Here is a 72,089-nt window from a genome sequence, read left to right on the forward strand (position 1 = left end):
ACCTGTTCTCTGAGGAGTAAATCTGAGCTCACAGTCACAAGGATAAGGTACCCACCGGCCCCGCTCTGTCCCTGACTTTCATGACTACTCTGGAGACTGCTGAGAAGGAAATGTTGGGTGTGGGAGAAGCCCTGTGCCCTTGTACTTTCTGGGATTAAACAGAAGCGCAGGGAGTGCTGAGCAATCCCCTGGAGCTATTGCACTTATTTCTGCCCACCCAGCTCCAGAATCCGCACTGAAGCAACTTTCCTCTCAACGTTCCCTGCTTTCTGTGAACTCTAATGCTACAAAAGAAACTAGATATTTTTGAGGCACAACTTCCTGAGCACGATTTGATCAGTTAGAAAGTCTTACTGACGACTTAAGTTATTTGGTGATATTTATTGACAAACAATAACAGGCAGTTCGTCTGTTTATAAGTGATTTTCATGATTCTCCCATCAAATGAGAACTACAGGGTATCCCCAAAAAATGTATGCACATTTTAATGGCTGATAGCTCAATTGTGAAAATGAAATGTATTTTAATGAACACTACCTTTATAGTTATTCAAAGTGTGTGTTTACATTTTGGGGGACACCTTATATGTATTACCAATACTCCCTAAATTTAGAATAAGAATGAACAGTTTTAGGTTTAGCACTGGGCTTATCTCCTTAGGAAATAAATGCAGAGTGCTTTAGTCTTGGGGACGGAGGAGGGGGTGACAAGGACTGCTCTTGCTCTGAGACAATGAAGACTGCATTCTGCAAATGGACGTAGTTCTTACTCCTAAGGTCCTGTCCCTCCTGCCTCACGGAATTGGCTGAGGCCCAGTGGGTGTGATGAGCATGAGCAGGCTTCCTAAACTCTCACGTGTCTTTGTGCACAAGCACTGGTCCTTGGGCTGAATTTGCTGATCTCTCAGAACTTTGACATCAAGCTATATGCTGAAAATGCTGTGCACAGATATGCTGAAAATGCTGTAAAAGAGTTGACGCTTCATAGAGGTGATACTGCCAAGTAATGTACTGCATGTTTCTGGGAGTCTCCTTTTAACCCCTTCTTGGCACTTGGAGTTTCGTTATTGAGCCTGGAAAACCCCTGGCTTCCTACTGGCTTCAGCTGCTCTGTGGCTTCAATACCCTGGTGCTCCACTGGCCCCGCTCTGAAGTTCAACCCTCCAGGCTCTGTGCAAACTCACGTTCTGTGCTTGGAGGGGGGACACACTCAGCACCACCAGCTGAATCTCCCCCTTTTAGTGAGAGGAGGAGATGAAGAACCCGAACACCAGTCGCTGAGTTGGGTCTAAATTGTCATGAGATTGTTGACTGAAGTCAACCTGATGGTCAAGGAGGACGGAGCCATCAGGGGTGCTTAGGCACAGACGGGCTGCTCCGTCACACAGTTTTAGCAACCAGTCAAGGTGACATACATGTGCCCCTCCTTCCCCTGCACAGTGCTGGGCTCTGAGCATCGGGGGCTGATTGACTGCAGGATTCCAGTGTGGAGATACAACAAACGTTGATATACAACAGAACAGAAAGCCCCAATGAATTAGGATAGTGGAGACATTAACTTAACACCCAAGAAGCTATTTTAGCGGAAATATGTAATGAATGGCTCTGTGTCTTGGTTAAATCAGCCTTCAGTGGGATAAAGATTTCGAAGGTCAGCCTTTGAGAGCCCACCATGAGTCCCCTCTTCCTTTCCCCTAGGAACCCGATGTGACCCAAATGACCAAAGCGCGGGAGGTTCACACTAGATGCGGACAGTCCGAAGGACAACTGTGGAGCCGAAGGAGGTTGAGACATTTCTTCATTCAGCTGATGGTGAGGCTGAGAAACGAAACATCTCTTCCCGGTGGCGGACGGCTGGGCATACACGGGGGCAAACCGCACCCCGGGGGACAAACCCGCACCTCTGAGCGTCCCGGGCCAGTCTTACAGGGCCAGGACGATAGTGGCTCTCAGCCAAGGATGGATCCGACATTAGCCAGCTAATGTGGCTTCTGCTCTGACTCTGCTATATCATGTTTACACAACTGGGGCCTTCGCCTGGGAGAAGGTGACAAGAAAGCTTAAGGCTTTCACTTTCCCCACATGTGGCATGGTCAGGGTGCACACCGTGGGCGAGGGGAAAGGAAGCCTTTGTCCATACGGTCCCAGGCCCTCATAGACAATTTCCTAGTGTGATCAACTCTAGTGCCCCCCTCGGTCACTTACTGAAGCTACTGACTCTACCCTGGTTACTCAGTGCTCATGGGTTGGAAGACAAGGGCAGGACGCCCATGCCCACCCTCTGTTGCCTTGTGTAACCCTGCACATAAGTGATGGTCGCTGGGAATAAATGGCATGCCCTGCAGGAGCCTGCCACCTCCAGGAGTTCATTCCTAGAGCAGCCGGGGCCCTGATAAGATGGATTCCTGGAGTGATTGGGTTCGGATCCGCACCTGGTGTCCCTGGCTTCCTGTCTGCCTTGGCCCCATCTCAGTCTCCAGCTCTGGCATTTGGGGCTCCCAATATCTGCTCTCCGGCCAGCAGAGCTGGCTTTTCTTCAGCTCTCCAGCTCACAGCTGAGACTCCAAACCCAACCCTCTGAACTCTGGCTTGAGATCAAGAATGTCCGTGGGAGAGGCACTAACAACACTCCAGCAAACCAGGCCTGACACTGCCCAGACGGCCTTCTTCATCGCCTTTCTGGTTTCAGCTTCCCAGATGGTAAAGAAGAGACCAGAGAGAGAAAGGAAACACATTGAATTTAAAAGCTAAGGACCAAATAGTGGCTTCATCGGCACCTTGGTGCAGATTTCTAATTTATTAACTGGAAGGAGCAGCCATGAATATTAAAGCTCAAGCAAATGTATTGTGGGACGGGGCAGTCCCTAGGACATTGAAACAGTGGGAGTGTAGCCTTGGAGACCTCGCCAGAGGTAGAGCAAAGCCTGTCATCATGAGTCTGTTGGCTGAAATATGGGCAATTTTTAAACTTTATTTTCAAATAGTCACAGATCCATAGGAAGATACGGAGCACCATGTGCCCTTCCCCCCACTTCCCCTAATGGCCACAGCTTACAGAACTGCTACAGGCCAAAACCAGGAAACGTGCTGATCGGTACAATGTGGGTAGTTTCATGCCATTTTCTCATGTGTGTAGATTTGTGTAACCATCACTTTGGTCAAGATACATAAGGATTTCAGTGCCACAGAAATCCCCCCATGTTACCCTTTCATGGCCACACCCCACCATCACCACCATTACCGCACCCCTAATCCCTGGCAACCACTCATTTGTTCTCCGCCCCTATAATTTTATCATCCTGCAAATGTTACGAAGATGGAATCACATAGTATGCGACCTTTAGAAGTTGGCGTTTGTATATTGCTGAATTCTCTTGGCAGATAATTTTTTTTCTTTTTGGTTTTCAAGTTTATTATTGTTAAGTTGCATATAATACTTTTATAATTTTTTGTTGTATTTTTAACTTTATTTTTATTGTTGACACTATTACAGATGTCTCCATTTTCCCACCTTTTGCCACTCCCTTCCCTCTGGCCATCAGCTCACTATTGTCTGTGTCCATGGGTTATGCATATATGTTTTTGGCTAATCCTTTCACCTTTCATCCAGTCCCCCTCCCTCCCTCCCCTCTGACAGCTGTCAGTCTGTTCCATATATCATGTGATCTCACTTATACGTGGAATCTAATGAACAAAATAAACTGGCCAACAAATTGAAAAAGAGGCATAGATATTTGCTGATAATTTGTTAAGAATTTTTACATCTAGATTCATGAGGGAGTCTGGTCTTTAGTTTTCTTTCTTTGTATACCCTTTGTCTGCTGTTAGTATCAAGGTAATATTGGCCTCTTAAAGGAATTGAGAACCGTTCCCTCCTGTTCTACTTTCTGGAAGAAATTGTGTAGAATTCCTATTAATTCTTCCTTATTTTTTTATTATTATTATTTTTTTAATTATAAAGGCAGTGTTTATTAACATACATTTCATTTTCAAAATTGAGCTATCAGCTGTTGAAGCATGTATACATTTTTTGGGACACCCTGTATTATAACAGCTATTGCTTCCAAGAGTGTGTAGAACCTGCTCTTCCATATGGGTAGCCACATAAATCAAGGCAGTCTTTAGGAGGACAATTCTATATTATCTACCCAAATGTACCATGCAGGTCCCCTTTAACCCAGCGATCCACTTCTGGGAGTGTATTTGCACGGACACATAAAGACTGTGTGAGGATGTTTCTTGCAGCATTTGTGGCTGAGGTGGGGAGATGTCCAGCAAAGATTCCTGCTCCTCCCTGCAAGGTGCAGCTCTTTTTCTAGAAGGACAACTGCCCAGCCAAAGACTACATTTCCCTGCACGGGGAGGTGGGGGGTGAATGTGGGGGGCTGCTGCCATGGACAGTGGGTAGCCCAGGGTTTTACCTCCAGGCCAAGTTGCTCACAAAGTAGGTGTGCCCTCTTCACTATCTTTTCTGTCCACCAGCTCAGTGATTTTCAACCATTTTCATCTCATGGCACACAAACTACTCAAATTCTGAGGCACACACACAAAAATATTTTTTGCCCATCTGACAAAAGAAAAATAGGTATAATTTTGATTCATTTATGCCTGACGGCTATGGTTGTGTTGGGTGCTGTCATCTTTTTATTTGACAATCTAAGGGAATGAGGTCATTTCTGACTACATAGCCAGGCATTTTAGGTGTTAAAGGTTCTTGTGGTTGAAAATCGCTGCTCTAGCTAAATGCACTAGCTGAAGGCCTCCTGTTTCCAAGAAACAGAACCAATGAAGCCCGCGTGGCCCGGATTTCCCCGCTTTCACATGCCACCTCCTTCCTGGCCAGGACCCAGGCGGCTCAGACGACGCTGGAGTCATGTCTCTTGGGCTCCTTTAAACATTTGATAGAATTTGCCAGTAATACCATCGGGGCCTGGAGGATTCTCTTTCAGGCATTTTTAACTTACAAATGTAAATTTCCTTATACGGATGGGACATCTCACATCGTCTACTTTACACTGGGCAAGCTGTGGCCGCTCGTGCTCTGGAGGAGTTGGTGCATTTGCCCAAGTGGTCAGATTTACCTTCGGGGGTTGTGTGCGGGGCCCTCACCTTACCCGGGGAGCTGCCCTGGGGCTCCCGTCTTATCTGGGGAGTTATGCCAATGTTCTCATATCACCTTCAATAGAGCAGGGCCTGAAGTTCATGATAGCCGCTGGTTTATTCCTGATGTTAGTAATTTGAGTCGTTTCATTTCTTAGTCTTGCTAGAAGTTGGTCAACTTTATTTATCTTTTTTTTTTTTTTTTCTAAACAACAGCTTTTTGCTGGTTTTCTCTGTTGTTTTTCTGTTTCCAATTTTATTGATTCCTGCTCTTATCTTCCTTTCTTCCTTCTGCCAGCTTTCTGTTTATTTCATTCTTTTTCTAGGTTCTGAAGGTGGGCAATTCGATGATTGATTGGAGACTTTTCCTCTTTTCTAATGTAAACTTTCAGTTCTATAAAGTTCTCTTTCAGTGTTGCTTTAGTGTAAATATATATATATTTCATTTTCATTTTGCCTTGAAATGTCCTCCCTACATCATGGATTATTTAGCTGTGTTTTGTTTAGTTTCCAAGTGTTTAGAGATTTTCATTTTATCTTTCGAGTTTAATTTTTAGTTTAATTCTATTGTGTTTGGAGAACACGCTCTGTATGATTTCAATTTTTAAAAATCTGTTGAGGTTATTTTTGTGTCCCCGGATGTGGTGCACCTTGGTCTGTGTCTCCTGGGAACTGCTGCAGGTAGGTGTTCCAGAAATCCCTTCTATCCTGTTGATTGATAGTGCTGTTATCTATATCCTTACTGATATAGTTTTCTGGCTAGTTGTTCTATTAATTGTTGAGAGATGAGTGTTGAGGCCTCCAGCTATAATTGTGGATTTATCTATTACTCCTTTCAGTTCTATCAGTTTTTGCTTCACACATTTTTCAGCTCTCTTCTTTGGACCATACATAGTTTGGATCTAAATGTCTTCTTGGTGTGTTGACCCTTTTATCTTTGTGTGATGTCCCTCTCTTTCCCTGGTCATTCTTTTTGCTATGAAGTCTATTTCTCCTGATATTAATGCAGCTACTATTGCTTTCATTTGATTAGTGTTTTCATGGTATATCTTTTTTCAATCTTTTACTTTCAACTTACCTCTATTATTATGTTTGACGCGAGTTTCTCGCAGACAGCCTGTAGTTGGGTCATATATTTTTATCCACTTGGCCAATCTGTCTTTCAATTGACATATTTAAAGCATTTACATGTAGTGCAATTATTAATATCTTAGGGCTTAAGTCTGCTATTTTGTTTTCTGTTTGTTTTCTCTGTTTTTTATTTATCTGTTTTCCTTCTCTTGCCTTCTTGGGAGCTACTTGAACTTTTTATCAAACTCATTTTGATTTATCTGTAGTGTTTTAATGTTTCCCTTTCTGTAGATTTTTTTAGTGGTTGATCTAGGTATTACATGATATAGCATAACATCACAGTCTACTGTTGTCATCATTTCACCAGTTTGAGTGAAATATAGAAACTCTACTTTCCCTTACCCTCTTCTGTATGCAATATAATTGTCTTAAATATTTTCTGTACGAACCTTGAGAACCACATCAAACATGGTTATATTTTTTACTTCCGCCATCAAATGTAATACAGAAAACTCACGAGGAGAAGAAAAGTGTATCGTATTTACTACGTTTTTACTCTCTCCTTTGTTATTTTATTCTTCCTGATGTTCCAAAATTTCTTATTCCCTTTCTGTTTCAAGAACGTCCTTTAGCTGCTCTTTTGGATAAGTCTGCTGGCAATGCATTTTCTTCATTTTCCTCCATTAAAAAAAAGTCCTCATTTCCCCTTCATTTCTGGATAATTTTACTACATGTAGCCTTCTAGGTCAATGGTTCTTTTTCAGCATTTGAAAAAAGTGCCCCTTCTTTATGGCCCCTGATGAGAAACCTGTTGTCATTCAAATTGCCTTTATTCTGTAGGGAAGGTGCCATTTTTTCCCCTTGATGTCTCCACAATTTCCTCTCTGCAGGTTTTCAGAAGTTTGATTATAACATATCTTGATAAGGATTTTTTAAAGATAAACCTGTTTGGGGCCTACTCAGTTTCCTGAATCCTGAATCTGTATGTTTATGTCCTTTGCAAAATTTGAATTTTTTTCAGCCCTGATTTCTTAAATACTTTCTCAGCTCCACTCTTTCATCTCCTTCTGGGACTCCATTGAAACAAATGTTAGATCTTCTGCTATAGATCCACAGGTCTCCTGTTCATTTTTTTTAAATCTGTTTTCTCTGTGTTGTTATATTTCTTAAATACTTTCTCATATTCACCTTTGATCTCCTCTGGGACTCCATTGAAACAATTGTTAGATCTTCTGCTATAGATCCACAGGTCTCTTGTTCATTTTTTTTAAATCTGTTTTTTCTGTGTTGTTATATTGGGTAATTTCTATTGTATCTTCAAGTTTATTGATTATTTCCTCTGACTCCTCCATTCTGTTGTTGAGACCATTCATTGAGTTTTTAGTTGCAGTTATTGTATTTTTCAGCTCTAAAATTTCCATTTGGTTCTTTTTTATATCTTCTATTTCATTGCTGAGGCTTCCCATGTACGTCATTGCTCATTGAATTACTTTTGTGATGGCTGATGGATGGCTTGTCAGGTAATTTTAATATCTGTGTCATCCCAGTGTTGATGTCTGTTGATCTTTTCCATTCAAGCTGAGATTTTTCTGGTTCTTGAAGTGACAAGTGATTTTTTTATTAAATTTTTGAACTTGGGCTATTATGTTATGAAACTCTTGATCTTATCTAAATCTCCTGGTTTAGCAATCTTCTTTGACACCATGCTGGTGGGGGAAGGAAAGGACACTGCCTCATTATTACCACTCAGCTTTCATCGACATGGGGAGGGAGACTGGAAGGGGAAGACTTCCTTTTTACTGCTAGGTGGAGGTGGAAGTTCAAGTTCGGGGTCCCTCGTAAGCCTTCTTGTTGGTCCATCCTTGCTGGGAGGAACAGGGGTGCCTCATTGCTACTCCCCATGTGGCCTCCGCTGAATCCATGGGTGGAGGTGCTCGTTCCTGCCCAGGGGAGGAAATAAATCCCAGATCCCCAGTTGGCCTTCTCAGACTCCACCCCAGCAGGGTGCTGAGACCCATCATCACTGCCGGGGGAGACTAGAAATCTAAACTCCCCCCTCAGCCTTTGCATGGAGTGGGGCTGCAGTTTCTTCTGATGTATTTGGCTGGAGTTGGCTAGTTATTATTTAAAAGTTTCTGTCTTGCTGGGCTGCCCCTTTTCTGTCCCTTGGCTAGAGAGAGCAGGCTTTCCTTGGGGCTTCTGTTCTCCTTGCCCATTGACATTCCCAGGACGACAGTTTGCCCAGTCCAGGTCTGGGTTCTATGAGGCAAAAAGGAAACGCAGGGACCTCGCCATCATGTTGTCCCTCCGGTCCTGAGTCCTTAAGCTGGCCTGCCTTATGCTCTCCTTTAGGAAACCTCTTATGTTGCTTTTATAGGTCGTATTCAGGGTGTTTTGTTGCACTTCGTAGGAGGAGTGGGGAGAGTGTGTCTACTCCATCAGATGCAGAAGTGACTAAGCAGATTTTATTTGCTCTGTGCAATTACGCCATGTGGCTTAAGAGTGTCCCCACCTTTGCATCTATTCTGTTGCTTGGAATAAAAGTTAAATTTGTCCTTAATAGTATGGACCTCTTACAGTAGGTTTAACCGTTGGGAGGAGGAGGAAACAGAGATGGAGTAAGTAGACCAAATGGCTGCGCTGAGCACGCAGACTTGTGTGGACAGCTTTCTTTCCTCGGTGAGCTCAGCTGGACTTTGCTCGGTGCCTGATCACCCTCACATGCCCCTACCCCGCTGCCTTGTGCAATAAGAAAGAGTCGCTTTGGAGGCAGGAGACCTAAGTTCCAGCCGACACTGTGGTCCTGAGCTCAGTTTTACTCACGTCTAAAATGTGCTTTTGGTGGGTTAGCTCCTGAGTTCCCTCCAGCTCCTCTGGTTTGTAACTACCCTTCCGAGGCAGCGGCCCACGCCACCGCATGCACACGCCGCTTCCACGGCCAGCCGCTCACCAACCCCTTTGTCCTGCAGTCCTCGAGGAAGATTTGGCAACTCGCTTCTATGAGGCAGTTAAAACCTCACTCATCAGTTTTTGGAAATCTTGCTCATTTAAATTGTCACAGCTCAAGAGCCCTGGGATTTAGGCCTTGGAAAGTGTAAGGCTTGTCAGCAGAATTTCCGTGTTAATGCGTAAAGATGAGGGATGCGAAGACTCCCCACTCTGCGGAAGGCGGTGCAGAGACCGCAGACAGGGAAGCGGAGGGAGAGCCCAGACAAACGTCAAAACTCTGGAGGCCCTGATCCCCTCCCTGATCCCCTCCCTGTCCCTCCAAGGTCTGCGGCCCTTCTGGAATAAGACAAGCATGACTTTGAGGGAGAGGGAAAATCATAGCTGGTAGAGGCAAGCTCAAATGGACCAGGCCTAAGAACAGGATCTGAATGTAAACAGGTTGGAGACAGCCACGATTTATGAAATACCAGAAAGATATCTACCCTGGAGGTACAAATGCATTCCTAAACAGCTTTTCCCATATTTTTCATCTTTGTCCTGTATCACTTAAGCTACTAGACATGATACCATTGGTTAAGCTACTTCCAGGAATTGCTTGTTCAAACATAAATTCCTGTGTACAGTGACTGGACAAATTGTTCAAATCTGTTAGAAGAAGGCAGCTTTTTAAGATGATTTATGCTTCCCACCCACCAATTTTTTAAAAATAATAGCCAAGGGAGGTTTTCCTCTCCCCGAGGCAGTCATTGAGAGTTCCTGCATGTGCACAGTAATTTCTGATGTGCTGTTTGCATATACAAGCTGGAGGAAGGCAGAAGACACGGTCGTTATGGGTGGGCCGTGAAACACAAGATCCATGGGAGGTGGCGGGTAACTGAGATACTGCACCTTGACCCTGGAGAGCGGTTCAGGCTGCAAAAGGGCTAAAAGGGACTCAGAGAGGACATGGGGAAGGACCAGCTAGCTCCAGATCTTTTGTTTCTACTACTCCCTCTCGCAGTTTTTTTCAGGGGACATTTCAGTGCTGTCCTGGGTCAGCCAGGAGGCTCTGTGACTTGGGGACTGTGTCTCTATAAAACAGACGGTACTTCAAGGGTTTCAGTAACACTTTTGCAAATGAACATGTTCTGTCCTCCTGGAGCATCTTGACCGAAAACTGAAGTCTGACCAAGAGGGTCGTTTATCTGGGTCCTTCTCTTCTTGTCCCTTCTGATGGCCCTTCAGCTTCCCTTCATGTCACAGCACCAGGCTAGGTGGGGGACACCGGAGGTGAGGAAGCCCACAGCCCCCTGGGGAACGGGGAACGGCAGAAGAGCGCCAGCGATGCCCTGATGGAGCAAGTGCCTAAAATCCCCAGGCCCCCGAGGCTGCAATCACGAAAGGAGAACCACAAAGGAATAAAGTATGTGACAAGCTGTGATCGTATGGGGCCAAAGTTTGCGGAAAAGAAGCGACCAACAGATTGGACGAAGCGGAGTGGACATTAAAGTAGGAGGAAAGTTAATGGATTTTAGCATTAGGAGACTGTGGGAGATTCGCAAGAACAGTTTTAGTGGAGTTGTGGGGGGCCGAGAGCCGGGTTATACTGAGCTACAGTGGAACGAAGACTTGAGTGGAAGCTCAGCAGTGAAGACCAAGTTTGAGAATCCAAAAGTCAATAACCGTAGGGCGAGGTTCCAGGGCGGTCTGGACGGGGCTCATCAGAAAAGTGGGTCAAGTTCATAAACTGAGGCTGGAAGCGCTCCGGGGGGTGTTGCAGCTGTCGAGGAAGCACGTTCCCAGGTTCCCGGAGCGAGGTCCCAGAGGGGGAGACGCCAGGAAGGGGACCGGCAAAGGGCCGTCCTCAAGGACTGAAGGGAGGAGCATGTGACCTTTGCCGAGGCCTGGAACTCAAGTGTCCTCTCCGGAGCTACAGGACACCCAGCGGACATGGCTGGGGAAGGAAGATGGCCAGGCAGTGCTTACATATGTTGATGGGCCTTGGAAGATGGAAAAGACCTTCTAAATATTCATTCCTACCACACCCCTGAATCTCGGTAAGAGCCAGAAAGCTTTGCTCTAGAATGACGTTATTTTAGCTTCACAGGAAGGTGCCTTTTCAAAAGTGGTTTGTCATTATGGCCTATTCCCTTTAAAACTGAGAGTAGGTAAAAGAATCACATTTACAAATGTCTGGGCATTAGTCGTTTTTGTCCCATGTAAAGAGAGCCACGCGTGGTTTCAGAGCTTCTGCCATCTCTCCCGATGCTCTGGGGAAGGAGGGAGAAAATAACACTTACTGAACCACTAAACAAAGTCACTTCTTAGAGTCATCCTACAACAGTTGGCGTAATGTAGCACTCCTTAAACAATAATGTCCTTTCTCTTACCTTCCTCTCTCTTTCCCCCACCCCTACTTTCTCCCAGCATATAAATCCTAGAGGTAAGGTACAAGTGTCATTATTTGAGATGTGTCTATAGCGGGTGAAGATTCAGCCAGAAAAGGGACTGGGAAGAAAAAGAATTGAGGGGGTTTGAATGAGCCAAGTGCTAAGATCCCATGGTCACCCCAGCTCTCTTACTTGAGGCTGAGACAAGGGCATCTTGGGCTTTGGGACCGATATGGGCCCTCTACCACTTCTTTCCATGTGCACATCATGAAGGTCCCTTCAGAAAGCTGTGGGTCAAATTCACATGACAGCACCTTTCCCTGGCTTTCTACTCTATATAACAAAACTTCAGTCTTTTGGTTAATTCTCAAAAAGTTTGTGTAAAGCAGTGGATCTCAAACTTGAGTATCAGAACCACCTGGAGACCTTGACAAAGCATGGCTTGCTGGGTTCTACCCCAAGCTACTGGGGTGAAGCTGGAAAATTTGCATTTCCAACAAGTTCTCAGGTGATACTGATGTTGTTGGTCTGGACCCAAACTGAGAACCCCTGAATCCATGGCCTTTTTTGGTCTCAACAGACTGCATGTGATAGGGCTCAAGACTACACAGCTGCTAATCATAGGCTCTCAGCACCGGTGCCTCTTCATGCTAAGCCTGGAGCCGAGCTGCTTGGTGCCCTGGTTGTGCCCCATCTGTATTGGTTTGCTGGGGCTGCCACAAAAAAATCCCATAGGCCGTGTGGCTCAGTCCACAGAAATGCATAATCTCAGGTCCGGAGGCTAGAAGTCTGAGATCAAGGTGTCAGCAGGGTTGGGTATTTCGGTGGCCTCTCTCCTTGGCTTTTAGATGGCCATCTACCTATATCTTCATGGTTTTCCCTCTGGGTCTCTATCTTAATTCCCTCTTCCTATAAGAACACCAGTCATACTGGATAAGGGCCCACCTAATGACCACATTTTAACTTAATTACCTCTTTAAAGACCCCATCTGGAAATACAGCCCCACTCTGAGTTCCTGGGGTTAGGGCTTCAACATGAGTTTGGGGAAACTCCATTCCGCCCATAGCACCTCCCCTCTTCTTTCTTGAGGGGAGCAGGCCTTTTCCCACGTCCCTAGTTCACCCTTCACAGGCTTCTTGCTGCTTTGGCTTCCTGAGGGGACCGACAGCCCCGCAGGGGCTCCCCCCAGGCTGTTCGTGCTGCAGGGACAGCCATGGCACAGGTTTGCTGATCTGTGCGTTAGCGCCTATCTCTGTGAGCCACACGGGGCCAGTGACACGGGAAAATAACAAACTGCTTGTAGAGGAACCACCGCCGCAGCGCTGGGTCATCACTCCTGTAATCTCCGCAGCCCAGGCAGCAGGCAGCCCTGGGCTGTTGGCACCTGCCACCCCACCTCGACAACCCGGCCTGGAAACTGCATTGGGAGAAACTAGAATAGGAAAAGACAGAAGGGCCCTTTCGCCTGGAGCCCATAATCTTTCTTATTGGCATGCAAACAGCTCCAAAAATTTGCTGGCAATTTTGATCTATGGGGAAGAAAAATCACCTCCCTCTATTGACAGCAATAGCACCTGATGCTCTCAGCACCGCACACAGCTTTCCTCTCAGCCTGGCGAAATAACCCCAATTTTAGAGATTAAGAAAAAGTTTAAATACATACAACAAGGATTTAGCCTGTGATCCTTCCCATCCTGAGGCCTGCTGTCCCCATGATATTCTACCTACTTCATTACTTCTCCCTTCTCAGGTGGCTCTCAGTGGTTTCCCCAAAATATGGCTATTTAATAGCCTCTTCTGATTTCTGTATTTTCACCCAAGCACCACTCGCCCATTAATGAGGCCTGTGAAACTGAGGTCCTGATTTGAGCCTAGTACTAAACAGAGGTATATGGGATTCCCATGGGCTTGGTGTGCTAATTTTTTTTCCTAATACTCTTTAAAATAATTATCACATCCTTGAATTAAATTATCACGATAATTATCACAATACACTCTCTTTCCATCGCTATGACTTCTCCGTGGGCCACAGAGGCACCCAGACAGCTCTGTTCTTCATACTCTTGGCTGCAGTCCACAGTGAGAAACAAATCACACCGCAACACAATACTCACACACATACACGTATATAAAACAGAACCAGTTCCACAAGGTCATTCTTAACCTGGTGCGACACGCGCTCTTTTCTAGTCTATGTTTTAATGCTTGTTGTGAATCCCCTAAATCCACTAAATTGATTTTATGACCCAGCAATAAGTTACACCTGCAATCAGGAAAATAATCCTTTACAGAATGTTCTGGCCTAAGTTCAGAAGCCTGGCCTCCTGTTTCCTTCTGTTTTGTCTGCACCCCCAGCGAGAGGAGACTGTGGCGTGGGCTGGAGGGAGCTCCTGGCACCCTCCTGACACCTGGCCCAGGGAGGCTAGGGGCTCTGGAGGCTGCCGCCACCAGGAGTAGAGGGGCATCCTGGACACGGGGGGCTGGAGATGCCACCATTAGAATGTTCCTTCTTTGGGTTAAACGTTGCCTTTCCATGTTTCTTCCTCATAGCTGCAAGTGTGTCCGAACTGCGTTTCCAAGGCTTTTCCCTACCGGTCTGGCCTTTACCTCTAAGTTTCAGACATTGATTCTCCTTTTAACAGGAAACCCAGAGCAACAGCTGTTACCCTTCCCTGTGACATGGGCCCCTTTCACTGTGGTGATGCCCACGGGACCCTTCTCGGAATAATGTTTTTAAATGTACGAAGCAAAATGCGTGCAGTTACAAAGGAAACTAGCTTATATCTAACAACTATATATACAATAAAAATAAATTTTCCGTATTTTTTTATTTCTCAGTTACAGTTGCCATACAATATTATATTAGCGTCAACTATACAACATAGTGACTCGATATTTATACAACTTTCAAAGTGATTCCCCCGATAAGTCTAGTACCCATCTGGCATCACACATAGTTATTATAATATTATTGACTGTATTCCCTGTGCTGTGCTTTACATCCCTGTGGCTGTTTTTATAATGGCAAATTACACATCCTAATCCCTTCCCCCTTTTCACCCATTCTCCCTAACCCTGCTCCCGTCTGGCAACCATCAGGATGTTTTCTGTATCAATTAATTTGCTTCTGCTTTGTCTATTTTGCTTTTTAGATTCCATGGATAAGTGAAATCATATAATATAAGTCTTTATGTGACTTATTTCACTTAGTATAATGCCCTCTAGGTCCATCCAAATGGCAAGGGTATTTTCCCCTGTGGCTGAGTAATATTCCCTCATATATACAGGGGTGGACAAAAGTAGGTTTGCATTTGCGAGTATTTGAAACCCACAGTTTATCCTTGTATTGTTAGTTATTATTTATTGTATTATTTATTTACAACTGTAAGTCTACTTTTGCCAATCCCTGTATGTATTTCTTTATCCATTCATCTACTGACAGGCGCTGAGGTTGCTTCCGTATCTTGGCTGTTGTAAATAATGCGGCAATGAACATAAGGATGTACAGTAAACCCTTGATTTTTCTGACCTCGATTTAAAGGGCTTCAGATTTAATGGACAAAATTTCTGGTCTGTATGTCATATGTGAAAAATAACACTCTTTTAATTTTAAAATGCTTTTAAACAAGATTTGCTTATAATTTAATTCACAGGTTATTTTTTTGTTATTCACTGTTATTTTTAACAAATTTTAGTGAATAGGCCGTAAGTTGGGAAAAACACTATAGTAATTTCATCAAATATTACATATCTATAACTATAGTCTACATATTTAAATCTAAGAGTCACCACCCACCAACAATGTTCGGGGAATGATTAGCACGTGATTGGTTCTGTTGTCACGTGGCGTGACTTTCTGCAGCAGTTTTAAGGCTTGTCAGCCAGGTGATGTTCCCACATGGGCTAAGCCTCACCCCAGCCATGTGCATTTGTTTAGTCTTGGTGACTGGGGAATGCACGCATTTACTAGACCGATTCAGTAAAAATTTAAAATGACACTAATACATATAGAAAACTTTCCTGTGAAATTAAACTTTTCATACAAATTTAATTTTAATTACACAAACCTGTCTACATAAGTAAAAACAGGTAACCTATTTTGTCAATTTTTTAACATACGCATTCGGAAAACCTACTGTATTATATAATGGACTTACGGCTTTAACAGACATCCCTCGACCAGATTAGTCCATTATATCAAAGCTTTACTGTATATGTCTTTTCGAATTAGTGTTTTGGGTTTCTTCAGATAAATACCCAGAAACGGATTGCTGGGTCCTTCTTTACTCTTGTTATAGCCTTTGTTTTAAAGTCTATTTTGTCTGATATAAGTAATGCTGCCCCAGGTTTTTTTTCAATACCATTTGTATGAAATATATTTTTCCATACCTTTACTTTCCATCTGTGAGTGTCTTTTGATCTGAAATGAGTCCCTTGTAGACAGCACATGTAAGAACCTTGTTTTCTTATCCATCCAGGTACCCTGTGTCTTTTGGTTGGAGCATTTAATCCATTTACCTTTAAGGTTATTATTGGTAGGTATGTAGTTATTGCCATTTTACTGTTCATATTTTTTTATCTTTTTTCTTCTTCTTCTTAAAGAAGACCCTTCAACATTTCATGTAATACTGGTCTGGTGGTGATGAACTCCTTTAGCTTTTCCTTGTCTGGGAAGCTCTTTATCTTACCTTCAGTTCTAAACGATAGTTTTGCTGGGTAATCTTCATCATAGGTCCTTGCTTTTCATCGCTTTGAATATTTCTTGCCACTCCCTTCTGGCCTGCAAAGTTTCTGTTGAGAAATCAGCTGACAGTCTCATGGGAGCTCCCTTGTAAGTAACTAACTGTTTTTCTCTTGCTCTTTTTAAGATTCTCTCTTCGTCTTAAACCTTTGGCATTTTAATTATGATGTGTCTTGCTATGGGCCTCTTTGGATTTACCTTGTTTGGGACTCTGTGCTTCCTGGACTTGTATGTCTATTTTTTTCACCAGATTAGGGAAGTTTTCTCATCATTATTTCTTCAAATAGGTTTTTGATTTGTTGCTCTCTCTTCTCCTCCTGGCATTCCTATGATGTGAATGTTTGTATACTTGATGTTGTTCCAGAGGCTCCTTACACTTCAACATCTTGATCAGAAGTTCTAATCAAAATATTTTTTAAATTAAATTTATAATACAGTGACACATGTGTTTAACTCATAAATTAAAATTTAGAGGCAGGTCTAATAAATAGTTTAGAGTAGTAATATATATGAACACTATTTTGAGGTTTCTGCAAAAATTGTACCATGATGAAAATAGCTGATTTCCTTTGTGGAAAAGTCTCAGGTTCCACTAACACTACTGTTGTTTGTCTACATTCATAATGGAATCATTGTAGTTAGACGTTAGTGAAATTAAAGGTGTGATTTTCTGCCACCCAACTTCATGGATTCCTTGAATTCTATCCATGGACCCTCTTCAAGAGCCTTGGTAGAGAACTGTCTGCTACCTTTAACATTTCCTTTCCTGTCTCATCCTTCCAGCTTCTAGAGCTTGATTTGCAGAGCCCAGTTCTGTGAATGTTGGGCATCCTGCCTCCCCAACCTGGCTGTGCCACTCTACCAACCTCTGTCCCCAGACCTTGTAGCCAGTCTATGTGGAGGGTCCCAGCAGGTGTCCATGTCTGCCAGTATCTGGGGAGTGGCCTCAGTGACAGTGCTCTCCAACTTCAACTCCAAGCAGTCCCTAAATCAATTACTCTTCCCCTGGATTTTGTCACAGACCTGCAATCATCTCAGAGTGCTAATAACATGAAAGAGAACCTGTTCCTATTTTATTTTCTGATCTACCTAGGAATAATATCTTGTCTCTTGGACTTTGGCTCCAAAAGATGAGTCTTTATTCAGCAAGTGGGAGTCTACTGAGCTCAGGGCAGGAAAGGGTTAACATCAGAGCCTAGAGATACTGCCACTGACTAAGGGTGATCATCTCTTGTCCCAGAGAATGCAAACTAGAATGCCTTTGTGGATCAAGCAGGCCACTGAGTGACGTGTCAGTGTTTAAAAAGACAGTATGGCAAGGTGAGACTGTGGCACATAGAGTATGCATGTACTAACTAAAAGCAATCAATTTCAAATGGCTTTAAAGTGTATATTTGTGGGCCCCTGGACTGCAACTTTGGGCAGCCAACACCAGCTCTGCAGCCACCACTTGGAATGTCCTCAAAAGACTGCCAGCACCATCTGCTCAGGCTCTCCAAGATGTGAGGGGCTGTGTGAATTAATCATTTTAGGGGCAAGGAAGGGAGGGAGGTCTGCTTTGGTTCTGAGGAGTGCTTAGGATTGAATGCATTACTATAATCAGCATCTACAACCTTTTAAGATCCTAGGGAGTGAGTTTAAAAAACACACACTCAATTTTCAGCAAGGTAACTATAACAAAATACTCACCTTGAAGGGAGAGGGAGAATAAGTAAGGTTAATATAAGTATCCAAAGATACCCTAGAAGTGACTTAAAGAAAATTAAGGGTCTTTGAGGACTATCCGTAACATTTTTGGATAAAGGCGATGACTCCTATATCCTCTATACCCCAATTTTGTTGCCCTGTGAAGAGATAAAATCTTGGGCTAGGGGAGTTGGAGGTTTTCTGTTCCTACTTCAGTTCTTTAGACACATCCCCCACACCTGGCTCTGGATCTGGCCCAGGGGAGGGGCTGGAGGTCTATGGGAGAATTGTCTGGGTTAAGGATGGCCGTTACCATGTGGGAAAGGCCTGGGAACACTGGGGAAGAGGAGGAACATCTGGAGAAGTTAAGCAGGGAATGTCCCACCCACACTGAGCCAACTGCTCTGTCCCACCAAACCCAAGTTGCTGGGGGAAGTGAAGTTGTCCGATCTGAACAAGCTGAACAATCGGGCTGAAATGCCGCCCTCGCTCTCTGCCCCTCCCAAATCAAGCTGGCCCCAGGCACTTGGGCAAGATGACAGGATACAAGCTGTACTCAGGAATGTGTAGCAAGCAGTCTGGGTAGAGTTGCCGTAGCAACAGCCACACTTCTTGGAATCTGCGGGGGCTATGTGAGCATGGAGAACAGAAGTCCCCCCTACCTGAGGGAGAGGGGGGCCCATTACTGAAAACTGGCCCCCTGGGTAGCAGAGGAGAAGGCCCGGGCAGCCACCTCACAAGCATGTGCAGGGACTGGTGCCTCATTCCCAGGAATAAGGGTGCCTCTTTTTTGCAGAGGTTGTTGGCTGTCCCATCCCAGTTAACCACCAGTCACATCCCACAGCATGTGAGTGAAAGGAGGAGCTAGGACCCGGGCTCCCGAAAGGACAGCAAGGCTCTCTCCTCCTCCTGGGACAGAATATGCCAAACCCAGGCAGCGATCAGTTGCAAAATTCAAGTGATCTGAGAACTGTCATGTCACCCTCCATGGTTACCTCAGCTGTGGGGGGTTGGGGTAGGGGCAGTCATCAAACTTTTTCCATTTTCTTCTTACTGGGGGTTAACTCATGATCTTTCACAGTGGTTTGTGTTCTTACCCTATGAAAGTGTGTAGCATGATGGGCCACTTCCTAAGTCAGGGACAGTGGACATGGTGAACATGGTAACTGATATTATGGAGAACAGCTCTCTGGCCAACCCGAGAGAGCCTCCTGGACATCTGCCTCATTGGGTCACCATGCTTGGGGGCCTGGCTCCCAGCTTCTCAAGTTCAAGAACTCAGTACAGTCACATTCTACAGGTGCATGTGGTCACAGGCAGAGGGGCTGACCCAGAGACCATGTGACAATGTATTAAAATCATTTCCCAAGTGGCAATGCGAGATGATGGAACAGTTGATTTTGAACCCAGCACCCTACGTGGTGGGTATGAGGACTGACTGAGCTAACACATGTCAGTGCTTAGGCCGGTACAGGACACTGCAGAGACCTTTGTACCGTGATGAAGGCTGTGCAGTCGGACAGGCTGTGCACTACACAGGCCAGAAGACACCATCGCAAAGACTCCAATGAGAAGGGTGCTCCGGGGTTGTACAATGCACAGTCTGCCTGGCTGTCCATGGTAGCGCTGAAATATTAACCCCCACCTTGCAGGGCTATTGTAAACATTATAGTTAATGCACGTGAAGTACCTGTCGCAATAGCAGGCACTGGAACTCAGAGCCGGGTTTGTACTGGGAGATATATCCCAAGTTTATCAGCAATATGTGCACAGGGAGCTTCTTTGCGTTGGGCAGGTTAACCCGGAGACTAAATGATTAAAAGGCTGTTGAGGAATAGGGAAAAGGAAGTTGAATGTCATCTTAAAGTTATTCCCATTCCCCCAATATAGAGGGTCTGGATTCCGAGGGCATCACTCTCTGGACCGCTGGGACTCACCCACCCTGAACATGGGCCACAGAGACACTGTGATTCTTTACTCCCCAGATCTCCTTTTTCCAGTGTCTGTCAGTTACCAGAAACCTCTCTCGCTGTGCTACCTCATGGGCCTGTACAATTAATTAGATAACTGCATCTCGTACATTAGTTAATGTTTAAATTGGTCTCCTCCTAATGAAATTTTAGGGAAGCCCCACAGGCTCCTTGATGGAATTTGAAAGGCCCCTTAGTCTCATCAGCCACAATTTTTAGAAATTATTAACTGAAACCACATTACAGCCCAAAGAACCCACTGAGTGTGAAATTCAAACAACCCGTCTCAGATTTCCTTCTTAAGCGCAGGAGACACATTCCCCCGTGTTCCAACCAAAACCCACATCTTCTTCCCTTCTGCCTTTTCTAGGCAGTGTCATTTCACAAATAAAAGTTCAACATTAACTATATTTTAATAGTAAGTTATTCCAACAAAACAGCATTCAGCCCACTGGGCTGAGGTATGTCTCTCCAGTGGGGGTTGGAAGCAGCTTAAAATCTCTACTAGCAGATACGATGCATCCGAGACATGGGGGATATGAGGGCACTGGGAGGGGCTTGAAACAGACACAGCAATGAAATAAATGTACAATATTAGAGCTGAGAGTGTCTCGGGGGACTGAATGATCCAATCCTTTCATTTTACAAACGGGAAAACTGAGGCCCCAAGAGGAGATGAGAGGTACCTGAGGCTACATAATTAATTTGCCTTCTCCGTTGGGTAGGGACGGCTCTAGCAAGGAGACTTTCCTCTGGCCTTTGGGGACGGGGAAGAATGGCTCACACAGCAGGGCTGATGGGTTGCCACTGTGCAGACGTCCCCTAGCCGCCCACCCAGGGTCAGGGCAGAGGCATCAGAGCGCAGGTTCTGTGCGTAAAGCATCCCGCCCATGGAGAGGACTGAGGGTGTCTCAGCAGAGCCAAGCAACTGGCGGTCACCCTCTCCCACCCAGCACCCGGAGGTGTGAAAAACACCCCAAAAGGGAAACCCTAGAGGGACAGGCAGTGAGGCACTCCTACCTGGCGCTCTTCACTGCAAAACAGAGCCAGCGTGGGGGCGACACCCAGAAAGGGGGAGCCCTAGAAAAGCCACAAACAGCAGCAGCAACATGAAGACCTCCCTCCCTGTGGAGTCAGCAGACTGGTGGGACTTGGGTGGACTGGTGAAGCCAGCTAGTCCCATCGCCCCCTTTGAAAGACCAAGTCCCAGGGTCAGGCAGGGTCGTGCTCAGGGTCACAGGCAGAGTGGGGGCTGAGCTGGCTACAGAATGGAGCTTCCCAAGTCCAGTGCAGCGCTCTGTTGCGGGTTTCTCTTTTTCTGGGTCTGGAAAAAATAAGTGGCAGCAACTAACAAAGAGATAGGCCTATAAAAGATGGTGTCAGTTTATTACTTAGGCATCAACTCCAGCAGACCGGTCACACATTCCCCTAGACATCACCATTTGTGACTTGGGTGGCTCTGTCTGGCTGTGTGGACTTAGGCAAATTGCCTTGCGCATGTCCCTGTTTCTTCACCTGTGAAATGAGGCTGACAGGAGGACCTACATCATGGGTGGTTGTGTGGATTAGCCATGAAGCACTTAGCGCAACACCCGCTATTACGGTAAATGGCAGTTATGTTATCATTACATCCCATCAAACGGCTGCGTTCCCACCCAGGCACCGTCCTCTGGAGGAAGGTTTCTATTTCTCCGATGGGCTTCCATTACCTGCTGTCTTCCCGATACGTCTGTGCAGCTCTGCCTCCACGAGCAAATAAAAGGCTGGCTCGCCACGTTCCAGACCACTGTTTGCAAACTGAAGATTTTCTGAGTTGTAAACTCTTGAAATGGTTGTTTTCATCTTGTTAATAATAGATTTAGGAAAATCTACCTCATTTCTTGAGGAAAGAGAGATGTCCCCAGAGCACCTGGCTCCTCTCCTACCCCTGCAGGAAGTTCCTTTCTCTCTGTTTTTCATCTGGTTCTGCCACTGGGGAGAAGAGTGGCACCGGGGACTGAATTAGCACTGAAAGGAAGATGCTGAGAGAAGGATCTGGGCTGAATGACAGGCTGTGAGAGGGCAAATTGCAGGTGTCCCTCAGCTCTCCTGCGCAGACTCTGTCCTGAAGGATTTAAGGAGACTGAAGAGCCCCTGGAGAGACGAGAAGGTGGGAGGGTGGGAACAGAATCCTGAATATGAAATTTTAAGTTTTCCCTTTAGCCTCCAAAGAAAAAGGAGAGGAATGGTTTCTAACCCTGTTTTCTTTGCCCCAAATCCTTCTGAGAGTTCAGCACTGCCCCCTGGAGGGCAGCCTTATGTCTACACCTTCCTGGGCTCCCTGCACTGCCCCTGCCATCACCAAGGTCACTTTGGGAGATCCTTCCCGATCGAGGCCTGCAGAGGTGGCTGGTGACTGGAGCGTCCTTCTGGTGGCCTCTGAGCGGAGAAAAGGGAAGGTGATGGTGACAATGTTAGTGACACATGTATAGCTCCCTCTCCCAGATTGCAGATCACTGTCCTGAGAGTTTCCCTTTTGCCCAGAGGGGCCAATGAGAACACTCCTGTTTTGCACAGAAATGGGTCACACAGCCAATAGTTAGGGGAACTTGAAACACTTGTCTTAATCCTGTGTACAAGAAAGAAATGTAGTTAGCCCTGGCGGGAAGATTGAGAGAATATCTCTTGCAGATAAGCTATAAGCATCCCCATTTTACAGATGACACAGCTGAGGCCCAGGGAGAGTAAGGTCTTGCAGTGGGAGGAAGACTAGCACCTCGGCCTGCTCAACCTCTCTTCCTCCACTTGCACCCAGCCTCCTACCAGGGAGGTTGGAGTCTTTTCTGGGGTATTTGTCACCCCGGGGCCTGCTGCCCCAAAGTTCTGTGAACTCAGCTTTAATTAAGTTTTTAATTAAGAAATTTTCAATATAAAAAAAAAAAAACATTTAAAAAGCAACAAATACTATGGAGTCTACTACTGCAACGTAATAAATGAACCATGTGGTTCCCCTGTGCTCACCCCCCAGTCATGTGGCCCTGTCTCCCTCCTCCAGCCCGAGCAGAGGCACTGAATCAGGTGTTCACGTGCCCGTGCACGTCTCCATCCCTGCTGGCTCAGTATTTCTCATGTGAAAAATATGACGACGGCCCCCTCTGCACAGCCGTCAGGGCCGTGACCACGCCGCACAAAACGACCTTGAAAAGCAATGGGAAAAATCGCGATGGCTTTATAATCTAAAAAACATTAAAAACTCTTACTGTAGGTCGCAAGGATAGAGGAAAATTCTTTAACAATATTAAAAACACTGTTTAAAATGTGAATTTTAGTTAAAGTATTTAATATAAAATCTTAGGACATTGAGAAAGTGTTTTATTTCTTTGTAAAAAAATAACCTCCTAAGAGCAGTGTGAACAGCACTTAGCTTCTTCTCACCATATCGATAAAGAGCCAACATCTTCCAACTCTAGTTTTTTTTTCATCTCACACTAAAGAGCAAATCTCTTTTCTAGCTTTCCTAAGTTCCAGTCAATTCCCAGCCATTTCACCCTTTCACCTTCGGTGACCTAAAGTCTCTCCAGGAGGCACTTTAACCTGGAGCATGGGCCCCTGCAGCCCCTGGGGCGCCTTCATTCCTTCATCACAGCCGCTTTCCTCGTCCCTGCTGACGGATCTTCCCTCGGCCCTGGGCTGTGGCGCTGGTGCCCCGAGTGGCACGGTGCCCACACCCCCTTGGCACGGTGCCCACACCCCCTTGGCACGGTGCCCACGCCCCGCATGGCACAGCGTCCACACTCCCCAGGTCAGCCATCTCCTCCATGGCTCCATCTACGTTAGGATGATTGGAATTTTGCTTCCAGCGCTACTGTACCAGCTTTGTGTTTCTTTGCTGTGCTTTCACCTTTGCTGGCCAGTTTCCTCTCTAGGTGGTCTATTTTTGCAAAAATGTCATGTGCTCTACCACCAGGAGACAGAGAAGCAACACGGCCGCACGCTTTGCGCTCTGTGCCTGACCTGGAGACATGCGCAGTGACCAGTCACCAAGACTGAAAGAAATGATGTGGCCCGGCCGGGAGTGGCTCAGCGGTTGAGCGTAGACCTAGGATCCAGGAGATGGAGGTTCGATTCCCGGTCGGGGCACATGCCCGGGTTGCGGGCTGCATCCCCAATGACTCTCTCATCACTGATGTTTCTGTCTGTGTCTCTCCCTCTCCTTTCCTGTCTCTGAAATCAATAAAGATATATTTTTTAAAAAGGGGGGGGGAATCTTTAAAAAAAAAAAAGTGATGTAGCTGGTTACTGGTCAAGATGCACGTCTGTTATCTTGGGAGAATTTGTGGAATGTGTGTCCTGTGCAATTACTCATAGTCCATGTACCATGGTAACTTCAACTTGAACTGTGTTGTTGGGGGAGCAGTTACCTAAACCACGGTAATGGAACTCCGTGGGTGGTCTCATAGTCTATATGAGAATTGTGTATACATGTGTACACAGGTGTTTATTTAGGAATTGTGCAGAGCAAGGGCTGCTTGTACTTTATTCTGCATATACATGTCTCTCATGGCAATATATGGAATTATTTTCATGCTTTTAAATTTCATCTAAATGCTAATCTTACCTCACAAATATTTCTTCTTCCAACTCTGTTTTCCTCTCTTGTGTATTAGAATATTCGTATGGACCTCCCCTCCCTGAGGCCAGAGCTAGGAGCTCTGCTTGGCCCATCAGCTGAGTAGGGTCTAATCTCCCCAAGTTCATCAGAGGACCCCAAAGACCCCCATGGGAAGCACCAAAGAAAGAATGGGTGTGCCTAACTGCAAATAGTTTGGATGAGAGTCACATTCCGATTGCTGGAAAAACCAGCTGGGGCATCCCGAGCACAGGGGTCCTATCCCAAAGGGCATATCACAGCCCCCCAGCAAGCCCTGGGCGCCAGCTGCACACTTGTCTGTCCCCACCATTCCCGCCCTTTAGAGTTCAATTGATTTTAATAGCATCCAATTTTCTCAAGTGCTGAAGTGCTGAAGAGAGAGACAGGTTACAAATGGAGTGTTATTACCACCTCCCTTTCCTTCCTGATTCCCGGATGGACATTAAAAAGTCATTTCATCTGACACTTGGCCCCTGGCCCCAGGAGAGGTAACTAGGGAAATGGTATTCGGCCCAGAGTCATTAAACCTATAAGCTTCGAATTTTGCTATTCTTATGAGGGATGGGACAGGAAGTCTATTGCCCACTTCTGGATGTCTGTGGATGTGAGTGTGTGTGTGTGTGTGTGTGTGTGTGAGATATAACTGGGTGTCCATGAGTGTGTGTGTGTGTGTGTGTGTGTGTGTGTGTGTGAGATATAACTGGGTGTCCATGAGTGTGTGTGTGTGTGTGTGTGTGTGTACTTTTATCTACAGTCCAAACCTACTGCCAGATGCCAGCCCTCCTGCCTTTGGAGCCAGCCTCAGGCTGGGGCCCTGTGCACCCTCTCCGGTCCCTGTACCTCCAGGGCTTAGCAGTGTCCCCTCCTGTGCTCAGGCTGCACCACCTGGTCCCTTTCCTCTTCTCCCTGCACATCCACCTCTGAAGTGAAGCAGCAGACACACGACACTCAACCAGCCCCAGAGCATACAGGAAACTTCCTCCCATCACAAGGACTGTCCCCGAGCTTGGACCCGGGACCCTCCAGACTGGGAAGCAGCTCCGGGGGCTTTATAGGAAAACAAAGACTATCCCTCCTCCGATGTTGTTGGCTCACGCCAGTGTGCACGTATGCGTGGCTGTGTGTGCAGGCCCACGCGCACCGCCAATGCCCGGACTGTGTCCTTTGTCCCCAATCAGTATCTGTGACCATGCCGCAGTGCGGTTAATCAGGATTCCTTTCGGTGGCTGGCCCCAGGCCCACCGGCCAGCCTGCCGGTCTCTGGGACATGTCTACTGAGCCAGAACAAGGACAGGCAACGAACAGCACCGTGTGGGCCTTGGAACTCAGTGGGCTGGTGCCAGTCTCAGCGCATGTGCCAAACTCTGAGGAAGTGACCAAGGCAGACGCCAGCTGGGTGAGGGAGCTACACGGGCTGGGGCGCCTGGGAAGGAAGCTGCATGAGGAGGGTGGGATGCCACCAGGGCCCGGAGACGGAGGCACGTCATACTCTTGAAGACACAAAGACTTTTCAAGTGGGGAGCCACCCAGGATTCCAGGAGGAGGCTGGCACAATATAACCAACGTCTGCAAACAGGTTTAAACTTTCATTTAGCAAGCAATGTGGGTTCACGTGCGTCCCTGCAGCGCTCCGATGAGGCGCCCCCTGTGTACCTCTTGGACTCCATGGAGCATCGACTGTGTGCCAGGCCCCGTGCCAGGCCTAGGAGGACACAGACAAAGAGGGAAAGCTTTTACAGACGGGGAGCAGGGGCTCTGAGGGGTTAACTGAGTAAGGTCATGGTCAAGGCAGTCAGGACTGAAACCCAGCCTAACTCCAAGTGCTCCACCCTCTGCACAACCCTGGGGTGGGAAGGTGAGCCAGAGGGACGGGGTGCTGGGATGATTGCAGAGTCATGCAGATGAGGCTGAATGGGCCGGGTGTGTGGGAGCTGAGGGGACAGAGAAAGCGACAGTGCTCTTTAGGACCCGTGGGTTTCCTGGAAGATGTCTAAGCACTCCCCAGAGATGCTGAGACTCCGGGGCCAGCCCAGCAGCAGCAGGGGCGATGTGGTTGTGGCTGCTGTGCAGTGGCCGCTGTGTCCCCTGACTGCTGACGCCATCCCCAAGGCATCTGTAATCAGTCTGTGAAGCCTGGCCTGGGTCTGAATCCATGAATACATTTATAGGTCATCCCTGTACTCCCAGGGCCCGGTAATGGTCCCATAAATCGCATCTCATTATGTCAGCAGGGCTTCCCAACTCTAAAACTTCTTTTTATTTTAAAAACAAATTTTTAAAATCATCTCCTGATGAGAAAAGTATTCATGCTGACATGAAGGAAGGGGCGCTCCTGGCCGCTCCCCAGCCGGCAGCGCAGGGGCTCAGGCTGCCTTCCGGGCCAATAAGACGCCCGCAGCCCCTTCCTCTCGGTCCCCTGGCAGGACCAGGAAAGTGGACCTGCATGTTCCTGTTCCTCAAGGTCACTGTGAGGACCATTAGTCTATCTTTGCCATCACTGTGCTCCCTCCCCATCAAGCATCTGACAGCATCTCTAAAATTATTGTCATGACAAATCTCACGGAGCCCCCAGGCTGCTGGAAGATCTGGGCCATCTCTGGGCTCTAACCCCGTGTGCAGCTTTCATTTCACTTTGTGCCGTTGGCTCCCAGGTTCCCATCTCCACCCTGCACCTCTCTCCAGGTTGACGTTCCCAGCAGCCCCCTGCACAGCTCCACAGGATTGCCCCCAGCAGCTTAAGTGCAACTGAAGTGTTAACATCCCTCTAAACCTGTTATTCCTCCTTTAGTCCCCTCCCTTCCAGTGGCATCAAATTCATTCAGCAAACATTTACTGAGCACCCACCTCACAGGACTGTGGGGTGCTGAGTTGGGGCTGGGAGAGACATGGCCCCTGCCAGAAGCCTATCCCTTCCCATTACTGTCCTTCCAGGTAATTCACAAGAAATCAAGGAATCATGTTAAAGGTCCCCCTCCCTCACCCCAGCCAGTCCTCAAGTCCTCTCAACATTGGCTCCCGGACTGTTGAACCTGCCCCTCCCCCTCTCCCACCCCATCCTGGTTCAGCCCCTCGTCTCCCTGGAGGGGATTACTGAGCCCTCGCTGGTCTTCCTGCCTTGAGTCTGGCTTCCTTCAGCTATGGAGGCCACCAGAACTGCTCTAACTTCCATGGGGGCCAGTGTCTTCTGGATAAAGGCCAGACTCCGTACCCTGCAGACATTCAAGCTGGGCCACCATGGTCTAGAACCGCCTGCCTGGATCCCACCGCTCATCACCCAGCCCACACAGTGCTGCACACTCGGCGCTGCTCTGTGTGCTGACCCTGTCTACTCTGTGCCTTCACCAGCGTGACTTCCTCCAGGAGCAAGTCCTTCATCCCTCCCCGCTCCCCCACCCCTCCACACTCTCACCCTCACCATCGGCCTCTCCGGCTTGGTGAAATCCCCTTACCACCCCAGGCTCTACTCCAATGCTGCTCCCCTACCAGCGCCCTCCCTGGTCCCTGGGCAGAGCAGCCAGCTCTCGGTCTTCACAGGATTTACCTTCACCTTTGTGCCAGCACGTGTCTCACTCTGTCCTATATGACACCAGCTTCTGCACATGTCCCTTCCCCAATTCTGAGAATAACAGTCATAATATAATTAGCACTGACTGATGGCTGCACTTATCACTTGACATGTATTATCTCATTTAATTCTCAAAAGGACCCTACGAAGTAGTTGTATTTTCCCTGTTTTACTGGGAAGGAGCAGCACAGATCATGTAATCACCTGCCCAAGGTCACCCTGAGCGCCCTCGCCCCGAAGCCCATGCCCCTTGCTTCCACCAGTACCTGCTGGGGCCCAGGAGGTGACAGCGAGACCAGCTCTGGGATTGCTGTCTCCCCCTTGTCCTCCAGGACAAAGCCAGGTGCACGGAGCAGGTGGCAAACAGTTGCTGATTAAGGAGTGACAGATCCATTGGCTAGAGTTGAGGGAGGTAGAGAAAAGAAAAGAGAGGGTGGCATCTTGGGTAGAGGTAGAAAAGAGAGTCCAGGGAGCCCTTAAACAGAGTACCCTCCTTTCTCTAGCTCTTCACTTTCTCCAGGTAAATATTATACTTTTCCCTCCTGTAGTCATTTCCCAGGGCTCTCAAACGACCACAAACTGGGTGCCTTCAAACAGAAGTTCATTGTCTCACAGATCTGGAAGCCAGAGTCTGAAACTAAGGTGTTGCCAGGGGCCACGCTCCCTCTGAAACCTCTAGGGGAGGAGCCTTCCTCGCCTCTCCCAGCTTCCAGCGGAGCCAGGTGGCCCTTGGCTTGTAGCTGCATCACTTCAATCTCTGCCTCCATGGTCACATGGCCACCTTCCCTCTGTCTCTGTCTTCTCTTCTTATAAGACACCCATAACATTGAATTCAACCCACCCCAGTGACCTCACCTTATGCGATTGCACCTGCAAAGACCCTATTTCTCTTAAGGTCACATTCACAGGTCCTGGAGACTGGGACTTCAACGTATCTTTTGGGCGACACAATTCAACTCATAACACCACCTATTCATCAGATTATAGCACATAAGAATATAGGGACTTGCCCGCCGGACCTGGCTCAACGGTTGAGCGTCGACCAAGGATCCAGGCAATTGGGGTTCGATTCCAGGTCAGGGCACATGCCCGGGTTGTGGGCTCGATCAATGACTCTCTCATCATTGATGTTTCTGTCTCTCTCTCTCCCTCTCCTTTCCTCTGTCTGAAATCAATAAAGATATATTTTAAAAAAAGAAAAAAAGAAAAAGAATATAGGGCCTTAATAGCACCACGGGCCCTGCCATCATCCGCTATGGAGATAAAACCCCTGGCTTTGTGACAGGCTCTAAGAAGTACTGCTTTCTGAGGCGACACCACCACATGATGAATCCCTGGTTCTTCAAGATGTTTAATTCCTGTCATTTTGAAACACATGAGCTGACAGCTGGGGATGAAGACAGAGAGAGCAAGCAAGAAGAAAAGAGTGACTAATGGTAGCTCCAGGCCAGTGAGTGCACAGGCGGAGTAGCCACTGTGACCGCTGCTTATCAGACCTGCCCAGGAGTTTGCAATTCTGGCCCCACTCGAGGTCCTGCTTCCTTGGGCTCTTGACCGTTTTCAATTGGGGCTTGGCTGACTGGAGAGCACCATCCCCTTCCTCTCCAAGCAGGGAAACCCTGTTTTCCAAACTAAGATTTGCCCACCCTGTATTATCTGTTGCTTCCCCGCTGACTGCCTCAGTTTACCTTTCCATCAAATTAGGAAACTAAGAAGACATGAATTTAAAAGTGTGCCTGTGGGTCCAGGCTGCCTTCTGAAGGCCCAGGGAGCTCCAGCTGCTGCAAAGAGCTTTAGGGGCTTTGCTCTCTGAGGGTCCTGGCTGCTGCGTCTGGGCCAGCAGCTATGGGAGAGCAATCCCCCCAGAGAGGTGCCCTGCGAGAGGAAGCCGTGAGCCCCATCTGGCTGGTTAGTCACCCTTCACCCCTCCCTTCCTCCCTCCTCCGCATCTCTTTCTACTTTACTCTCTCCACGCCTGTGTCGCATCATCTCTCTTCATCTTGCCCAGTCTCTCTTATAATTCCTACCTCTGCCAAGAGATCTTTGTCCCTATATTTTCATCTTTCTCCGTCTCTCTCTCACTTGCTTTCTTCCTAAACAAAACCTGGTACCCTTGGCTCCAGGACTGGGAAATAGACACACACACACACACACACACACACACACACACACACACACACACCCCAGCCCCCACCAGCCCCCAGCGGGATCAGCCAGGGCCAGGTTACTGCAGGACACACACTGGGGGACCTGGTTCCTGGTGTGCTCTGCCATCGGCGCCAGGCGTGTACCTTGGGGTAGTATCTTCATTTTCTACTCCCTGTCTGCACGTGGGGCCTTGGCAGGTCTAGGTGACCTTACATTGTCATCCAGCACTAACACTGATTCTACGGAAAGGGGCTTAAATGACAGCTAAGGGATTCAAGGTCACAAGCCCACAAATTCCTGTTCTCCCCTCCGCCTCTTGCGGGTTCCGGGCAGGGCTTCCGAGCACGGCAGCCTGTAGGAGACTTTCTCAGGTTCCATGTCTCATTTTGCGGTGCCAGACCCCCCTTTTTGGGGTGGACCTTCACACACAGACATGCCAGACGAACTCCCAGGTATGCACATGCTCAGCTAAGTGGGAATCTGTCTGCCCCTGGCAAACACCCGTGCTAACCCCTGTCCTCGGCCCCCAGCCTCCCCACCTCTGAGGACAGGAGGGGCCCCGAGCGAGCGGGCACCTTGCTGGGGATGGCGAGTGGGGTGGGCTGGGCTGCGGGCAGGAGCACCTAGAGGGCGGGACACGTGAGGGACGGAGGCCGAAGCCCTGGACAAGCTGTTTCCCTCACAGGGCAGACTTGCCTGGAGACTGCAGACAGGGACACTCTCAGCTGTGGGATTTCTCTGGGGATCAGGCCCAACCCCCATGTTTTAAGGACCAAGTCCCAGAAAGGAAGATAAAGTCCAGACAGGCTTCTGCCTGAAAAGTAATGTAAATCTAACCGGCTCCAGAGGAAGGGGGAGAAATCGCAGCCATAACCCCGATGAAATGGGAACTTAGTAAAGCCCAGGCCAGCCGGGTGAGGGGTCAGTTAGGGACCCGCACTGCTCAGCCTCCTGCCCCTTGAGAAACTCCTGGGGAATGGCAATAGCTCGAGTTTGACCAATAGACTGTCTGCCTCGAGCTCAGTGACCATCCTTGAGCAAGCCAGAAGACAGAGATACCTTCTCTCCCCCTCCCCCTCCTGCCCCTCCCTCCCCCCTCCCTTGCATTCCCTGTGCGTGGATTCAGGGCAAAGCCAGGGCGTCACCCTTCTCAGATCAACCAGAGCACACTTGTCCCTCTATTCGCATGCCCTACCCACCCGCAGGCAACCACTCCATCCTTCGGGGCTCACTCTGAAGTCGTGTCTGTGTGTTCACATCCCTTTAATTTGCACGCATGGTGCTGCACTATAGACCCCGTGCAAGGTGCCAGGCCTCTGCCCTTGACGTCAGCGCTGTGGGGCCTGCCCGCTGCGTCCGGGAGTGTGGGGCCGTGATCTTCCACACCATCTGCCATCATTGCCTGGTTAACGTTTTTTGGGGAAAGGAGCCCTTGGTGCTCACCATTCTGAGTCACTTCTGAAGATGGGGGAGGGTGACTTCATCTCCATCAGGGTTGCTCCTTGGGGCCAGGCTGAGGAGAAGGAAGCCCTTTGAGGAGGTCAGAGGAGGCCGGGGCACTTGGCCAGGCTGAGAAACTTCTGAGCAGCCCCTCAGGAGTGCCCCTCCCTCACCTCCAACACCTGCCCCTCCCTGCCAGCTCTGCCTTTGCTTTTCTCCCAGGTCACAGCTGGGTCCTTTGACGCCTTCACACACCTGAGATTCTGCCCTGGAACTGGAGCACCCTCCTCACGCTGAGGGCCAGAGTCCCACCCTGACCACCACTGGGGTCTCAGCGGTGTCCCTTCCACTAAGCTCCTGCGACCAGCCAGACCTGGCATCCAAGTTGCTGACTAGCAATCCTGGACAGACCAGCTGCGTGGATAGACTTCTCAAAGTGCTGGAACTTTCTTTGAAATAGCTCCAAACCAGACACAACCCAAATCAACATCAGCAGTGGAATGAGTAAGTGGGAATGCAGTATATTTCTACAACAGAATGCTATATAGTAGTGAAAAACAACAAAGGAAAAGCACATCATGGGTAAATTTCATGTGCATTGTATTTAGAAAGGAAACCAGACATAGAAGAGTATCATTCCGTTCTTTGAGGTTTAGAATCAGGCAAAACTAGTCAAACATTATTAACTCATGGACAATTTTATTTGATCTAGAGACAACCTCTAAAATCTAAACACTCACACACACACAAGCATACACACACCGGGATATTTTGAAGCCAATTCTAGACATGACATCATTTCATCCATGAACATTTATCAGGCATAGACAAATAGACTAGTCTACGGTAATAGAAGTCAGAATAGTAGCCACCCTTGGGGGAAAGGGTTAACTGGATGGGGCACGAGGGAGCCTTCTAGTGTTCTCGAAACGTTCTCCAGCATAATCTGGGTGCTAGTTATGAGGGTAACTTGATATAGGTCAAAATTCAATGAACATTTGAATAGACATTTCTCCAAAGAAGATGTACAAATGGCCAATAAAGTGAGCACGTGAAATGATACACAGCATGGTTAATCGTTAGGGAAATGTGACTCAGAACCACAGTCAGACACTTCACTCCCACGTGTGTGTGTTATATGCCATTGAGTCAGCCCTAACTCCTGGCGATGCTATGAATGAGTGACGTCCACCATGTCCTGTCTTCAACAGTCCCGCTCAGCTCCTGGAGACTCCTGCCTATGGCTTATTTTATGGAGTGAATCCATCTCATATTTGGTCTTCCTCTTTTTCTGCCGCCTTCTATTTTTCCAAGCATTATTGTCTTTTCCAAAGAACTCTGCCTTCTCATGAGGTGCCCAAAGTAACACAGCATTGGTTTTGTCATTTTTGCCTCTAGTAATGTTTCAGGCTTAATTTATTCTAGGACCCACTTGGCCATCTTTCTAGAAGTCCAGAATATCCATAGAGCTCTTCTCCAACACCGTGTTTCCAATAAATTAATTTTTTTTTCCTATCAGATTTCTTCACTATTTTTCCCATCCATACACGGTACAGTAATTGGGAACACAAGGATGTGGATGATCTTAGCCTTGGCCTCTGACAATACATCTTTGTTCTTGGCGATCTTGCCTAATTCTTCCATTACTGCCCTTCTGAGGGTGGCTATAATTAAGAAGACGGGCAATAACAAGTGTTGGCTAAGATGTGGAGAAACTGGAGTAATTCTGGTGGGAATGTAAAATGCTCAGCCACTTTGGAAACAGTTCCGCAGTTCCTCACAACATTAAAGATAGAGCTGCCATGTGATCCAGACACCCCACTCATAGGTATATACCCAAGAACACTAAAAACATATGTGAGAACACAAAAACTTGTATGTGGATGTTCATAGTGGCTTTACTCGTAATAGCTAAAATGTGGAAACAACCCAAATGGCCTTAAACTAATGAATGGATATGCAAAATGGGGTATATCCACACAATGGAATATTATTCAACAATAAAAAGAAAATACTGGTACATGCTACAAGATGGCTGAACTTTGAAAGCATCCCGCTAAGTGAGAGAAGCCAGTCGCAAAGGATCATAAATTGTATGATTCTATTTATATGAAGCGTCCAGAGCAGGCAAATCCATAGAGACAGAAAGCGGGTTAATGGTTGCTGGGACAAAGGGCGGGAAGAACAACAGGGAGTGACTGCTAATGGGTCCAGGGTTCCTTTGGGTGATAAAAATGTTCTGAAATAGACTGTGGGCATGGTTGCACACTGTGAACATATTAAAAACTAAAACTTTAAAACCGTGACTATTGTAGAAGGTGAATTATATCTCAATAAAGCTGTCATAAAAATTCATTGAGCTGTATGCTTAAGATTCTGTATGTTACCGTATGTTATACACAAGCAAATCAATAAATACGTTTACCTAAAAGCATAAGTTTAAAAAAAAGCCGTACTAAGAATAAAAACAGTAAAACACAGAACAAGATCCATAACAGGCTACTATTTGTGTGAACTCAAACTCATGCACGTAAAGCAACGTTGCCCTTCTATAAGGATTCATGCTCATTTAAGGATACATACTAGATTGTCCCTCAGGGAACCTTAATTTCTGCCTCTGATTTAAATCCTCCCTTAAATCTTAAATGTGGACCACTGGCCCCAGTTCCCACCAGACCCCACCTGAACTCGTTCTTCTGAGTGGAACCCTGAGGCTCTTACCCAGTCTCTATGAACAGAGTTCCCACACTGCCCCACTTGCTTTCTGAACTGAACCCCCTCTTGGGATACCTTTCACCAAATCCAGATCTCCTGGCACCTGGGATTGTCCTGATTTCCATGAAATCCACACACCTTCTGGGCATGTTGACCAGGACTGCCTGCTCAATTCCAGGGCAACCTTCTGTGTTGCGTCAGTTTTCCAAGCTTACTTCTAGTTTGAAAAGTGTGTCTCCACTCCCTGGCTGGCTGAGTGATGCCTGACACCCATCGTTATAGATACCCTAGTCAGCTAGTGCCCGGGCACAGATGCCCAGGAATCAGCAAGACTGTGGCAGAGCGTACATCTTGCCACATAGTGCAGCAGACCCTGTTTTAGGAGCATTTGAAATTACAGACACAGATACTTGTCTTACCAAGTGAATGGACTGGTAATGAGCAATCCCCTAGACTGTCCAGGTATTGATTTATCTCGAGCAGCCCTGAAGAGGCTCTTCACTGCAGTGTAGACCACGCTGAAGACTAGTGCAATTACTGAGTGTATTGGGTGAGTTGCAGATAACAGAATCCTCTCTAGGCAGCTTAATGGAGGACAGTTTAGTAAGGATGCAGAGAGCTCACAGGATCCTCAGAGCTGCTGAAAGGCAGTCTCTGTGCTCAGCTGCTGGAACAAGCCTATGGCTCTGTCACGGTCAGCAAGCTGCCATCCCCCTGCCCATGAAGCCAAGCCAGCAGAAGGCTGTCCCACCCCTCGTCTGGTCTCTCGTTTAACTCAGTCCTCAATCAAAGCCTCAATTGCACCTAATTAGAATTTATATTGGAAACTAGCTATAGGGTAACCCACCATCCCAGTTTGCCAAGAATCTTGGGGAGCTCCCAAGATTCAAAACTCTCAGTGCCAAACCAGGAAAGTCCCGGGCAAACCGTGACAAGTTATTTATCTTGGTAGAAATGCGTGGTTTTTGGAGTCTCCATTGCCAAGGTATGGAATTGTCAAAATGCAAAGGAGAGGACAGATGATTGGGGGCAGCCACATGACAGGTAATTTCTAGGCTGCATGAAAAAAATACTAATTTACAATAGCCATTTATCGAGCATTCGGCCTAGGCAGGTGTTGCTACTGGCTTTATTGGTACTGTTCTTATTGGTCTGTTATTATCTCCTTTCGCCTTCCCCACAAAGCCATGAAAGCCGCTGTAGGTCCTGCTCTCACTTACTTTGTTGTGGGAAAGACGGACAAAACGGACAATTATCAAAGCAAAGTAAATAAACAGAAGCGTGTAGAAGTATAATGCAGAAGAGAACAGGGCGAGGCCACAGACAGTGACCGGGCAGGGCGGTCAGACAGGCATTTCTACTTTTAAAACAAGTGAATATATTTTTGATGAAACTTATTGGAGTGACATTGGTCAATAACATTATAGAAGTCTCAAGCGTACAATTCTGTAACACATCATCTGGATGTTGCATTCTGTAGTCACCACCCAAAGCCTAGTGTAGGGAAAGCATTTCTGAGGAGGTGACACCTGAGCTGAGATCTGAGCCATGAGAAGGAGCCGGACACACAGCCCTTTGTGGAAAGGGTGGTCCAGCCAGAGAGTAGCCTTGAGGTGGGGACAGAGCTTTGCACGCTTTGAACAGAAAGGAGCTCAAAGTGGCTGCAACAGGGGGAGTGACAGCGGGGGGCGGGGGGGTGTATAGAATGAGACCTAAGTCTGGCAGCTTATGGTAAGGACCGCAGGTTTAATTTTAAGATCAATGGGAAACTGGTGGAAGGTTTTATGCGGGGGGGGTGGTATGATTTGATTTTCATTTTTTATCCAAGGTCACAAAGCTGGTGAATGAGAATTGAAATTTGAAGCCAGATATGTATCACTCCGGAGCCCTGTTCTCAGCCAGCAGGCTGACTCCCTCCAGGATTTATAAGCAAGTGCCCCGTCTATGTCTGTTCCCACGTGTTCCTTCTGTGTGCGTCCGTGTGTGTGTGTGTGTGTGTGTGTGTCGCTCTGTCTACAGCAGTGGTTCTCAACCAGGGTGATTTTGTTCTCCAGGGGACATTGGGCTATTCCTGGAGACATTTTTTTTATTGCTACAACTTGAGGGGGGAGGTGCTGGCATCTGGTGGCTGCCGGCATCTAGTGGGTAGAGGGCAGAGTTGCTGCTAAACATCCTACAATGCACAGGACAGCTCCCACGACAAAGAATCACACAGCTCAAGACGTCAGCTCTGCTCTACAGAAAACAGCACAGCCGCTGCCTCCTGTGTACAATGACCGGTCAGCTCAAGTGCAACCTGAGGCTGCTTCCAACTCTCAACTTGTGTCCTCTACTTGGGAACCAGTTCTTCAAATCGGGCAGGTGCCTCCTGCATGCATTGCAGGGGCTGCTCAGTCTACAAGCCAGGCAGACCCAGGGCAAACCTTGAAGAAAAACTTGGGAGCAAGTAGTTTAGTGGGGAGGTGACCCAGGAATTACTATGGGGAGTGGGGACAGGAGGCCGTGAAGGATGTTATGAAGGACTTAACTGCTTCGGTAACCGGGGCTGGTGCCCAGGGGGCCTCTGGGAGACCCAGGGTAACCCGACTCAGGATTGTCCCCCACCCAGAGGAGTGAAAGCTGGGCTACTTCTGTCCCTCACTGAGAGGTGCTCAAGGGACATCACTTCCTTGGCATTTCCTGCCTCCCTCAGCCCAGCACGTCCAGCCCCAGGAGAGCAGGAGGCAGGTAGGGGATCGGCGTGCAGGTAACCGCCAGGCAGGCTGGGGGTGCGGGCAGGGCACCATCAGCATCTGTTATGTCTCCCAATCCACTGAGAAAGGTATGAGGATGATTCCATTTTAGATGGGACAACGGGGCGGGAGAGGTTACATGAACTTGTCCCAGGTCACGTGGTTAATGAAGTGTGGAACCGGGATTCAAACTCAGGTCCAGCTGACTGCAGAACCCCCATTCTTACCCTTGTAGGACTTTAAAATAGGAATTTTGAGGGGATACAATTGCACTCATAACACCCCCCCGTGCTTGTTGCTGCCCCTCCATGCTCTCTGGGTACCTGTGCTTCATGCCTTCTTTCATTCAACCGTTGAGCTTGTCCACTGCATCCTGGACAAAGCGTCCTTCAGCTCCTGTCCCCCGTGGGCCCTACCCAGGAGGCAGCGGACGTGACTGGTTCCAGCGGAGGGCAGAGGACCGCGCAGGAAGGAAGAGGTCTGGAGAAGGAGCTTGGGCCTGAGGTCCCCCTTAATCACCGAGACTCAATCAGCAAACGCAAATTTTTTAAAAAAGTCTTATGGAAATAAAACACTGCAGGAAATCTTTCTAAGACTACAATTGCGTGCAAGGAGCGGTCCGGGCTGCTAAAGAACCAATCATGCCAGACACACTTGATCGTGCCTTCGAGGGAACCAAGAAATTAAGGGCCGGGTGGAATGAGGGAGGCAATCCGTCTGAATTTTCACACAGCAATTGATACACTGTCTCGGGGCATTGTCCCTGCAAAATTAATTCACATTGGCTGGGCCAGGAGAACAGTCCCTGGGGTGGAAAGCCAGTGGACAGATAAACAAACAATGATTAAAGCAAAGCCCACAGCCCTGAGGTGGGAAAGGAGGGATGGGGATGGGGGGGAGGCCTGGCTTTTGTGTCGGACTCAGGAAGGTGTGGCCGGGGGCTGGAGAGGTGGGGGGCAGCCAAGAGGGGGTTGACCAGTAGCCTGCCAGACAGTGGGCACTGCCAAGGGCTCTAGCCGCTCATCCCAAGAGACTGGAAGCTGGGGGCTGGAGAAACCCACACCTGGATGGGCAAGCTCATAAAAAGTAAATATAGTTGACTTCAGTAGCAACGTCAGGCGCTAACTTCGATCCCAGGTTTTGCTTTGTCAGATGCAGATGACTTGAAGCCTTGAAGGGCTCATCCATCCTTCAGAGTCACGGAAGCCTGGCTTGGGCTCAGAGAGCTGGAGTTGGCAGGGGCCTTAGAGAAGGTGCCCCTCTCTGCATAGATGGGGTGACTCAGACCCACAGAGAGACACAAGGGCAGTATTAGAAATGCAGATTCCTGGGCTTATGACTCAGAGCTTCTGATTTTCACAGGCCCAGGAACTATCATTTTAACAGGTCTACCAGAGGTGATTCTGGCCTGTGGATTAGGCTGAGAAACATTGGCCCACAGTCACACACAGGACCCTTCCAGCTTGTTCCCTCCCTTCCTTTTTCCTTCCTTCCTTCCTTCCTTCCTTCCTTCCTTCCTTCCTTCCTTCCTTCCTTCCTTCCTTCCTTCCTTCCTTCTTTCCAAAGCCTTTGGTTGCGTGCCTAGTGTACAGAAAGGATTGTCTCAGGTTCTGGGGGTACAGAGGTAAAAGGTGCCTACCATTGTTGAGAAGCAGACAGAAAATTCACCCACTTGGAGAATTTACAGGGAGCATGGGGACCGAGGTCATATTAAAAGACATTATGCAAACACCATCAGCAACTATAGGACAAAAACCTGGTTTCCTCAATAAGTACGCTATAAGAGCCAAAAGTGGGAGGAGAAGTGGGAGGGAGAATCTATATGTTAAAGAGGACTTAAGGGGCTCATCAAGCAGAATCGACATGGTTAGTGTCCTGTTGAAGGGAGGTGTTTGGGGTGTCTCCTGGGTTCCTTGTTGGATGCCTACGGGGATGGTGACACCACCTCTCAGCCGTGATGGGACACATTCACAGCAGGCCCAGTGACAGACTCATTTGGACACCTTGCGTCTGTGGGATAGGACAACCGGGGGGAGATGTTTCACAAGCGGTTGGCTGTACAGGACTGCAGCTCAGAGGCGAGGTTTAAAAGGGACTATGGACAAGATCGCCTTGAGGAAAGAGAAGAAGAGGGCAGGGGAAGGGAGGGGAGGGGAAGAGATGGAAACCTAAGTCAAGGTCCTGGAGAGCACCGCTGTCTAAGGGAGCTGTGGGCAGAAAGCCTGCGCACTGTACGGGTCACCTCACTGCTCACCGGTGCCTCTCCTACAACTTCTGCCTAGTGATTCTCCTCCTCGGGGTCGCGGTCCCCTGGTGTCTCCTGGGCCAGCGGCTTTTTCTCAGTCCCCTCACTCGCCCTTCCTGCCAGGTGACTCTCGCGCCTGGCTGTGGCTGACCACTGCCCAGGAAGCTGGAGGGTGCCTCCCTCCCTCCCTCCATCGCCGACGCCCCTGTTTCCCGCTGCCAGCAATGCAGTCCTCTCCTGTACCCCCTTTCTCTGCTCCCTCCCTCCGCATGCCCTGCAGTCCTCCAGACTTGGGGGGAGTCCTGGCTCAGCCACCGGGCATTTGCAAAAACTCAGATGTTTATGTAACCTCTCCAGGCCCCTTTCGTCATCTGTAAAATGGAGCCAACGCTCATACTGACCTCGTAGGCACTGCATTGCGGGAATAGCAGTGTGTGCTTTCCAGAGGCGCCTGCTGTTGTTATATATTACCCTGTCCTCACAGGCCTGTCTCTGGGATGTTCAAGCAGTTTCTGTTTTGTCTGTAGCACCTGCAGACAGCACCTGGTTCCTGTCCTGGGTGCTGAACACCGGCCCTGCCCTCCCCTCGGATGTTGACACCCCACTATCTCTTGGTTGTCTCCTGGCTCCCCGTGGCCTGGCTTCCGGGCCTGGTTCTGAATTTTGACCTCTCTAGCTTCTTGCCCTGAACCAACAGCCTTCTGAAAACTGTCCCAGGAGGCCCCGGAGGGTTGACCCCTGGGGACAGCTTAGAAGGCCTGGCCAGAGCACACGAAGCCACACTTCCCATTCTCTCTGCACAAACCAGGTAAGAGAGCCCACCTGTGGTTGTGAGGGCCGACTCCGTCCTCTGTGCTCTCCCTAGACGTGGGGACGGCCACTTGCTAAGGCATTTATTTTCCGACCACTTACCAGGAACCCACCACGAGGCAAGCACTAAGCGCTGAAATTGAATTTATTTCCTGTATTAAATCTCAGGAAAGACTGAGAAGCCTTGTCAGCGAGGCCTCCAGGTAGAATTTCTACGCCTTTCCAGACTAAAATGTCCATTGTTTAGTGCGCTGATATTCATCGTTCCTGCTGCTTCCTTGGAGGGAAGAAATAAGGTCTGGGTCGCATGGGGCCTTGGCAAGCAAGGGGGCTGCTTTGTTTTGGTGACCAGCTTGAAGGGGCATGAGCTGCCTCTTTTTTTCTGAAGCCATCTGAATTCACAGTGGTGGTTCATTAAAAGTGGTGTCTTCGGGGAGAGGAGAGTGGGTTGTTGCTGTTTTTGAAGATTGACTTGAAGTAAGGGATTGACTGGATCATCTGAAAGCTTTTCTTTTGGTTGTGGAATTTGCTAATTAGTCCCCGGTATCTGTCCTTTCCTCCTCTTAGCACAGACTCTGCAGGGTTTTAATTCTTGCCTCTGTTAGCATGCATTCCCCTGTCTCCCTGGCAGCTCCCTGCGTGTGGCTACGGGACCAAGTTCTTCCCAAGGGAATTTAAGGAGAAATAATCTCCCCAACTTCTTCGTCTTGCCCTTAAAATGTTTGGGTGTTCATGCCCCTTTATCACCTGGACATTGTGCCCAAGAATCAGCGGCACCCATGTGGACAAGGGCAATATTCTAGAAAAGGAGTCAGGGACCCTCGATAACCTTACGGAGCTGGGCTACCTAACCACCAGGGACCATCTGCCTATCTCTGGATGGTCATAAAAAAGAAAAGTAAACCCATTGAATTTGAGGGGCCTTTTTGTTACAGCAGCTTAGCCAGTTACCCTAACTAATACATTCTTTACTATAGTAAAATTGTTAAAAATCCTGGATTCTTTGGGTATTTTTGGTACAAATTATCACCCTCTCCTTCCCCCTCACCCCCAAGCTCACCACTGTTAGGGCCCCGCTGCTCTGGGCATCGCACCAAAGGGTCCCACTGCAGCACCTTGCTCAGTTTCTGCTTTTTTACATTCTCACTGCTGGAAAGGCATCATTTTCCTACAAAGCCTTAAAATGTATGCTCTAAACGGCAGACAGCTTCCTTCTGAAGACAGAGTTTACCCTTGAGAAGTTGGGTTTTCCACGCGTTGATCTCGGTGGGAGGGTGTGTTCAGGTTATAGAAACTCGTGTCAGAGCAACAAGGTGGCTTCTGTTTACACTGGGACAACTCGAGCGTGACATGTCAAACTGGAGGCCTCTTGGGAGCCTCTCTTGCCCTGTCCAGACACCCAACCTCCAGTCGGATGAAGCCTTCGGGGGGGTGAGACAACTGTGGCTTGTCGAGGAGCAGCCCCCCAAGGCGAAGGTGGGGGGTTGCACACAGCAAAGGCATTATAATTCCTTTCAGGCTAAGAGAGGGAGGAATAAAAGAGCAGGGGAAATCACAGCAATATAATTTTTTAAAATCCTTGTCAGGCAGCCCTTCAGGCAGGAGAAAGGTATTGAGAAATCAAGCAAACAATGACAACATGCCACAGCTCCCAAAGGCTGCGTGTCGTTTATGTAAGCAGCCTGAGAAAGAGAAAGGACGTGTCTGGGATGAAAATTAAATAAAGACCAGTTCGTGGTGGGTAAGAAGAAATGAAAATCTACCTTGGATCCAGGTCTCTGTTATACTGAGGAGCTCACAAAGTGCACAGACCATGTTATTAAAACAAAGGTAATGGTTCTGTCATCTCCTGCCACCTTCCCAGCCCAGCCCAGCAGGAGGGAGACCTTCAGTTTGCAGCAGGGCCCAGCCAGGCCCTTTGCCAACTGACCCAGGCAGCCCGCATAGCGCCCAGCTCCAAGCTGGCCAGTCAATTTTGCAGCCATGAGACCTAACGAAACGGGGTAAGTCTCAAATACACCCACATCCACCCAGCAGCGGCCTCCCCTGAGACCCTGCCCAGCCGACAAGCGGAAAACATTGGATGTTGCTTTCACGCAGACCTGGGTTCAAGTCCCAGCTCTGCTACTTCATAGATGGAAAATTTTGTACAAATTGCTGAATGGTTTGCTCTCCCCATTTCCTCCTCTGTTAATTCATAGGGTTGTTTGAGGGTTAAAGGAAATGATGGATATTAAATGCCTGCCCTTCTGTGAAGATTAGCTCATTTCCTTTTGCCGTGGTCTTCAAATTCATGAGACCCTGCCTGCCTTGACGCCTGGCCCTCCACCCCTGTTCCAGATAGGGCTCCCCTTCAGGACTAGGTCTCCCTGCCCACCCCAAACCTCTGCGAGGACTGCCTTCCCATCACCCCTTCCCACATCTTTGTTTCAGGTCAGCTTTACAGCCAGGTGACCCAGGCCACAAGCCCCACCCTGCCCTCTTTAGCCAGCCAACCTCCCCAGAGGCTGGGTGCTGCGTTCACCCCATGGAGGCCTGCGGGGAGGGGGAGGGGGGAGCTGAGGTATGTGACACTGCATGCCAGGGTCACAAAGCCTTCAGGTCCTGTCTTTGCTGCTTCACAGCTGTGTACTGGGAGGCCCACCTTCCTCGGGACTACTCCTGATGGGACATAAGTCCACGTCCTCATTAAGCCAGTTTGACTCAGGTTCCTGTAACTCCACCCAAACAAATACACTGCTTAAGATCCACCACTCCTGGGGGGCAGCACCCAGGTTCTCGTCAGCTCAGCCATTCATAGTTTTCCCCACCACACATTACACTGTATGCAGCTCTAAATTTTCTTTCCCATGGGTTCCTTCGGGCCCCTTCATCCTGTCCCTGTCTTGTTTTTTAGTGGCATTTGCTCTGTGTCAGTTCCTACTATTGCTCGGTCCATTGTGCTCCACCTTCTCCATCAAGGCCAGGGCCAGGGTAGGCCCGTCAGAGATGGGAAAGTGGTCTGACAGCTGGATCAGGCCATGATGGGTTCTTGCACTCTGGATGAGGCCAGGGACTTGTTCCCATTTGAATGGGCTGTCACTCAGAAGGAGCCCTGCCCCTCGCTCAGCTGGGGAAGGGGCAGTGGGGAGGGGACACACTCAAAGACTTCCTGCTAGTTGCTGCTGTCAGCCTCTCCCAGGAGCTACAAGAGGCATCTTCAGGGGCCAGGAGTCAAGCCAATCACTTGCCTGTCTACAGAAGTGATTGCCAGGCTCCTAGCATCCTTGTCGCCCTCCTTCCCACTAAAATGCTATTCCAGACCAACGCCCCACAGGCTCTCATTTGGGTCAGTCAGCAATGACCAAGCACCTACTGTGTGCCAGGCACTGGGCCAGGCTGGCCTTGAGGGGCACAGCTGACTGCCCTGCATCAGTTGGCTTCCATTGTACACTGTCAGCACCTGCTACGGGCACCACTCAGCAGAAGGGACAAGAGTCCTGTGAGACCCGAGCCCTCTGCTCCTAAGGAAATAAAGACTGTAAGTGTCAAACAGAGAACTTGGGGATCATCTGCTCTAGGGTTTCTCAGGTGTTAGTGGGAGAAGCCTTTCTTCAGGTGAAATCTCAGTCGTTATTCAATAAAGAACATGAGTGAGACAAGACGGGGGCTGCCCGGGTGTAAGCGGGGGGGAGGGGTTCTCTGCCCTCTCTGCCCTTGGTCCCACTCAGAAGCCCCACAGATGTCGCAGACCCAGTGGCCACCTCTCGGCCAGCTGATGGTCAGTTTTGCTCCTCTCTCTGACTCCATGTAGAATCTAAATAATGGCATTTACATTCCCCAGGGTATTCTAAACCTAGTCTAAAAACTATTGGTCTTGTCCAACTCTTTGAGGGTTTCTGGAGGAAGAAAGGCCTGGGAGGTGAGACGACACCCTGGGACCCCAGCCTTAGCTCCCTGTTCAGCCTCTCTCCACCACAGACTGCCCTGGCTGAGATGCCTCCACGCCCTACAGAGGTGTGGGCACACATGCCATCTGGGTCCTTTCTGGCTGTTCAGGGTCCTGGGAAGCAAGTCACTTTACAGAAAACAAAGGCCATGAGCAAGGGTGTCACGCGGAAGGCCTTGGTGCCAGCGCTGGAGGAGTGACAGACCTCTGACTCTGAGAGATGGCTGGCAGTGACAGTGAGGCTCAGATGTCAGTCTAACTACTGGCCTGTCCTTATCCCTTAGTTCCATGATGGGACTGGCAGGGGTGGGGATGAAAAAGGCCTGAAGGGCAACTGGGAAGGAGGGCAGGAACTCAGCAAGGAGGCCCCGGGAAGAGCAGCCTGCTGACTGTGCTGCCCTGGGCCCCCCGTATCCCTCAGCCCCCCGCCCTCCCCATGACCCCACTGCCCCTCAGTGCCCAGACTGGTCAGGCAAACGCCCAGTGCCCCAGTCCGTCCAGAAGCAACCTATGCTCCTGGGTCCTAAGGCCTGCTTCTCCACTCCCTTCCAGCCTTCACAATTCATTCATTCCATGTTCAATCATTCAACAAATATTTATAAAATACCTACTATGTGCCTGGCATTTTTCTAGGCATTGAGGCTATAAAGGGGTCTGATTTTAGGTGGGGTGGTCAGACAAAGTCTGAGGAGGTGACATTTGAGCAGGGACCTGAATAAAGTGGAAGCAGGGGGCATCTAGATCAACAGGACTGCAGGTGCAAGTGGCCTGGGGCAGGGCTGCAACATGCCTGATGTGCCAGGGGACCTGGCGTTGGAGCGGAATGAGGACGGGGAGGATGGTGGGAATGCGGTCAGAGTTATGCCCGGGCCCTGTGAGGTGCCAGGATGGAAACTGGAAGATGGGCCAGGAGGCCGGTCCAACAATCCCGGTGTGTGATGGTGATAGCTCACATCAGGGCAGTACAATGGGGTGGTGAGGGGCGGCAGAGGCTTCCATTTACAGAGTTTGTAGTTTACATATTTTGACCTCAGTTCTCATCATCTCCCTTGGTCATTGGTCACCGTCAAGATGCTATTTGTTCCGGATCACAGAGCCATCCTCACGCAGGAAGGCCCCTCATCCTCACGCTCTCTTTGCTTCTCCCGGTGGTCTCTCCCAGGTAGGAGGGAGGCCCAGCCATCTGCCCCAGCGGGGGCTTTCAGGAGCTGGGAGCAGGGCGGACTTGGGCGAAGGAGGGATCAGGTCCATGCCCAGGGCAGAGGTGGGCAAGCAGTGAGCACACAAGTGAAGCAAGCTCTGAGGACACAGGGACCTCAGCCAGGACAGAAGAAGTGGGGGTTGGGTAGCAAATAAAGTCAGACTATCCCCCACCCTCATCTCCCACCTGAACCCCGGTCAGCTCGGAAGCTGGCGCGGTACCTTTATTGTAGCCGAGACTCTGAGTCCCCGGGGGGTGCTGCTGGACCTGCCTCACACTCTCTCAGGCCGACACCTCTCTCACACACGTGCCCAGATGCCAGCATCAGGGCCACCGGAACATTCTCAGGACAGGGCCCTGGGTGTAGCGAGGCTCCATGCTCCTCTCTTCCCCTTTCTTTGTATATTTAGTGAAAACGACACTTGGAAACTAACCAAGACTTTGTCAAGGTATGAGCTGTCCTTATGGAAGAAAGACATCACAGTCTCCCCAGGACGGTGAGGAGTGGAAGGGAAGTTACATGGCATTGAACTCCACATCGTATTAAAGAGGTCCCGTTGTTTTAGGGGCAGTTACATAGATTTCTGAAGGTGTGAGCAGAGGGGTGTGGCAAGGTGCCTGAAGTGCCAGTGGGCGGCCTCACTTATGCGAAGAGGAAGAAGCCCAGCCTGAGGATTTGCACCCTGGGGTGTGTCTGTCCCCTCAACCAGACATAAAGCTCCCAGCTCCTTTCTCTTTTATAACAGCTCTTGTCACAGCTGAAGCTCTTCCGTGTCTGCTAAATGAATGGAGGAAAAAGTGAAGAGACAGGAGGGTGGCTGCTCTGAACCCCAGGCCCAGCACAGTGCCTGAGACATAGGAGAAAGTACAGGAGCCCCCCACCCTCATCAGCGGGATATACATCCCAGGACACCCAGTGGGTGCCCGAAACCACAGACAGTACTGAATCCTGTGCATGCTTTCTCCCATGCAAGTATACCTAGGACAAAGTGTAATTTATAATTCAGGCACAGTACGAGATTCACAACAGTAACTACTGATAAAAAATGGACACACTACTCTTGCTCTTTGGGGCCGTTGTAAAGTAGAAGAAAGATGGCTTGAACACAAGCACTGTGAGGCTGTGACAGTCCACCTGATAGAGATGGCTGCTAGGTGACTAACAGGCTGGGAGCATACACAGCAAGGAGATACTGGACAAAGGGTGAGTCACGTCCCGGGTGGGATGGAGCAGGAGGCATAAGATCGCATCGCATTACTCAGGGTGGCATGCAATTTGAAACTTATGAATTGTTTATTTCTGGAATTTTCCAGTTAATATTTTTGGGCCCCAGTTCACAGCTGGTAACTGAAATGTAGGTCGGAGTGTCATCCCGGACACCAAAAGATGATTTCAATTCTTGGTCAGGGCACATACCTAGGCTGTCGGTTCGATCCCTGGTTGGGGAACATACAGGAGGTAACTAATCAATGTTTCTCTCTCATATAGATGTCTCGCTCTCCCCCTTCCTCTCTCTCGAAAATCAATAAAAAAATATTGTGGGGTAAGGATTAAAAATAATAATAATTTTAAAAAGGTGTTATTAGGGCTCCTTAAGACAACACACAAACATGCTTTGATAGGTGCCTTGTGGAGACAAGCCTTGCTGGGGGGTTGGTGGGGACAGTTTGGGCACTTTTCAAATCTTAGGAGAACTGACCGCTTGGCTTAGCACAGGCCCGGCCCCCCGTAGGAGGCAGGTCCCGCCCAGACAATCAGAGCCACAGCCTTGGGGAAGAGACCGGTGAGAAGCAGGCTGTGCGGGCCTCTCTGTCTAGCAGCAGTGGTGACAGTAGCTGCGAACAGCTGACCAGCCTTCAGGGCATACGATTCTGTCTCCGCGGGCGTGCGTTGCCATGTCCCCCTCAGACATCCAGAGAGGCTCCAATGACTTGCCCTGGTTTCTGCAGGAAGCAAGAGCCACGGCTCTGAGCCCCGATTTTCCAAATCCAGATTCTTGTCCCTCCCCCACACCCCTGAGCACCCTCTGACGATGGAGGTTCAGAGCCAGAGGGGCCTGGGTGGTCATTTATTCTGAGCCCAGCATTTTACAGCCGAGGCTCAGGGGGGAAGAAGGGAAGGGCTCCTGCGCCCGGCCGGCCCTGGCACACAGCGGGCCGCCTACTCCCCTTCCCCGGGCCTTGTCGCCCTTTGTGACATTTTGCCCTGCCATCACATTTTCCTCTCCAGACTCTTTCCTCCCTGTCACAAGACAGCGGTGGCAGCTGGCAGCTGTTTACCGGTGGCAGGTGGAGGAGGAACCTAAGTGGAATGTAAACGGTCAAATTAAAGTCTCCTCTCCAAAGGCTACCGCGCTGGCTCCACCGGAGAGTTTCCACCAGCGTGGCCGCTCCTGTCTGCTTGCTGATGGGGACAGCATTAGGGGGGAAAGGGGTGCTCCCCTAGATGGGCAGCACACTAAGTCACCTGGAAGTACGGTTTTCTGAGTTCCAGGCAGCGCCATTAAGCAGGCCAGGTACCGCTTGGCTTCCCCGAGTCGGCCCAGGCTCTCTGGGGGATGGGAGGTTGGGGTCTGTCCTTCAGGACACCTTTTAGGGACTCAAGGAAGCAGTGGGGTTGCAGAGGTGGGAGAGCGGGCGTAGACTCCCTCCTCGCACCAAAACCTGGGCGAGGCTCATGAGACACACCGCCAGCAGGCCACCCACTAATAACAGGCCAAGGGACTAGGGCACGGCTCTTCATCTCGTACAGAATGGCCCTGGGCTGGAGTTCCTTGGTTCTGGTCCCAGCTCCACCATTTATTAGCCGTGCAATCTTAGGAAGGTCACAGCTCTGTGGCTTTAGTTTCCTCCTTAGTAAAATGACTTCCCTGCCTCCACTATGAGATGTGACAGCTTTTCAAGACCTGTCAAGTGCTGTACAATAGTGAGCTACAGATATATGGGGGGATGGGAAGGAGAAGCCCTTGAGAGAGGTTTCCCTCCAGACCTCACAGGCTCTTGGATCTGCCTCTGTCCAGGTGGGACAGGAGAGGCCAAGGCCATGTGTACCTTGGGAGGAGGGCTTGGCCAGGTGGCCATCCCAGAAGTGCCCTCTGGGAGGCAGCAGAGGAGGTGCTATGGGGCCCGGATACCCTTTAGACTCAGGGCTCCTCCCAGTCCCTGGGGCATAAATAAGGCAGGGGGGGGGGGGGGTCAGCCATGGGTTGTGGCTGAGTTGTCACCAGTTTTAGAGACAGAGGTAAGGTGCCCGTCCGGCCCCATTGCCTTTCCCTTCTCCAGAGCTTGAGTCTCCTACTTTGAGTCCTGGGACAGCAAACGAGGTTCTGCCAAGTACTCTTCACTCACAACGATTTCCCTCAAAATGGGTTTTGTTGAGTGGTGAAGATACAGTTTTAAGTCTCTCTTTTTGAGGGCAATAAACACCAACTTACTTAAAGCACAAGGAAAAAACAAGACAAAAATGGTGATTGAGCACCTACTATGTGCAGGGCTAGGTTGTGCTTTGTTAAGTCTTTGGCTGGCTCCCCAAGACGGCTCTGTTTATCTCTTACACCCTCTTCCTAACTCACTCCCTTAGTTCTTGGCAAACCTATGCTGCTCCACGTATTTTTCTTCTAGCAACATTATTTTCCCAATTGCATTCAAAACATGATGTCTGAGCTTCAGTCATGTGCCCCTAGAAAGGGTACCTGAGTGCATCCTGGTCCCCACTTAGAGAGCACTCGCGGCTGGACAGGGTCGGTGCATGCCGAGTGTTAGCACACGCTATCTTGCTCAACCTTCCCCACATCCTTGGGGTAGCTATTGGTGTCTCTGTTTTATAGACAGGGTCACTGGGGGCTGGCATCACAGAGTGAGCTGTCCAACATCACACAGATAGCCGGTCCTCAACCCCAGCTCCATGTGGTTCCAGAGCCTGTGATGTTCACCTCAACCACAAGGTACTGTCAAGAAGATAACCTACTTCCCCTTCCTCTCCACTCTGGATGCCTGACTCTTACTGTTAATTTAAGATAGAAAAGTAAGTTTATACCAAACACCTGTCACTGGCACCCTGCTAGGATAGAACAGAAATATGCGATATGCCAAAAGTGAACAGACATTTCACCAAAAATGAAACACAGGTAAACAAACACATAAAAAGATGTTCAACATCATTAAATGAAAACCACAGTGAGATATCACCACACACCCATCAGAACAGCTAAAACAGAAAATAGTGACAACCGCAAATGCTGATGAAGATGCTGAGCCTCCGGGTCACTCAGACGTTGCCGGCGGGAATGTGAAATGGTGCCAGCACTCGAGAGAATCGTTTTTCAGCTACTTAATAATCTAAACATGCAACTATCGTGTGACCCAGCAATGGCACCCCTGGTTTATCACAGAGAACAAAAACTTATCATTCACACCAAACCCTGGACATGTTCGTAGCAAGCCCTGCACCAGAAGCGGCTGCGATGTGCCCGGGTGGGTGCGCCGCTGAACCGCACGCCCACGCCGCGCAATGTCCCCCAGCGCGGCACGGACGAACGGCTGCTGCACTGCGTCACCTCCAGGGAAACGAGCCTGTCGCCAAAGCTTGCCCGCTATCTGCTGCCACAAATACAACCCTCTCAAAACGATAAAAATTGTAGTGATGGAAAATGGAACTATGGTTGCAGGCTTACGGAGGGTGTTGGGGCAGGAGGAAGGCGGCCATAAAGAGCAACATGAGGGATTCTGGTGGAGATGGAAACCTGCTCTATTTGACTTTTGGTTTTGATATTGTTCCATAGTTTGGAAGATGTCTCCATTGGGGTAAATCTACAGATTTCCTACAACTGCATGGGAATCTACAATTATCTCAAAATGCAACAAGGAGAGAAAAAAACAAACCCCTGTGTGTAACAACCCAGAAAAATGCCTGTGATATCATCTGAAGTGACAGGAGCTGATGACAGACTTTGTTGCCCCAGCATGGTGATAGCTCTGGAATAAGTATGCTTGGGGGGGCCAGCCTGGAAGGCAACACACCCAGAAGCTCATGCAGCTGAGTTAGAGAGAGTAGATCCAACCTGTCACTTATCGGTTTATCTGTCTGCACGAAGGGCCCCTGCTGTCCTTCCTGGTCCCCCAGACCCATGAGGCTCAGGGCAAGGGCCGCGTAGGATGCTCCATCTGGGGTGGGGCAGTGTGCTGTGCTGTGGAATTATGGGTCATGTTTTCTTATCTCTAAGTTATAAACATGTGATTATGGTTTTATTACTTTTTATGAACAAAGAAGTTATATATTAAAAAGGGAAACCACATGAGCGGAGTAACACTCCCTCGCCAGTCATCAGAGAGCCCGTAGGGTGCTCGGTGTCACTAGACAGCCATCTGACAACAGCTCTGGGTTCCAGGGACTGGCGGGTGGGGTGGGGGTGGGATTTGCTCTGACCACTTTGCTGGTGGGCTCTGCCCTGCACTTTCCTGACACATGCGCATCCCAGGACCGGATGGCTAGTGGTGGCCTCTCCTGGGCCTGGGTCAGACACACCTGTTCTAGCCTGTTCTTGCACCAAGCAATAAACCAGAGGCAATTTCCCCGCAGGAGTGAGGTGGGGCTGTCACAGGAGCCCACGTCTCTGTTCAGCAGTGACATCCTCAGCTCACGTGTCCTGTGGTAGGCTCTGTGACACTGTGTCTTATAACAAAAAATATATGGTCTTTGTCCCCACTTTCACCACAAAGTTCCTAAAACCTTTGGGAATCCCTAAGTGATAAAGGTGTCTTAGAGTTATAACAACCCCCTTTCAACCACACCTGAGTTTATGTTCAGGAGGTGACTTTTGGAGAGCACCTAAGGATGGGGGCTGGTTGTCAGGGGAAACAACCGCATGATTAGATGATTGGAGGTTTCAGTTCCCTTCACTGCCTGGGATGGGGCTGGAAATGGAGTTCAGTCACCAATGGCTGATGTTAGTCAGTCACACCTGAGTAGGAGCCTCCGTGAAAGCCAAGGCGGCTTCGGGCAGCTTTGGGTGGTGAGCACATGGAGGCGCTGGGAGGGGGGCGGCCAGAGGGCGAAGGAGCCCCTGCCCTTACCCAGGCCTCGCCCCACGCCCCCTTCATCTGGCTGTTCATCTGTATGTGTTACACCTTTTTAAAAATACACCGGTAAACTTAAAAAAAAAAGAAAAAAAATGACTTGGGGGCCAGGACCTTTCTTGGGCCCTGGGACATTCTCCCAGCGTGCCCCTCCCCTCCCCTCGTTCCTTTCCATCGCCCTGGGAAGCTCTCTCTCCGCGTGTTTGCAAAACCGCTGTCCTGCAGGCTCGGCCTCCAGCCCCCTTCTCTCACCCCGCACCAGGGCTGGCCCATCTGGGTAGCCCAGGGCCCTGCAGAAATTCCCACAGGGCTCCCGGTGAGACAATCGCTGCTTGGGTGACAGCCAAGCCTGGCCACAGGCCTTGAACCACCGCCTGGCCCAGCAAAGAGCCCAAACAAAACAGAAGGCTGGCAGCCCTGTGACTCCGAGAGGCAGGTGGGCCCTCATTTGTATTTATTTCCCAGGATGACTTTATCTATCTCAGTATTTCTCTACTTCCTCTGCGTTAACTGCTGAATCATCTTCAGCTCCAGTCTCTCTTGAGCTTCAGGCTTCACGCATTTGAGGGTCCGCTGCCATCTCCAGCTGCCCCCAACCCCACCCGGCAAACCGGGATGGCCTCTCCCTGCTCGCTGCACCCTCCGGCCTGCAGTCTCCCTCTCCCTCCCTCTCTCCTCCACTCACTGCTCAAGCCACCGTCTTGGGGTGTTGCTGAGCTGTCCCTTCTCCCTCCACATCTAATGGCCACATCCTGCTAATCCACCCTCCGTCCCTCGCCTCCAGCCTCCCATAGCTGCCCCAGTTCAGGCTATTGCCTGTCCCCTGGAGTACTGACATAGCCCCTCCCTGTGTCCCAGGCTCCGCTTCCCTCCTCTTTGTCAGCACCCGGGTCATTGACCAAAACTACAAACCTAGGGCTACCTCTCATTACAAGCCATAGCCTGTAGGAAGATTCGCACTCCTTAGCCCGGCATTCAGGGCTCTCCCCAGCCCAGCAGCACACCCCCCCCCCCCCCCCCCCCCCCCGCCCCCGGAGCCAGCCCTGGCCCCACCTCATTCTCTGAGCACAATAAGCTGTTTGAACTTGTTCTGCATATATCACGCATACCACATTCAAGAGTCTCTAGGCCTGTAATTCCCTCTGCCTGGAAAACCTTCCTTTCCCACCCACCCAAACTCTACCTTTGCCTGAGTGCTACACATGCTAAAATTACCACTTCCTCTGAGAAGTCCTCCCTGACATCCCCCATTCTGGACCCAAGCACCTTTCTTGGTGCCCCCACCCCACAATTCTGTTCCATGGCACCCTCACAGGATTTTCACATTGCCTGTTTTCTATCCATAACCCCCTGAGGCAGACACTGGAATTGCCTACCTAATATCTGTCATCACTTTCCCTGATTTTATTCAAGCAGGAAAACAGTCAGCCTTCAGGAGGGTGGTTATATTAATAGTTAACACTTCCTGTGAGCCAAATACTGTGCTAAGCACTGCCTTCTGTAAACCTATAAGTTGTCATCATCATCACCATTATACAGACGGGAAAACTGAGGAAGTGAGGGGTCAAGTACCTTGCCCAAAGTCATGTAACTAAGAATTGGTGGAGCCAGGATTTGAACTTGGGCCACCCGGCTCCAGAGTCTTTGCTTAATGGAGATGCTATACTGCCTTTCCCTTGAACAGAGCATCACAGTTGGCCCACGGCCGTCGGTTTTAGCATCCCACCCCCGCTTGCCTGGGATTGGTCTAAGAATGGGCATGGGACCTGGGTATGGCCAATGGGACATAAAAAGAAATTGGCTGGACACGTCTAGGAAATATATTCTTCCTTGTTAAAAAGAGAGAAGTGGAGGTCCCTGGCCTGCCTGCCTTCTGACTTTAACATTAGCATGCCGCTAGGTTGCCAAGTAGCCATCTGGCCATCTGAGGGAAGACATCCCTGACAACAAGAATAGCAGAGCAGGAAGACTGCAAAAGCCTGGGTTCTTGGTGACACTGCTGATCTGGGGATCTGGAGGCCCAGGCCCTGGCCTTCTTTCTTATTTCAGGGATAATGAATGTCTATATTATTAGGGCCACTATTAGGGGACATTGTGTTACCTGCAACCCAACGCACACACTTTAATGCCTAGAGCAGTGCCTGGCACATAGCAAGCCTGCCATAAAGGGCTGTTTAATGAGTAAAATACAACAGGAAAAAAAATGTGAGCATATGGGGGAAAAACAGGTTAAACTCAAAGCGCTGCACAAATATGACAAAAGATGCATTTCTCTGAGCTTGTTTTCTCACTGAGGGGGTTGGGCTCAGTGGATTCGGTTGGGTAGCCACTTACTCCGCTTCAAGTACAAGAAAAGATGACAATAAACATGGTGGGAGAGAACACCTTAGTAATCCTTCGCAGCTGCATATCCTCAGCAAGCTGACAGCTTGTCCAAGGGCAGCAGATTCAATGGGAAGATTCAGAGAAACACATCCAAGCAGAAGAGGGGATGGTCGGGACCTCACCCCCAGGACCAGTCTCTAAAACAGAGAGAGCTGCAGAGACCTCTTCTCTCTTGGCCTTTGATTTATGTCAACAAAATTAGGAAGGCTCTGGGTGACTCTCTTGGCTCACTGTGGAGTCCTGGGGGCACCCGGGGGCTTCCCTCTTCACCCACCACCGGCAGCTGGCAGTAAGTCAGCAAACACAGGCACAAGCTTTGCTCTCCCAGTTGGATCAGCCAACAAGATTAGACCAACAGGGGTCGCTTATCCACCACCCTGTGTCACCCATGGGCCCCAAGAGAGTTGGGATGGTATCTAATGCACCCCAATGTTGTAGGGAGCCTTTGGCCAACCTACAAGGCCTTTGAGATTTGTCTCTGAGCCCCTCCTACCTGCCCCCTTGCCATCCTGGCCATCCTTTGTGGGGCCCTATAGGAAACTGCACGCTACTGCAATGTCACTCCAACTTTCCTCATCAAAAGTCTGCACTCACTAAAAGTCTAACATCAGTCGGTTATATGTTAGTGTGAATTGAAGTCTTCCTGTCCCCTGAGGCTCCTTCGATGTATTCGCCTTGCAAGCTTTGTGTCAGTCCTTACCATTGTTTTGCATTTATCTCCTACGTTATTTAATATTTCAATTGTTTTCTAGTTTTCCACCTAGAATAGAAGTCCTTCAAAAACAAACCTGACATGGTCTACCCACACTTAGGATTCAATTGCTCATTCATTCGTTATTCAACCAACATCCATTGGGTATATCCCAAGTACTAAACTCTATGCTCGCTCTGAGTTTTCAAAAACGAATAAAGGATAGTCCCCACTTTCAAGGTGTAGTCAGCCTCTGCGGGGGAAACAAACTGTAGAAGCAGATAGGTCTCCTTCTAACGGGGTCCAGGAGACCACCGTCCTTACTGCTTCTACCGCTATCCTTCCACACGCTTCCCCCAGCAGCCTTTTTCAGGAGCTGGTCTGAGCAAGTCTGTTTCTTGCAACCAGGAGAAACCAATTACAACATCCCCTAGGGCAAGAAATGCTTGAACTGACTCTCAAAGGATCCACATAAAGGAAATGAGGCCACGAGAGGATATTCCTGGCAGAGGGAACAGCACGAGCAACGGCATGGAGGCCAAGAACAGCTTGTTGTGGGTAATGCCAAGCATCCATTTCTATTTTTGGTCCCTCATTGTGAAATGGGAGGCTTTGTCCACGGGAAAGCAACCCCAAACATCAAAAAGCTGATAGAGGAGGTATTTTGGGACGTGCGTAGGGAGGTAAGTCCTTCCCTGGAGCCTGCAAAATCACACTGGGTAGGCAGCTGTCTCCAAGTCCAAGGCTGAAGACCAATCCTGCTGATTCGCAGCAGCTCATCGGCGGCCAGGGATGCACGATTAAGAGGGAGCAGGTTCACCGCAGCAGCCTAAGTCCTGGGGGGGAGATAAAGTTCTCCAAGACCGAATGGCCAAACTGAAAGGGACCCTCAGAGATCGGTTCATCCAGCTGGTCCCAAGAGTGTCCCACAAGACGGGAAGAATGTGGGATCAGAACCCAGCGTCCGTCCCTGAGAAATGCCATTTCCTCCGCAGGGTGGTGCTTACACAGCAGAGGAACACAGATGCCAAAGCCTGGGAGTGTCAGAGTTCAGGAAATATTAATACCAGAAGCTAGGCCAAATCCACTCTTTGGCTTCCCAGAAAAGGCCGGCTCTAGCATCCAGAGCCAAGTAACCCACGCGCTAAAATAATCCCGAGCATCTAAACAAGGCAACATTGTCCCCCTTCCCCTGCCAGGGCTTCCCTGGGCTGCCAGTTAGCCCTTCAGCTCCAGGCCGAGCTTCTGGGAGCTCACAGCTTGATAAAAGGCTGGTAGGAGTCCACTAATTCCACAGGAATTAACTAAAGACCTACCATACAAAGCCTTGTTACGGGAGAAGTGTGAAGAGCTCAGATTTTCTTACTGGGGACCCATCCCACTCATCCAGCACCAGAGGATCAGCTGTTAACAAGGACACCCTCGCCCTGTAAGGACATTCACGCCAAGCTCTGGCTTCCATCCAGTCCCCAGGATTGTCTTTCCATGACCTAAAGTGGCATCCTGCTTGCCTCTCATCTATGAGGAACCACAGGCCTAATTAGCTTCTTAAGGAGTGCTGCCCCTTCCCTTCCCTTCCCTTCAGCTTTAGAGAAGCCAACTTATGGGCAAAAGGTACCCACTCAAATGAGGGTAGAGTCCTTTCTTCTTCATTGTTTAACTCCCAGCACCTAGGACAGTGCCAGGCACCTAGTTGTTCCATAAATGTTTGTTGAATGAGTGAAAGAATTTGTTGACTGTCTTACTGCCTAGACTGTGGCCTCACTGTCCATCGTGTCCTTTTTGTTCAGAGTAGTACCTGGCACACAGTAGTCACTCAATAAACATTTGTTATACAAATGAATAAGCATGCAGGTTACTGATTTTTTTCAACCAATGATTTTTCTTACAGAGTCACCAGCATTCATTCAATGAATTACTGAGCCTCTTCCACATGCTTGGGCCAGGCTTGGAGATCCAAAGGTGCTGGGCCAGGCTTGGAGATCCAAAGGTGCTGGGCCAGGCCTGGAGATCCAAAGATGCTGGGCCAGGCCTGGAGATCCAAAAGTTCTGGAGATCCAAAAGTTCTGGGCCAGGCTTGGAGATCCAAAGGTGCTGGGTCAGGCTTGGAGACCCAAAGGTGCTGGGCCAGGCCTGGAGATCCAAAGGTGCTGGGCCAGGCCTAGAGATCCAAAGGTGCTGGGTCAGGCCTGGACATCCAAAGGTGCTGGGCCAGGCTTGGACATCAAAGGTGCTGGGCCAGGCCTGGAGATCCAAAGGTGCTGGGCCAGGCCTGGAGATCCAAAGGTGCTGGGCCAGGCCTGGACATCCAAAGGTGCTGGGCCAGGCTTGGACATCCAAAGGTGCTGGGCCAGGCCTGGACATCCAAAGGTGCTGGGCCAGGCTTGGACATCCAAAGGTGCTGGGCCAGGTCTGGAGATCCAAAGGTGCTGGGCCAGGCCTGGACATCCAAAGGTGCTGGGTCAGGCCTGGATATCCAAAGGTGCTGGGCCAGGCTTGGACATCCAAAGGTGCTGAAGACAGACACCCTGGGTCTAGATAGTCACCATCTAGACGAGGAGATGCATGTGTAAACAAAGTAGAAGCCCCCCCCCCCCCCAGTGCGGCAGGGCTGTGGCTCACAGTTTGTGAAAAAATGGAAAATGTCAAAGTGGAGATCATGAGGCTATGACACGACACGGTGCTGGGCAGCTTTCCCTCCCCTCCGTTCCCCACCTGCTCTCTGCCTGGGGTCCACCTGCACAGACTGTGTCAATGGGCCCTCTGTCTTCTGCCTGCCAGGTGGGTTTGGTCAATGGGAGACACTGGCAGAGACTGGAGGGAGAGAGAAGCGAGAGGCCAGGCTCCTCTTTGCCCCGGCTCCCCCTCACCCCAAACCCAGCTGCTGTCGGGGGCGCCCTGGGTGCTCCTCTCCTGTGGTTTTCCTCATTTCTGCTCAGTTTTATAAAAAGTCCTTTTATTAGACTCTCTTCAAAGTACTTCATTTGAGCATGCCATGGTTTTCCTGCTGAGACCGACTGACACGCACCCTTTAAGTATTTTCCATGTAAGTCCCAGTCCCCCTCTTATTTGATGCGGAGCCGAGCCCTTTTCTAGGCGTGGGGGTGAAGCGCCATCACCTTTCCCATCCCTCGTGGACAGACTGTGACTTGCCAGTTTCCTCTCTGCATGGAGCGAGGATTTAGGGCGCTTGCTGAAGCAATCCCCGTGCAGAATCCTTCAGGATTTTCACAGGCTGTTTTCTAATCTTGTACAGATGTTTCTCCCCCACCTACTTTTCCAGCAATTTGTTGTCATGACTCACCTGAAGGGAGCCTTTTTGTGCCCTTTTAAAACCTCAGCATTCCCTGGCCGGGTGGCTCTGTTGGCTGGAGCGTCATCCTGTACACCAAGAGGTTGTGGGTTCGATTCCCGGTCAGAGCACATACCTAGGTTGCAGGTTCGATCCTAGGTCAGGGCTCATCCTGGAGGCAACCGATGGATTTCTCTCTCACATGGATGTTTCTCTCTCCCCTTCCTTTCTCTCTGAAAATCAATAAAAATGTATCCCCCAGTGAGGATTAAAAAAAACTACCTCAACATTTATCTATCACTCATTGTTTTGATCAACACACATTCATCAGCTCCGACTCTGTCTCAGGCCTTGGACCGGAATGAGAGGCACAGAAATGGGCCCACCGTGGTCTCTGCCATCAAGTTCAGTCTTGAGAAGACACAGGTATGACCAGATAACAGGGTTTCGTTAATGTCAGCTCTCTCCAACCCCTTGAAGCATCAGTTCTTTGTACGTCTTTCTGAAGCATTCACCTTAGGATGTATAGCAACAACTCTCGCTCCTTTCACACTTGTATATCATGGGTTCAGGCCACACTTAATTAAATCATGTAACTACTGTAACAAGCAGAATTCGCCTCGGCAGCCTTGGCAGCAAACACAACCAGCTCCCGGTAAGTGTATAACTCAATAGGAGAAAGCAGAAGTGGGAGCTGGAAGGCAGCCTCCAGCCCGAGGGGTGCAGCGGGCCTCCAACATTGATTAGTGTGCTTGCAGAACACACAGCTTCCTTAACCCAGCAGAGGGTAGTTCAGAGGCTCCACCATGATTAACGAGCAGAGTGACAGGTATGTCTTCGGAGGCACCTACAAAACAATAGTGTCCAGACCTGGGGAGGACGATCCTCAGAGAAGATGTCATGTGAGCTGGTCTTAGGCTTGGCAGACAAGAGACAGACAGTGAGGAGCAGACTCCAAGCTTGGGAAAGAGCATAGAGAAAGGCTCACTGATGACCTACGCGCAGGCATCTGTGCCCCAGGACACCTGGACAAATGTCCACGGTGGCCCCACTAGAACAGAAAAAAATAACAAAAACCTAGAAGCAACAGCAGGAGAATGCCCTTAAAAACTTGGTATAGTTATATACTGGAGCATTACATATAGAGTAGTAAAAATGAATGAATTACAGCTGCATACATATTGCTGTGAATCTTAGGAATAGTTGATCAAGAAAATAGCAGAAGACAATTAGAACAGTATGATGCCACTTATAAAACACTAACACATATGTAAAACTGAGCGTATTTTGTTGTTGTGGATGCAAGAAAAATGACAAATGAGGAGGAGGCCAGTGTAGCTGCAGCAGAGAGAAGGCAGTAACAGTGGGAAGAGGTGGCCGATGTGGCCGATGGGGTGGACATGATGGGTCAGGGGCCGTGGCCATCATAAGGCCTTGGGGTTTCCCTCTGAGTGGGGCAGGAGATCGTTACAGGGTTTTGAGCAGAGGAGTGATTTGATCCAACTTATGTTTTTAAAGCCTGTATGTATTTCTGAATTACGCCTACAGACTAAGGAACATATATATTTCCTACACAATAAAATATATATCCTAAATTAGAATCATCACACACTAATATTTCAAGCCATCAAACAGACTTAGGGTGAAGTTCCTTGTTAATGACGGTGGATATAAATTCACATTTCAGATGGCCTTCTCAAAATGTTTGAATGTAAAGGCCAGCCCCATCCCTGATGCCTTAATCTCATCACACTGATGATGCTTGTCCTGGGAGTAGGGAAAGATCGGTGCTCAGTTTCTCAGTGTCCACCTGTGCTTACTTTCCAAGTCATGTCTTCCATCTGTGGTTCCTTTATAAGGATATCTTTAAGCTGTTTGCCCTTTTGTGGAGGTTTAATTAACATCTGAAAAGGAGATCTGAAAATACTCATGACACCCGCATTATGGCAATGAGTGAAAGTAAATGTCTCGGGCACCTCCACACCCCCCACCCCACCCTGCACCCCAGCTCCAGCTCCATATCTGAGTAGATGGGAGTACTCTGAGCACTCTATGGAACATAAAGTGGAACCCTCTGCACTGGATGGCCCCTGAGGTACCTACAGGTTGACACTGAGTCTGGTGGAGAAAGGTATGTATAGACGATGCCTGGTAAGAAGAGGGGGTCACATAATCCTGGGCTTTGAATAGGGAGGGTCTGGAGTGGCACTATCCATTTTGGAGATTCGAACCCTGAGGGGAAAAAAGACACCTAGTGACAAAGGGCTCCGGGTAGCTAACTGGGCTCAACAGCCTAGCTGCCATCTCTACCCAGTGGCCTCGCACACAAACCGCGCTCCACAGAGAGGCCTTGGCTGAACCGCCTCCTGCCTGCACTGTGTTTCTGCCGCCTGAGCTGGCCCTTATAAAGGTTTCCTTCAGTGCTATTTCCTCATCCAATCAGAGCAGCTCTATCCTGACCAATCAGGGCAGTGCTTTCTGGGCCAATCAAACTGTGAGGATTCAGAGCCCTTATTTGCATGAGGATGGGCCAATCAGGGACCAGAGGTGGGGCTTCTGTCCATATAAGCCAGCTCTCCATTTGGCCAAAGAATGAAGACTGCATCTCCCTGGCTAAGCTGAACCGGTGAAGGTGGCTCAGGTGGCTCAGGTGTGCTCGCCAGAGCAGAGGGAAGCAGACCAGCACAGTGCAGAGCAGATCGTCCAAGGAGCAGCGCATAGCTGTCTAGCCGGAGGAGGGCCTGGTCCCTGAGCTGTTCTACAACTGTGCTGTTTTGACAGCCATGCTGTGTAACAATTGAGCTGTTTTGCACTGAGTAAAGTTTCCTTCACCGCACCCCAAATTGGGGATTCTTGTTGGCGGTGAATTGGTGCTATTGACTATTGGTTGACAGGGGCCACTAGCTACATGTGGCTGAGCCCTTGATATGGCTAGTCCAAACTGAAATGAGCTATAATTGTGAAATACATACTGGATATCAGAGACTTAGTTAAAAACAACGTAAGTAGATCTCATTAATAATTTTTTGTACAGAGTACATGTTGAAATGATAGTATTTTTTTAATATTGAAATGATAGTATTTTTTTGAAATTATTGGGTTAAATTAATTTTACCTGTTCCTTTTTCCTTTTCTGTAATGTGGCTACTACAACATTTTAAATTGTGTATGTGACTTGCATTTACAGCTCATGTTCTATTTCTATTGAACAACACTGGTCTAGAGGAGAAACTAGTTCCCCGTGTTATGAAAAAGCCCAAATTAATTAGCATCACCATCACCTCTTGTACAGATTGGTCTTGCCCACCATGTTCCCAGCAATAGCCCTGTAAGATAAGGAAGCCTGTGGCAAACACAATTTTGGTACATTGTAAGGCCCATAGGTGGTGCCCAGTGATTCAGGTACATGATGAGTGCTGGACCAGGGACAGAAGTCTTGAGTTCAAATCCCAGCTCAGCCATCCACTTGCTAAGTGACCTCAGGAACATCACTGGCATGTCATCATCTGTAAAAATATGAAGGGGATTTATTATATAGTCCCCATTTCTGGTTCTGGACTTCTCCTTCCAGAAGTATTTGCATTTTTAAAAGAGAGTCTCTGGAGGACAATGCTTAACCCAAATTAGGAAATGATGAATGACAAAACTTCAGGCCCCAGTGGAGGAGAAGCTTTGAGCAGAGGAGGCCCTCCTGGATCCCTTCAGATCATAACTCAGGTTCTATCTGAACCTGATAAACATGTAGGAAATCACGGGAAAGCTGGCCCTGATGGGAAGTGGTGGGCTGGCACAGAGGTCCCAGGGAGGTTTGCAGTTCACTTCACTTGTACCACCAAGCCTTTGCTGTTGATGTAAGCTGCTTAGACAAGCCATTTCATGAGCATGCTTTCCTCTGGTACACATATGCACATCCCCATAAGTGCAAACAGGCACATGCACAATCTGACCACCTATGCGGGTTTTCACAAACACTTGCTCACAATCAATTTTTGAAAAATAAAATCAATTTTTCTCAGGCAGCATGGGCCTCCCACTCCAAGAGTAAAGCATCACTCACCTAGAGCGGAACAGGAAGAAGTCCCCAAGGGCCCTCAGGAAGCAGGCAGCATACAGCCAGGTCACACAGTGGGCCCTGGTCCAAGGACAGCAAGATGAAGTAGCAGAGGCTGCAGAGAAACCAGAGACAAACCAGTAATGAGCTGGCAGGCCCCAAGAGGAGTGTCAAAGCTAATTGCAAACCCCAGGCAGACAATGTGAGGCAATTAGGGCAAAATGAAGAGTCCCAGGAGGGGAAACCTATAGTTATCACACAGGGCCAGAGCCACGATCCTGGCTCTGAAAAGGGAGGGCAGGGAAGACACTTATGAGCAAAGGAGAAATTATCTCAACCAGAAAAGGTGTGGAAGAAAGTTACAATGGATAGCAAAGAAATGCCCACATCTGTGTGTCCCCTTCATTTGATGGCGTGTGGACAGCCAGACCATTTACAATGCTTTGAATACAGAGAGATAAACTAAAAGGTCACCTTAGACCAGCTTTCCATCAATCCAAGCTCTATCCAATTTCAATTTTAAATTCCATCTCCTCTAGAAAGCCTTCCTTCCCCAAAAAGCTGTAATTCCCAAAGATCTTGCTATGAATTTCCAAAGTAACTTGTAACAGATATCCAGGATTAGAATGTAGAGAAGAAATCAATTGAACACTTAAAGCAAAAAGCAAGTTAACTAAAACTGTTTATTTTTTATTAACAAAGAAAACATTCAACTCATTTGTTTTTAAATTAAGAAAAGAAAGCATCTAACTTTGTGAAATTACTGCTAGACAGAATATATGTCCACTAAAAGGTGGGAGAAAGAAAAGGAAATGGGAGTGAAGCAAAAAGAAGAGAGTTAAGAAGAGAAATATGTGGGAATGGGAAAGAGAGAGAAGTAGGGAGAGAGAAATAATTATGTGAAGGAAGAGCTAGAGAAAAAGGGAAGGTTGGGAGAGCCTATTGTACACTAACAATGTTACTTTTAAAAAGAACATATATCCTGCCGTAAAGGGTTCTATAATTGTCCATTGGGTCAAGCTGGCTGCTTGAGTTGTCAAGATCTATATTCTTGCTGATTTTGTCTACTTCCTGTATCAATCACTGAGAGAAGACAGTTGAAGTCTCCAACTGTAATCATGTGTCTTCTATGTCTTCCTCCAGGTATATCAATTATTGCTTTATGTATTTTGAAGCTCTGTTGTTAGGTGCATACATGTTTAGAATTATTATGTCTTCTGGTGAATTGATCTTTTTTTTTTTTTAAATATATCTTTATTGATTTCAGAGAGAGGAAAGGAGAGGAGAGAGAGATAGAAACATCAATGATGAGAGAGTCATTGATCAGCTGCAGCCCGCAACCCGGGCATGTGCTCTGACCGGGAATCGAACCCCGATCGCCTGGATCCTAGGTCGATGCTCAACAGCTGAGCCACGCCAGGCTGGGTGTGAATTGATCTTTTTATCATTCTGTAATGTTTTTCTCCCTGGTAATTTTCCTTGTTCTGAAGCCTACATTGTCTGATATTAATCTAGCCACTTCAGTCCTTTAAAAAAAAAAAAAAGGTAAAATACACATAATAAAATTGACCATCTTAACCGTTTTTAAGTGTCCAGTAGTGGTAAATATATTCATACTGTTGGGCAACCAATCTCCAGAACTTTTTCATCTTGCAAAACTCAAACACTGTAACTATTAAACAACATCTCACCCATTTCCTCCTCCCCTCAACTCCTGACAACCACCCTCCTGCTCTCTGTCTCTGTGATTTTGACTAAAACCATGGAAAGCAAAACTGTAGATAAGGGGATACTGCTGTTTATTTTAATTAACCTATTGGCTTTTTTAGCTACATCTTTTTATATTATTTTTAATGGGTGCTCTAGGAAGTATAATGTGTGCACCTAATTTTTCACGGTTGGCTTAGAGTTAATAATTTACCACTTTATGCAAAATACAAAAGCCAGAAATGTCAATTTTACAGTTGTATCCAAGTGTAAAAGACAAGATGAAGGACAGTATGTATTATTTGCTTAATGTTAATGTGGCAATATAGATAAGTCTACGTTTGAACGTGCTAATAGTATTTCTGGAAGGATACACAAAAAATCCTGTGTGTCCTTAATAGTGACAGCCTTGAGGAGAGCACTGATAGGGGAGACCAGGAGGGGAGGAGAGCTATGACTCACTGTAAACCTCTTTGTATCTTTACTTTTTTACCGAGTTTATATATGTATTACCTTTACAATAAATAATTCATAAAAAGATTTATCATTTGTTATCTAAAAAGTCCCTTGATATATTAACAATGACATCATAGTTGTTAATGGCTTTACAATTGCTCAAATTCTTAAAGGCTAATCTGTCCTGGCTGGGGGGCTCACTTGCTTGGAGTGTCATGCCGTATGTCCACCTTTTGCTAGTGATTAGTTTGCAGGTGGGCATGGGGGGTCTAGGTCTGGCCAGTGAGACCTGAGAGTGTTCTGCTGGAGCCTGTCTGAAAAAGTTTTCTTGCTCTTAAGACAAAGACCCCATAAGAGACAACCCCATATCTGCCTCTGGATATCACTGTGTCAGGATGTGAGGCCTGAAACTGCTGCCAAGATCCACAAGCAGAATCCTACCCCCTGCAATCATCTCGTTATGTGACTAATGCACTCCCTCTCTGTTTGAGCTTTAAGAGTGCTCTGAGAATTGCAGCTGACAGCTTTCTAACCTATATGTCATCATTTTTCCATTACCCATCCAAGCCCTTCGACATGTAAGAGCTGAGCCAGTCACCAGGGATGCCAAGTAAGAAAGGCATGGGCCCTCCCTGCCTTCAAGGAGATCTGGAGGAGCACCCCGGGTCTATGGTGCCTTCTGCGCATGTTGTTTCCCACGAGCCTTACTCACCCTTCATGGTGTCACCTCCTCTGTGAATCAGCCATCCCTTCCTGAACGCATATCCCCTCTACCTCTGAGACAGCACTTTTCAGACTGTGTTGTAGTTGCCCCTTGTTAGTGTGTAAGCTCCTGCCATGAAGCCAAAGTCAGCCTCGGGGCCTGGAGCTTAGCAAGCTTCACCAGGAGGCTGCTGGCTCCCACCCCGAGGGCAGGAAGCACTGAAGGCAGGTTTGAATGTGGGGAAGAAGGAAGACATTAGCTATGACTTAGAGGCCAGGCCAGGGGAAGCAGGCAGGCCTGAACTACAGACCAGTGAGGAGACAACAATGGAAGGGGGTGGGCTGATAGGCAAAGACCAAGAGCCCCTGTCCCTCCACAGATGGGTCCCTCCTCCGAGCCCCAAACTCCTTGATCTCTCCTCCCGAACATCACTGCTCAACCAGAAACCCACCCAACAGAGATATAAAGTTTTATTTATTTGGCTGGTATGGCCTTTTCCGTTTCTTTTTATAATCATAGGTCTAAGTCTGTAAATCCCTCTTCCTTTCCACCAGAGCTCTGCACTGCCCTCCCCCCCCCCCCCATTTTCTGTTTTCTGCAGACACAGCTCCCCACGTTTCTGGCCCTACCTGCCTCCTTTGTGACCTGTCCTCCTTAGCCAGTCAATGGTACTCGTTTCCCTGTCACTTCCTCTCAGTGGCTTTTCTCACCAGCCCTTTTTCAGGACATGTTCTTTCTATTCTAAGTTCTAAGGTAGCTGAGCAAACATAGACCAGCCCCAGTTCAGGGGCAGCTGAAACAGGTGACTTCCCAAGTGCTGTGACGAGGTACATTGGTCACAGTTCTTAATTGCAGGCCAATAATCCACTCCAACTAGTTTGAAGACAGGGGTATTGATTAAGGGGTATAAATAGTAGGGAAGGCTAAGGAAACAAAACTAGACCAGTAGTTATCAACTGCATGCTAGTATTGCATAGAGAGCTTAAAAAATAAAACACCGGTATCAAAGCCTCACTCAGACCAATTAAATCAGTATTCGTGTGCATATATATCTATCTCCCACGTAATTCTATGTATAACCAAGATTCAGAACTATTGCTGTAGGCCAGTGGCTGCATATTGAAGTCACCTGGGGACTTTTTTACATACTTGTGCCCAGGCCCTACCCCTAGAGACAGTGATTTAATGAGTTGTGTGGCCTCAGCTTCCAGAGTGTTCATAGTTCCCCAGGTGATTGTAATTTTAGCCTCGGCTGAGATCCCCCATTGTCTAAGTCAGTGCTTTTCAATATTGAATGGGTATGTGAATCACCCGGGGCCATCTAAATGTAGCTGATTTGCTGGGACCTGGCTGCTCCTGATCTGTGGACCACAACCTGGGGGCAAGACACTAAGCTTAGCTTCCAGGATTATCTCCCAAGATGACACCAGGGAACTGGGCCACCTGAGGAGCTGCTGCCTCCTTTCTATCAGGAAGCTCCAGTGTTGGACATCTGCCCCCACAGCTGTCAACAACAGAACCAGACACCTCTGCCACCATGCCCACTGGCACATAAATATCCACACTCCACCTCTCTGCTCAGCAACTCAGTTCCAAATCAGAATCTCACCCTAGGGCAGCTGCTCGGTAGATCCTAAGTCGCACCCTGACCCTTTGTGCAAGGATGCCTGGGAAATGCAGCTTTTAGCTTTCCAGGCTCAGCACACTAGAGGGGTTGAAATAAGTGTTGAGTCAATTTGCAGTAATGGCTATAGTGCCAGAAAAGTCTCTCTGTCTACCTCAGGGGTGGGGAACCTTTTTTCTGCCAAGGGACATTTGGATAGCTATAACATCATTCAAGGGCCATACAAAATTATCAACTTAAAAATTAGCCTTCTCTAGTTGGTCAAACATTTAACTCACCCCTAATGTGATGTCTGGAACTGCCTCTCTTTGGTGAGGCCTTGGTAGGGCTGGACCAAATGATTCACAGGCCACATAATGCCCACGGGCCAGACGTTCCCCACCCCTGGACCTTATTGGAGCCTGAAATCCCACCATTTGAAAGTAATTTCTCAAAACTAAGTACTGTCAATGAGTGCACAGGTTCTCCACGCCAGCAGGGTTTGTGCCAGTGAAGAAATAGAAACAGCCCTGAGGAACCGGGTAAGTAACCACGGTGCCTTCTTACAGCGGACACCACGCAGCCAGTGAAGACGTCCAGGCAGCTTGCAGTGGGCTGACTGTGAAGGATCTGCAAGATCTATTAGAAGGGAAAATGTAAAAAAGCAAGATGCTACAATTTGTGCCAAAGGGGGCAAAGGACTATGTATATGTACATTTACATAAGTGGACTCCAGGAGGGCACACACAGAACAAGCCACAGCTATGGCTCCATAACAAGGACCTGGGTGGTTAGACGGGTGGGCGGGAGGCTTTTACCTATACATCCTGTTCTAACTTTGGGATTTTGTACCTATTATATAAATAAATACAATTTGTTTTGTAAAAGCAATTAAACTCTGCTTTATAAAAAGATCCTACGAGGTGTAACATGCATGTGTTCCTTCATTCATTTATTCAACAAAGATGTTGAATAAACATCTCCCCACTCCCACCCCGCCCATTCCTCGCCCCAGTCGAGCGGAAGGGCCGCGGTGCGGTGCAAGGCTGTGAAGACCCAGCGCCATGTGATAAGTGAGTCCACGGTGCCCTGGAGCACAGAGGAGGTGTGATCCGTCCAATCTGAGGGTCCCCAGGAATGTTTTGATAGAAAAGGCATCATTTGAACTGAAACTTGAGGGAGGCGTAGGTTTGTGTTTGGTGAAAAAGAACATTCCAGACACAGAGAACGCCCTGTGCAGTCAGGAGCTTGAGAAAAGGCACAGTGCGCTCAGATGGTAGTGCAGGCTGCTCTGATGACGCAGGGCGAGGCGTGCACGTGTGCGTGTGTGCGCGCGTGCATGCGATCTCCCTGAGCGCTCCATACCTCTGTGTGTGTGAGGAGGCGCAGAGATCGTCTTTGCAGAGGGGCCCCGAGCCTGGCAAGCACAGAGCCTGCTTCCCAGCTGTGGCGCAGTCTCTCCTTCTGAGCAAATCCAGCTGGAAAATGCTCAGAGGTCGACCCAGCTGTGCGTGAATATTGGTTCACCTAGAAACACCTTGACTTGAGGAAAAGGAGAGGAAAGACCTTCTGCTTTTGAAATGCTGTTGTGACATTTTAGGCCCTTTATCTGAAGAAATGGCTTCACGCTTTGAAGGAGTTACGCGCCTTCCCTCCCGCGGCCCGCAGGTCAGCCCTGGGCTGAGTGAAGGCGGCCCTCTGAGCCCCAGAATCTCCTCCTGCATTCTCCCCCCGCCCCTTCTTGAAGTCCCCTCTGCCACACGGTTACACAGCAGGGTCCAGATAAAAGACAGGGGATTTCTGAAGACATGACAGAGGGCCACTTGTGCTGGGTCTGGACCGGCAAGAAGGACTTAGGTAGGGAACAGGAGGAGGACAGCTGGGGGAGGGAAGTAACAGCATCAGCCTTAGAAAAGAAGATGGGGAATGAGTGGCAAGAGGACGGGAAGCGTGGACGCAGTTCGTAGGAGGGAAGGCCAAACTCGGGGGCGGGGGAAGCGATTTCCAGGTGGTGGATTAGCTCCCTGGGGCTCCCATAACACAGTGCCACAGACGGGGTGGCCTGAAAGGATGGAAATCAGTTCTCTCCTGGTTCTGGAGGCCAGAGCTCTGGCAGCGGGGGTCAGCAGGGCCAGGCTCTCTGAAGACCCCAGAGCAGGGTCCGTCCTTCCTCTTCCAGCTTCTGGTGGGTGCTGGCTGTCCTCGGGGTTCCTCGGCTCATAGACCTCAGTCTCTGCCTTTGTCATCGCGGAGCAATAGCCTCATGTGTACTAACTTCCCTCTTCTTGTAAGAACGCCAGTCACTGGATTGAGGGCCCACCCTAACCCCATAGGACCTCATCTAAACTTGCTTACATCTGCAAAGACCCTGTTTCCCAATAAGGTCACATTCACAGGCCCCGGAGGTTAGGACCTCAACATCTCTTTTTGGAGACACAATTCAACCCACAACTGATGGTAAATAAGTTTCCTCTGCTGTGCAAACTGAGGAGCCTTTCTTTCCCTTTTTATTGAATTTATTGGGGTGACATTGGTTAACAAAATTATACAGGTTCCAGGTACACAATCCACAGCCACCATCTGTATACTGTACTGTGTGCTCACCACCCCAAGTCAAGTCTGGAGGAGACTTCGTGAAGGATAGATTCTGGGGCTGCCCCGAGCTCAGAGGGAGAAAAGCCTTCCGTGGTCACTGCACAGGAGCTGTGCCGAGTGTCTGCCATGCCCGGCTTAGACTTGGATCACAAGGAGTGGGAAGCAGGTGGATTTTATCCAAGGGCCCATCCTGTCCCTTTGGAGGCTCCTTTAGACTCTTTTTATGTTGCTCCCAGCTCCAAAAGATCTTCATCTCTGCTCCAAGTCAGCCTGCCTTCCCCGGACACTGCTTATGTAGCTTTATCTCCCTCCTCCCTCAGCCACCCTCACCTGTCCTTTGTGCTCTTCCCTCAGGCTTAATTATCTGGCTAATAAACTCATCATGGCCAGTGGCACAGGTGGTCTCATGCCTCGCCTCTGCCAGTTGGCAATTTACTGTTTTTTATAGGAGCTTCTTAGAGACACAGTTCCTCACCAAGGAGGAGACACTGAGCCCAATGGGACTTTAACATGGTCCCTCCATCACTGAGCATCTGTGAGAAGCGGAGCCTGGTCCTTGGAGTAAGCCAGTTCTTCGGGGATTGGCTCTGAACTTGATGTTGACTGACGGGCACACACAGACCTGTGGGTGAGAAGGAAAATTGCATAACCTACCCATGAAAAGAGAAAAATTCAGTGGCCCAGGAATTACTAGGCCTGAACTCTAGCCCCTAACTGTGCTGTGTGACCTGGCGGGGGAACCTCATGTCTGCAAAACTTATTCTGATAACTGTTGGTGTGACCAGCAGCAGGCCCCTTCTCCTTTCTGGGCCCCAGTCTCTCCGTCCTTTCAATGAGGAAATAAACAGAACCCCGAAAAGGTCTCTTCTGACTGTGACACTTGTTGGTGATTTTTGCAAGATGGTTTTACTCAAGTTATCTTATAAAAATTCCAGCCTGTGCTTGAACACTTGAAATATTTGATTACTATGTCTACAGTATATAACAGGGTAATTGTGTAATTAAGAGATAATGTCAATGCCATAGAGCAGTGTTGACAGGATAATAGCATTCTGGAACCACGTAAATGCCAACGCAAGGGAACAAACTTATAGGTGGAAAAACAGAAAAACAAGTGGCAAGTGGCCCCAAAGAGTCTTTGTGGTCCACTTGCCTCGTGAGCCGGTTTCTGTCGTGATATTTCTGCATCGAGGCCCCGGCTCCCTGTTGTGTACCCCAAGCATGTGGCTCAAGACCAGAAAAGCCAGGGACATCTGCAAAATCTCGTTCTGGTCTTTCCACTTGCAAACCTTCAGAGACTCAGTCCCAGGCCGGCAGGCCTGGAGGGGCTGGAGGTCATGGGGTCACACACTCCCAGTGCCCCACCACTGCCAAAGAAAGAGGCTGAGCTGCAGCATTGGGAAGGATTTTCTCTTGGTAACTTCTGAGCTGGTTTCTGGACGAAGGACGGAAACCCTGGGCTCTTTGCCCAGGTTGCCTCTGTCTTTAGCCAGGATGCCTTCCTTAAATCTGGTTTCTCAAGGGAGCAGGAAGGAGCTGCAGGGGGAGGGGGAGTCCCATGACCTTGAGACCCAGAGGCTGCTCCCCAGAGCTGATGGAAGGGACCAGGCATCGTGCTGATGAGCCAACCTCGAAGAGGATGGGACTGTGAAGGCCATGAGCAGGAAAGAGGTCTTGTCCACAACAGCTCTCAGTACTGGGAAAGGGTTGCAAGCACTTATGGTTGAGGAGAGGGGGGAACAGGGAAGCTGGTTCGTGGGCGGGAAGGTCAGAGCGGTCTCCCCTGGAGAGGATACCTGGTGCGCTGCAAAGTGCACTGGCTTGGGAGCCAGGAGAGCTGAGTTCGAGCCAGTAGTCTGCTGGTTGACGGAATAAGTCACCAGTTTCAGCTCTCTGGGCTCCAGTCCTCTCAGCCCTGAAGTGAGGGCGATGGACCTGAGCAAACGCCCAATGCCCTGAGTGGAGGTGAACTTCTATTTCCAACTTGCTTCCCCGGGCGACTGGGGTGATGGGGGGGCCAGGTGCTTCATGAAGCTCCTCCCAGCTCCAACATCCGCAGACTCTGTGAAACTCTCAGGTGGAGTCACAGGGATTTTCACAAACTCCTGCCCACCGGGGCTACCGTGGGACCCTAACTATAGTTGTGGGGTGGAGGCCCCCTGACCCATGATAGTAATGTCAGGTGGACTCCAGTCTCTCGACTTCCCTGTGGGACAAAGAACCCAGGGGTCAAAGGGCCACAGGTCCCAAGGAGGTGTGAGGCCAGTTCTCCCACATCTCCCTGCCTTTGTCCAAGCTGTCCCCTCTGCCTGGAGCCCTCTCCCCCTTCAACCGACCGCCTTCCAATCGGAGCGATTGAACGAGTGGGACACTGACTAGGGGAGCTTGGTTGATTCCCCTGAGCAGAATTAATTACTTTCCTTGTCACATTGAATTATTTATATTCTGGGCTGTTGAGGTTGTTTGTTTTCAGATCTGTCTCTCTGGTTAGACTTCTTGAGGGCAGAAACTGCCTTTTTCACCTCTCTAAATTGGGTGATAAGCATGGTGTCTGCCCAGAGTAGCTCAGTAAACTACTGTTAAATGAAAGGAAGGAAAGACAGGGAGTGAAAGGAAGGAGCGAGGAGCGAGGAAGAGAGGCAGAGAAAGGAGGCTGGGAACGCCATTTGCCTCTTTGTTCCTAGGTAGGTAGCTTTGAATAGTTGCAATCATGTGTAATCCAATTTTTTATCCTGTTTTTTCATTTCATATTAATTTGTAAGCACTTTTCTTGTTGCTACACAATCCTCATAATTATCGCTTTAACGGTTGCTTAATGTCCCCATCAGGTTAATGTGCCATAATTTACTTAACCATGTCCCTCTTTAGAACATAACCTTTTTAAAGCATTAAACAGAAACCTTGACAAGGTTTTAAAATAGACAGGGAGAGTGGTTTCTTGGCAACATGTGTGGCATTTCTGGGACTCACATGCTCAGGAAATGAGGAGGCCTGGCCTGCTCAGGGTTTGGAGAGGCAGGGGTGGCAGCCGGGGGCCTGGGTCTGAGTGGACAATGAGAGCCGGGAGGAGAGGGCGGGAGGCGGTTCTGCTCCCAGCCCCTCTCTCCTCGGGCTGTGGGTTCATGCCTCAGCTCTTCCTTTGATGAAGGAGAAGCAGTCACTGGCCATGCTTGGGAAATAATAAAAATAATATTAACAGCTAACGTAGATTGAACTCTGCACTAAAATGCA

The sequence above is a fragment of the Miniopterus schreibersii genome, assembly GCF_964146895.1.
Source record: "Miniopterus schreibersii genome assembly, chromosome: 6".
In the NCBI taxonomy this organism is placed as follows: domain Eukaryota; kingdom Metazoa; phylum Chordata; class Mammalia; order Chiroptera; family Miniopteridae; genus Miniopterus; species Miniopterus schreibersii.